A 65,103-nucleotide genomic window follows, 5' to 3' on the forward strand; every position below is an offset into this window, starting at 1 on the left:
TAGTAGCTCCACTGTAATTACGATTACAATAACACTTATGATAGTACTCTTCATTTTCTGATTGCTTCCTGAACGTGCACTAATAACACTGGCTTTATGCTTCTCACTGGGGGGAAGAGTAGGTATTTCCCTCAGAAGGGCTGTTACTTTATGTCTGCAGTAGAGCAAACACTGAGTAAGAGGGAGCACGAGGCACTTGTGTCTGCCCACAGCCTGTGCTGCAAAGCACGTGGTCCCTTTGGGCAGGAGCAGGGCACCCCAGCCCCAGCACGGAGTCCCTTCTGGAACCTTCCACTGCCTCCTCAGCACATCACGAGTCGTTTCTGCTCTGGGTGTGACTCAGTTGACTGGAAACTTTGCCTGAGCGAGAGCCGGGTGTCTCGCTTGCCTTTCGGGACCCCTCCTGAGGTTTCTCCCCAGGCAGATGGGTGCTGCTGCTGGCCCGGGCAGGGTCACACCGTGGGGCCTGGACACACGTGGCAGCACATGCTGATCAGCCTTTCTGCAGCGAAGCAGCACAGGGAGTGCCCAGGGCTCCATCACCTCTGTTCACACCCCTGCACCGCCAGCAGAAAGGCAGCTCCATTGCACCCCAGATACACTGGGGGGGCTTCAACACGCCCCTCTGCTGCCCTTTGGAGAGAGAGCAGCAGATGTTTTTGGAAATAACCCGTCTCCCAGCCAGTGTTTTGCTGTAGAAGTGAGCAAAGCTGCAACAGTTGCAGACAATGAAAGGCGCCAGATGGGTGTGCGGGAGGAGCAGGTCAGCCTGCGCCGCGGCACCGAGCGGGCTCCGTGCGATCTGCCCGCACAGATTGCGGCACCCAGGGCCTGCAGCAGCCCCTCCTGCCACTCAGCACCAGCAGAAATGGGCTCTTAGTGCTGCAGGGGTTTTGACTGCCCCTTCCCTGTATCAAAAATAATGTCTGTATCAGACCCAGCATGGCCAGCAGGTCTGGGGAGGGGATTGTGCCCCAATTGTGGGCATTGGTGAGGATGCACCTCGAGTGCTGGGTCCAGTTCTGGGCTCCTCACCATAAGAAGGATATTGAGGTCCTTGAGCAAGTGCAGAGAAGGGCAACCAGGCTGGGGAAGGGGCTGGAGGGCAAATCCTCTGAGGAGCAGGTGAGGGAGCTGGGGCTGTTCAGCCTGGAGAAGAGGAGGCTGAGGGGAGACCTTCTCCCCACCTCCACTGCCCTGCCAGGAGGGTGCAGAGAGGTGGGCGATGGTCTCTTCAGCCAGGGGACAGGAGATGGGACAATGGGCTCAAGCTGCCCCAGGGCAGGGTCAGAGCAGATGGGAGGGAAAAGTTCTTCCCTGAAAGAGTTGTGGGGCTGTGGCACAGGCTGCTCAGGGAGGGGGCTGAGTCCCCACCCCTGGGTGTGTTTAACAGGCGGGGAGATGAGGTGCTCAGGGATCTGGGTCAGCACAGGACAGGGACGGTTGGACTCGACGAACAGACTGGGGCCAGTTCTTAGAGTTCCCTTAATAATGGGCAACTCCACTTGTATTTCCAGAGTTCCAGAAACCGCAGAGCTATCAGGGCATTGAATCACTTGTTTCCCTGCCTGCGCCGTGCCTTGCGGTGAGGTGCCGCATACCAGACTGACGGGTTCTCACTGAGGGCTCCTGTCACCACCGCAGAGCTGCCAGGGCCCGTCCCGGGAGCAGCCAGGGCTCCCCGGCCCTGCCAACGGCTCCTTCCCTTCGCCTTCCACACCCTCCATCCCTCTGCAGGGGCAGCGTGGGGTGGCTCAGTGCAGGCTCCAGACCCTCCACACTGGGTCTGTGCTTGGAGCCTGACCAACCACTGGCCTGTATGCCTGCCTGTATGCCCACCCTCCCGCCTGCCCTCAAGGTTGCAGCTCAAGGTGGCCATAAATCACCCATTTGTCGGTGGCTTTGCTATTCCAGGAGCCGATTACAGTGTTTGCCCTGGGTATCCAAGTAACCTGAACCGCTGCGACTTCCCCTCCCTGGGTGTTATCTGCCATGGACCCTTGGCCACGCCGGCGGTAACGGGGCTGCCCTGGAGATCCTTCCTGCTGTAATGACTGCGGAGCAGGGCACGAGGCTCCACTGATGCCAGGCAGGCAGTGGGGGGCAGGATCTCCTCCACAAATTAAACTTCCACAAGATAAGGAAGTCAAACACCCGCCGATACGCAGCACACGGCTTCATGGAGGGGCAGCGCTTGGCAGCGGGTCTGTCTGCTCCGGGCACAGCTCTTCTCCTCCCTTGGCCCTGCAGCTGAGCTCAGAGTTCTGGGGATGGGGACTGGCTCAGGAGATGCAGCAGCCAGTCCCTCCTGGAGGTGCCATGTGCTCGGGGCTGGGACAATGCATGTCGCGCACTGCCTGGACTCCAGCCTGACCACTAATAACAGTGGCTTTATCTGTCTGTCTGTCTGTCTGTCTGTCTGCCTATCCATCTATCTATCTGTCTGTCTACCTACCTATCTCCAACCAGGTGCCCTCCCCATCCGTGACCCCTGAAAGCCGTGGGCTCCCCCGTTCCATCCTGGCACGGAACCCTCGAGCACGTGTGCCTTGCATTTCCCATCTGCCAAACCAGAACCCCCAGTCAGCAGTTTCACCCGCCCGCCCCACGTGTCGGCAGTGGGACGGAAATGGAGCTGAGGAGCTGGGGACACCAACGTTCACTCACTGAGCTCCCACACATGCACGGCCTGAGCTTCTTCCTCAGCGAAACCAGCGATGGCTGTGCCATCCCACCTCCCACAAACAGCCACCCCATCACCTCCCGGCTCCTTTTGGGGCTCTGAGGTGCTGTAAAGCTGCACAAAATAGGCACTAGATCTTATTTTCAGGCCAGCAATGGGCCTTGTGTTAGTATTTAGCCAGTAACATGCTCAGGTTAGACCCCTTCCACTGTCGAGTGTGCTGCAATTCCTCCAGCACTCACCTGTCTCACAGGCAAACTCCAGTTACACCGTCACAAGATCCGAAACCGGGTGTTGAGGCAGGTGGTTCAGAGCAATCTGTTTCCCCCCCCTCCCGAATCAGGGCAGCAAGCCTGGCAATGGGTGCCATCAGAAAAGCTGTTTCCCCACAGCAAGAGACCGGTGGGTGTTTTGCTGCAAACAGACAGCAAAGAAAACTAGATCTGGGGTTTTTTTTCACCCCCCCTAGGAAGCAAATAGCATCCCTGAGTTAACTGTGGAACAAGAGGCCTCGATTTCTGCCAAACAGCATAGAAAGGGCTGGATCCAAATATCCCTAAATTAAAAATAAAAAGGTGTAAACAGTGTTTCCTTCCTCCAGAGCCGCCCTGGTGAACCTGGACCCTGACAGCCTCCCGCTCATCTTCCTGTTTGCAGAGGCTGGGCCGGCACGGAGCCGAGCTCCCGGGGAGGCTCTGGGCACCACGTCCCCTCTCAGGTCCTCTTCTCTGCAAAACAACTTGTTTCAGTAGCATCTCCGATCAACTAAGAACCAAAAGGCTTTCCTTCTGTCCTTCTTCCCTCCCCTTGTGCCTTCCCTGCTCCCAGCCACACCGACATGGTGTGTGGCCAGACAGGACAGTGTGTCCCCCCCCAATCCGAGGGACCAGCAAGTGGATGCTGCTGCAGGAGCTTGCATGGGGGCACGGGGAGGGGGCTTGGGAACACCGAGACCACCAGCCTGCGACACCCCATCCAGGGACTGTGGGGTTTCATGTGTTTGTTTCCATGTGAATTACCACTGCCCAGGAAAAGCCTCTGCTCCCCCTCCGAGGGCATCAGTGCAGCCACAGGACCAAACCCCGCTGTTCATTACACCCTGTAAAGCTGGAGTAAATCCTTTTAAGCCATTGGGGCCACTCTGGGCTTACCCAGACATAAACAGCCAGGCTATAAATAAGACCTGGGTTTGATTAGAGAACCAAAGGCGGGAAAAAGGGAGGGGGTTGAGTCATCTGCAGTGAAATAATTTGCCAGTGGTCGAATATGAGAGCTGGGAAGAGAGCTCAGGGCCCAGCTCCAGCGTTTCACCCCGTCCTGCCTCCCCCAGCCTTGCTACACTCAGATGCAGAGTTATCAGCAGGATGAACCCTCACAACAGCGTCCCCATGTCAGCGAGGTGACTCCTATAAACACTGCGGCCCCGGCGCCCCTCTCATCTCCCTGGGATTTATCTTATGCCACTTCTATGGGATTTTGAAGCAGTTGCTAATGAAGAGTGGGGATGGGAAGCTCTGTGCTGTGCCAAGAGCCCTCAGTGGGTGTGTGGCACACACTGAGCTTGGGCAGGAGCCCGTTTGCTGCCGCTGGTCACAGCCACAGCTCTGAATCCTTCTGGCCCATAACTGGTGGGTCAGCAGGGAAGTGGCATAACAAGGGTCACTGCCAGCCTGGGGCTCTGCAGAAAAGGAGCAGCCTCGGGCAGGGAGAGGTGGATAACCGGGGTGGATCACAGCTCCCACGGGCTGTGGAAGGTCATCACCATGCAGATGAGATTTGGCATCAAGCAGGGCCCTGTGCCGGGTGCTCTGCCTTGACCACGGCCTCACCCCTCCATGCTGCACCCAAAGACACCATAAAAACCTCCTCTCCAAGGCAACTGAGTCTGAATCACACAGACACCGTTGGGCCAAGCCCCATCCCTGTGCCCCTGCCCTGTCCATTCAGAGGTTTGACACCCAGGAGCTGTCCCAGAGCCGCAGCCGCCGCATCCCTGTGGCCTGGCCAGCAACCCCCTGGAGCAAACCCACCGAGCTGCACTGGTCTGACAGCCCCAGCTGCCTCCCACACAGGCACTGCGCTCCCCAACGAGCTCAGCCAGAAGAGCAGACACACCACACACACTCGCTCCCGGGTTTCGGGAGGTTTAGGATCCAGAACCACATAATCCAGCTGAGCAAAAGCACCCGGGGAGCACAAGTGTCACACCGGTTCCTGCTGTTCTCCCAGTGCAGGACTGGGCTCTGGAGCAGCATCTCCCCTGCCCAGGCGCAGGGCAGCGGGTGGCTGTGCCCGGGGAGCAGCTGAGCAGCTCCATCCCCATACATGGAGCCGCTGCTGCGGGGGAGCTTTACCGGCCCCGGGACATAAAAGGAGTGAAGTTCTTCCCACGGCGGGGCAGGAGCTGGCAGCCAGCTCAGGAGAGAGAGGCACAGACCCACTGGGCAGAAAGGGAAGAGCTCTCCAGGCCTGATCCTCCACTGACAATCTGCTTTTGGCAGCAGTTGAAGTCATCTTTGGAAGAAAATCCGGATTCTAAGGACAGTGAACCTTGCCTTTCAGCAGAGCCACACATGTACAGAGGGGAGTGCTCGCCGGGCTCTCCCAGCTGTGAGGAATCCCAGCAGCATTCCTTGACATCGCCGTGCCTCCGCAGCCACATCCAGCTGAACCGGTGCCCACATGGGAAGTTTCAGGAGGAAAAGGACCCTGTTCCTGCCCATCCCTTCCCAGCTCACAGAGCACTCTGTCAATACCAGATCGACCCTCCTCTTTCCATGAAAGGGGAAACTGAGGCACAGAGCATCAACATGGTGTTGGTCACCAATGCCAAGCTCCAGGCTCTCATCCACCAGCCCACAATCCCTCCCTGTTAACCCAGATGTGACCCTGCTTCACATTCACATCCTCTCCCTGCTTTGCTTCCACTTCCCTTCCAGGCAGGGAAGCGCCAGGACAGCTCTCACCCCTCATGTCCCCCGGGCTGTGGGCTGCTGGGCTTTTTCCTTTCAGGTAAGGGGGCTGCCTGCAAGGGGGATGCCTTTTTCTCCCTGCAAGTGTTTTCTAGCCCCTCCAGAGCAAAGGCAGCCAGTGCAGTTGTTGACTCACATGCTCCATCATCGTTGGGTGATGTCACTCTGACATCGTGGCTGTGACACTCAGAAATATTTTTTTTCTAGAAGATCTGTTCTGCTCTGCTCCACCCCACGGTGAAAAGGGAATCTGTGCTCAGAGCCCAGCGGAGATTGCAGATAGACCATTCCCTTCCTGATCCTTATCTCACCAGGATGTAGGAGGATCCCTGGGGAATGGCTGGAAGCCTTTTGCTGGAGCCATCCAAGAAGCAGAGCAAGCTGACTGTGGCCTTTAAATGGCAAATCCATCAAGTGCTTGGGAACCAGGATCCCAAATGCTGTTTAACCCCATGGAATTCCATCATCCCTGGGCTCAGCCGCATGGGAGCTGCCCCGGCACTGAGCCTGTCCTGCCCTGAGCTGCTCCTCGAGCTGCGGTGTCCGTGGGCTCTGCTGCATCAGCTCAGTAACATGAGCTAGAAACACGCCTTCAAATCCCAATCTAACCCAAAGCTAGACATTTCTGGCTCACAAACTCACCCCAGCTGCAGATCCACAGCAGTTTACCTTGGGCTGTGAGTGCTTCGGGGGCTCCCCCAGCTCCAGGAGCCTGTACCCTGGGCAGGTGGAGCAAGGGACAGGCTGGGTGCCACACAGCAGGACTGGGAGTGAAAGGAGGTGGGGGACAGAGAATCATCCTCCCATTTGTCCAGAGCAGAGGGCTGGGATGTCAGACAGCCTCTCCGCTTTTGCTCAATGGCTGATGTCCACCTAAGGAGGAACAAAAACTGAATCCTATCCCCCTGGGCAGCCGAGGATCCTTCTCACTGGCAGCCCCTCCTGCTGCAGCTGCCTCAGCTGTGCTCATGTGGGGCAGAGGCCGGGGAAGGGCACAGGCTCATCCTCCTCCGTTGGTGACACAGGAGTCACAGCAGCCCAGCAACCTGGTTCTTTCATATTTAGGACAGGAAACAGATGCTGCCTGGAGGAGGAAGCATCTGAAGAAAATAAGTGCACCTTGTGCCTTCCCCAGCAGCAACCCCGGGGGGAACGGGGGGGCTGCTGGGTGGAAACACCCCGATTTGGCCCCCGTGGGGGCAGGTGCAGCTCAGCAGGTTCGCTGGCATCGCCCTCGGCTGCACCAGCAGAGATGGGGCCCCAAAGGGCTTTTTTTTCCTTCGGGTCTTTTATCTCTCCATGGAACTGGGGGGCCCTGGGGCAGTGGAAGCACAGGTTAGTCGTGTGCTGGCTGGGAAGGGGATGGACCCTCCTCTCAGCGACGCTGAGATAATGAAACAAGGTGATGGAGCATTTCTCACTTCACTTACTGCCCAGAAAGGATGGGCTGGGGGTACCACACAGTCCGGGTGTGAAGCAGGACCCCTTCCCTCTGCTCAGCAGCAGTTTCCAGTCGGGTCACAGCCCCGCACAGGCAGGTGGATGTGGGTCCGCTGCAGACAGGCAATTTTCCCAGACACAGCTCCAGTCCACGGCTGCTAGAAAGGACAGACCAAAAGGAACCCACGAGAACCGGTACCGGGGCAAAAACAGCGCCAAGGGCCGCCGCCAGCCCCGGTCATCCCGTACCCATCCCAGGCTGCGGGACCGCCCCGGCCAGCCCCGGGGAAACGGGCACCGGGAGTCCCGCGGGGCAGCGCCGCCCCCTCCCGGCAGCCGCGGGTGGGGCCCGGCGCCCCACACCTTCCCCTCGCAAAGGGGAACGGGGCTCTGGGGCTGCCCGGAGCCAGCTCGGAACGCAGCATCGCGCTGCCCGGAGCTTCATCAGCCCAGCGCAGGAACAGGGGCGCGGGGGATGCTGCGGGGCGCCCTGGGCTCTGCGCCCTTGTCCCCCCGTTCCTCTTGCTCCCAGCACCTTGGGGTCTGCGCCCTCGTCCCCCCACTCCTATTGCTTGCAGAAGAAGATGTACAGTGGCAGCATCACACTGTGAGCAAACCACACGCAGGGTGACACAGCCGTGTGGCTGGCTCTCCCCATCTCTGAGCTGCTCTGAAGCCTGCTCAGACTGTACTATGTGTAGTGTAGGTGCAAGACCAGAGGAAAGAAGGCCAAGGGCCCTTGAGTGATGTGGCCCATTCCCCCGATGCAAAGGAGGGGTGCAGAGTGCAAGTGTGAAAGACACTCAGCTGGATTTTGGGTGAGCAAAAGGGAAACGAAAGGAAAGGATTTCTTCTGCCTCAGTTGCAGAAGCTGCTCCCTGAAGGGCCAGTCCAGAGCCAAGTTCTCCTTGCTTGGAGCTCCTCTGTTCTGCAGAGCAGCTGCCTGGGCAGTGGGCGTAGAGAGGGTGAGCCCCGGACCAGCCCCATGCACAGCTCTGCTTGGCATCACTGCAGCCACAGGAGAGGGTGACAGAAAAAGGAAGCTGGTGGCTGAGGTTGAGAAGAGCAAGGAAGGGAAGCAGGGACCAGTCTTACCTGAGCGTGGCTGGCAGCCAGGAGGACAGGCATCTTCCACAGCTGCCCAAAGCTGCTTCTTCCCGGAGAAGGAGCTTGTTTGGGTGCCAGGCTTCTGCCACCCATCATCCTGGGGTTTATCTCCTGTACCCTGTATCAGATTTGATTAGAAAGCCAGCACAGCTCAGATCAGTTGCAGATTGGGACTGTTTATAGACAGTACACTGGTTTCCCAGCAGCGTTTCTACCAACACAACCTCCTGCCAGGGAGCAAGCAGCACATTTCAAGGAAGCAGAATTTGCCCAACTCTCTGACAGCAGTGAATGAAGAAGTCTCATTTATTTCTGATTTAGTTGCCTCCTGGGGCTGATTTCACTTCCCCATCCTCAGTTTTGCCAGAAAAAAGCTCTTCTTTGGGTGGAAGAGCTGGAGGAGAGGGTGTCTGGGAAACCAGACATCACCTATGGTCACTCAGGGCTTCGTTACACTAACATGGCACATGCCACCTAATTGCTCACTTGCTGTTTGCTCCCTGCGTGTGTCTGTGTCTGTCCCTGTTCAAGAGCCAGCGACTCGCAGGCTGACACGAGCTCAGGGTTTGCATCTTCTCAGTTTCATCTGCAACAGGAGCAGCTCCTGTGCTGCAGCTCCACCTCAAGGAGCAACACACCTTGAGCTCACCCACAGCAGGCAGGTCGCAGCTTCCACACCCTCTCCCCCTATTTCACATCACTGCACAGACCTTTCCTGGGCTTCTGTCTTCTCTAAACAAAGCCCAGGGAAGCCCAGGGAAGCACGCTGCTCTGAACGTGGCTTGGTTGGCTGGATAGTGATTTCTAGTGGAAACAAGTGGCTTGCACTGAAAATGTCACCAGATTCAGATAGTGGTTTTACCAGACTGAGAACGGTCCAAGCAAAGAGCAGGTTTGCACCACTCACAGTGCCTTAACTGAGATGGCAGAGTCCAAGTGAAATCAAGTACTGGGATCCAATGAAGTGCCCTTTGAGCATCCTCCAAGGGCCCCATTTCCTACAGTGTCTGCAGAGCGATTATCTTGATTGATAAAGGGCAGCTTTGCACTCTGGCCGCAGTTCTCTCACTTTATACTGTGGCTGAGAAGGGGAAGCAGGCTCAGTACTTGCTTATACGTTGCTGTAAGCGGCTTGTGGAAGCTTTCCCTTTTTTACCCTTTTCACTAGATTTCCAGAGAGTTTTGCTGATACCAGGCTGCTGAAGGGATGCTGTGAGCTTCAGGAGATGCGTCCAGAGCGGGGAACGTTTCCTGGATGCTAAGGTATTTGCAGCTCTGGGGAAAGGCAACAGCTGATTTGCTGGCGAATGCTGAGGATGTGAAATAGGAAGGGGTTTGTATGCCAGAGAGCCACTGGAATCACTAGACACGGAGGACAAGCCCCACATGAGGTCATCGATGCACACGCTCCTCACTTCTGCAGCTCAAGCCAGCGTGGGAGCACCCCCAAGAACTCACCATGCCAAATAACAGCCTGGCCCTGGGCAGCCTGGATGGGATTTACATCGGTGTTGAGTGCCTGATTGCTTTGTTTGCCACTTTGGGAAACATCCTGGTCATCTGGGTGGTGAAGCTGAACTCCACGTTTCAGAACACGACCCTGTACTTCATCGTCTCCCTGGCACTGGCCGATATCGCCGTGGGGATCCTTGTCGTCCCCCTGGCCATCGTGGTGAGTCTGAGCATCACCATCCACTTCTACACCTGCCTGTTCATGTGCTGCCTGCTGGTGGTTTTCACCAATGCCTCCATCCTCTCCCTCCTGGCCATCGCCATCGACAGGTACCTGCGAGTGAAGCTGCCAACCAGGTGAGTGCTGGACCACCACACTGCCCTCCCCTTGCCCCGCTCCTGCCAGCTTTGCCATGCTCAGCCGCTGCCCCATAGGTGCCACATCCTCTCTCCTCCTTAACTCAGCCTTTGTCTAACTCATGCTTACTCTAACCCCCTGCTTGCACCTGGAGAAATACCCGTGCCCAAGCCCTCACCCAGGACAGGTTGGCTAGAGCAGGAACTCTCCTCTGCCACTAACGATGCCAGAAATGCAAAGCACAACCTCAGGCATCTTCATTTTGTAGTGGGGAAGGACATATAGAATTGCAGAATAAAGATCAATTCGGTCCTGCAACTGACTTACACCAGACATAGAGAGCCAGGTGCCCCGAAGGACGCTGAGGAGTACCAGGTCTGCTGGTGGGAGAAAAGCAGGAGCTGGGCAAGAGGAGGACCAAGGTCATACTGAAACAAGAAACAGAATAGTTGAAAATAGCGGATTACAAAGAGGGGAAGTGGAGCACGGGTCATCTCACGGGTGCTGCAGAGTAGCTGTTACAGAAGGAAGGGTTGGGGTTTGTCTCAAAACGAGATTTCATTCCCTACATCCCCCCACCCCCTCCCCCAGGCCAATACTCCACTTTGAGACAAGGAATCTGTAATATCTGAAGATTTGGGTTCTTCAGACCATCCTTCATTACCTTAAACACCCCCAATTTAACATGAGCTGGGCTTCCTTCCCCCACAGGTACAAAGCAATCACTACAGAGAGGAGAGTGTGGTGGGCGCTGGGCGTGTGCTGGGTCCTTTCGCTGCTGGCAGGGTTAGTCCCCATGGTCGGGTGGAACAAGACAAGAACCTCTGACCTTCTCCAGTGCCAGTTTCTCTCTGTGATGAGGATGGATTTCCTGGTCTATTTTTGCTTCTTCACATGGACCCTCGTCCCCCTGTTCATCATGTGTGCTCTGTACATTGAGATCTTCTACATCATCCGGAACAAGCTCAGTCAAGGTACCCTCAACGTGAGAGGGAATTTTTATGGACGGGAGTTCAAGACAGCCAAATCTCTAGCACTTGTCCTCTTCCTGTTCGCCGTATCCTGGTTGCCTCTGTGCATTATAAACTGCATTACTTATTTTTACCCTGAATGTCACATCCCCAGGGGTTTTATCTACTTGGGAATCCTGTTGTCCCATGCCAACTCTGCCATGAACCCCATCGTCTACGCCTGCAAGATAAAGAAGTTCAAGAACACATACCTTTTGATTGTAAGGACCTATCTCCTCTGCAAAAAAACAGAGCCAGTTTTTACAGAGCAGACAGACCAACAGTCATAAACAACGAACCAATGTTGCCTGGCTGATGTGTACCAGACCACTGATAAAGCACTGTGCTTTCTCAAGAAGCTCAGGGGGAAAACGTGTGTCCTGTTTCAGCTCTTGCACAAACTGCTCTGTGAGAAGGACAAACTCCTGTTACTTTACCCCTGCACGTCTGACATTGGGCTCAAAAGGATGAGTTCTGATCTTCTGCATCATGGTACCCAGAGAGCTCTGCTTGCTGCCATGCTCATGGCTTCCAGGCAAGCAGGTTCATTTCACAGGGCCTCTCAGCTGGTATTTATGGCCTTGAGTGCTCTCGTTTGGTAGCCCAGCAGCCGACAGCGCTGCTGCCAAGACAGGATCTTGGCTCCTAGCTCGGATCCTGGTATAACCAGCAATTGCTCACCTTGAGTTTAAACTCCAGATTGAGAACACTCCTTGGTATAATTCTGACTTCTCTTTTTGCCTGGTTACAGCCCACAGACTCATAGACTTCTTTGGGTTGGAAGGGACCTCAAAGATCATCAAGTTCCAACCACCCTCTTGAGGGCAGAGACACCCTCACTAGACCAGGGTGCTCAAGGCTCCATCTAACCTGGCCTTAAACACCTCCAGGGATGGGGCTTCCATAACCTTTCTGGGCAACCCGTTCCAGGGCCTCCCCACTCTCAGAGTAAAGAATTCCTTCCAAACATCTGACGGACCCCTGCCCTCTTACAGCTTCAAGCCATCGCCCTGTGTCCTGTCCCTGCACTCCCCAGTGACCAGCCCCTCTCCCACCTTCCTGAAGGACCCCTTTAAGGACAGCCAGACTGGCCCTGACTCTTTCTGATCCAGCAGCACCTGCCCACTGTAACACCAGCATCTCCTGTGACGCTTCCACCTGCAGATGAACAACCGCGCTGCCAAGCTGCCCTCGCCCACTGTTGCTCGTCCCGGCTGGAGGGCCAGAAGACGCACTGGTGCTGTGACCCTCCTCTTCCCTGGGGGATGACCTGTCAGCAGGAGAATCCCATTGCTTTTAGATCCAGCAGCCCAGAAACCTGCAAAATCGACCTCAGGCACGGAGCAGCAGGCAGGAGCTGAACACACTGAAGCTGTTCACCAACGGGAATTGCTGGGGACAGGGTGGCTGCCAGGGAGAGATGACTGTCAGAAAATAAGCTAATGATACATTTAAGTTCTTCCCTCCTTCCCCAGCTCCTTACCCAAGGATAGAATCAGCTTTATGTAAACCACCAAGGATGCATTTTCCTAATTCTTTTACTGAAAATCGGTTCCAGGGGTTCTTCCTGCACAGCCTGTTCTCCCTGCAGTCACAGACTGGTTCCCTAACACCTGGTTTAAATGGGATTTGCTGCAAGTTTCCTCTGTAACCCTGAAGAACAGTTGGGGTTTTTCTGTAGCAGCCTGTTGCAGATCTGGATACTGCTCTAAAGGTGTATGCAAACGTGTGCCTAGATACATCTTCATATTAACCAGCTGCAAAATACAGAACAGATACTTAGGACAAATTTTATCCAGTGCTGGGTTTTTTCCATAAGGATTGGCTGGGTCCACTGAAAAATGGGATAAATGTGTTCTTTGTTGTTGGCAACAGAGAGTTTGTGCTCCAGGCATGGCCCCACTGACCTTCCTCACACCCTTTTTGTCCTCTCTGTCAATTTAGGAGATAAATTTGAGCCTGGTCAACTTGTGCTGCAGTCGCTGCTGTCGCATTTTATGAATAATAATAAAGGTAAGATGGGTTTTGCATTAATTCAGTGTGTTCTTCTGGCACCAGCATCAAAAAACACCCCCCACTTGAAGTCTCCACACCGTTCCAGCTGGTGCCCTGACTCGCACACCACGGAAACAGCAGCACATATTGCACCACAGCTCACACAGCCTGTGCCTAGGGAACGTGGCTCAAGCTGAGAACAGGTCATCAAAGGCCAGGCTCTTTTTCCTCCCCTTGTATCTTTCTTTAAAGCAGTCTAGAGAGGCAGAAAAGGGAGTGTGCAATTCTGTGAGTTATCTCAGACAGGGCTGGCGTTTGTTCCTTTAGCTGAGATCAGACATCTCCATTTGCTATCTGATGTAACCCTTGTCACGGGCCAAAGCTCTGCCCTGTTACACAGTGTTTGATTCTATTAATAAACAGATCAGCAGAGGAAGTTGCTGCCTGAGCACAGCAGAATGCTAGTACACAGCCTCTCATTATGGGTTGATAGACCCGATTGCTTGCAGCAGAAAAACAGGTCCCACCTCAAGAGCAGAAAATCACTCAGTAGAATGAGGCACAGCAAACTTTGCCTGGGTATTTCTGAGAATCTGAAGGAAGAGGGGCAGCCCCAAATTCCTAGCAGGCTGCCTGCACACCCCTAGAGAACAAGGCTTAAGGAGAGGACTGAGCAGGGGATGCTCAGCCCCCTGGGAGGGAACCCCAGGCAGCAGCTCACCTTTCAGCCATGGAGCCTCTGTAAGGCAGAGCAGCAGCTGGGAAATGTCTAAGCCCCTGGTTCTCACTTCCAGAGGTTACTCTGGAAATAGTTGAGGCTTCAGCCCCAGGCAGAGACCAAACAGGCTGTGTGATGCCTACACGGGGTGTGAAGGTGAGGAAGGCACACGCCAGCAGCCCACACAGGGACAGGCATCACTCAGGGAGGCAAAGGATTTAACTCTCCTCCCAGAGCTGACTCGTTGCTGGCTGAAGGAAATTCAGCCTGACAGTCATGTCAGCATCACTGTCACTCTAATAATCCATCCCTTTAATGTGGCAACCAGACTATCAGTCCCAAACTGTGAGGGACCACCCGAGCCCACTGCTGCCTGGGCATCCTTCAAAGCACCATCTGATCCAGGACCCATTTCCACCCTCCCAGGGTTGGACAAGTTGTGCTGCCCAGGAAAATTCCTGCTTTAGGGAGACCACAAGTACAGCACCTCCAGCAGCAATCTAGTGAAAGGAGGAGAGCCAGAACAGCACAACAGAGGGGACACATCCCCTCCTCTGCTTTGTCACAAATTCCTCTAGCTGTCTATAAAACAAAGTGCTAGCTGGTGGCAAATGACTATACAGAGCTCTTGGGGTGGGAAAGGGAGGGACAGAGTGATGCTCTGGGGTGAGTCTGGTTCTTGCCAGCAGCCACACCACAAACAAGATGCTCTGTCACGCTCCATCCCCAAGGGCTCAGCTCTGTAGGTGGGCGCCCTGGGTCACAGCACCTCACAGAGTGCAGAGGGTGGCTGCACACAGTCCTGGTACAATTCGTGGTAAGGAAACATCTCTGAAAACCCAACATCCCAGCTGGGGCTCGGTCTGTGTGGGCTGAAACCTGCGGTGAGCCACATGTCCTTACATTTCTAACACAGAAACTAACACTGTCTGACTCAGGTAAGCAGCGTTCTTGCTACCACAGTGAAGTAGCCTTTGTGCAAGGCAGATAAACTTCCAGACCTTCCCATTTCTTGGCTGCTGCCTGGCAGCAGAGCAACATTATTTTTAAACAAAACCAACCCCAAAGAAACCAACAGTTCTACACCAACCACAAGCATCCCTCACAAACCTCTCAGCAGCTCCACATTTTCAGGAGCATTATGGTAGTCTGGCTATTAAATAGTGCTTGAAGAAACTGCCCTGACTGAGAGCAGATAACAGCAACCAAGGAGACCACAAGCTCTCCACCCAACCCTGCAGAGCAGTCAGCAGCTTTACCCACAACACCTCTTGAGCCAGGTTGCAGGATGACATGGTGCTCATGCACCTGCTTTTCAGTGGTCCCCTGGACTTCCACCAGCTCCTGTAGCTGGGGACGCAGGACACCCCCACAAGCTCTGCTAACTGCTTGTTGGAATCCACCAAACACACCTCACAAGTGGGCTAAATCCAGCTGTGGCTTCATGCTGCTGTCCCAGCCACACTCCTTCAAAGCTTCTCAGGGGTCAGACTTGCTGTCTTCAGCTGCAACACTGTCCAGGGTCTGGCTGGGATGGAGTTAGGCACACAGGAGGCTGCAGGACCTGGGACAATTGTCCTGTCTGAGAGGTTCCTCTACAGACAACAGCCTGCATGCAAACATCTGCTTTTTCAGAAGAGAGGAACCCCTGCAAGAGCCTGACACTCTCTGGTGACCACAGGCAAGGAGCCTTGTGAAGCCCAGAGGGATGAGGCAGCTGGAAACTTGGCTCCAACTCAGCCTCTTAGAAGTGCTGAACAGCAGGTGGGAGTCACTATAGCTCCTCCAACAACAACCTGGGCACAGGAAGGTGCAGAGAAGCTTCTCTGTGGCTGCTAAGGCTGAGTCCCAGCAGTAACTCATTCCCCAGTTTATCAAAAAGGATGATTTTTAACTTTTCACAATGTATTTAGGACACTGTGGGTAGTAACACACGAACAAGCACGTCCAGAGATGTTGACTGTCACACTGTGAGTGTGCATTTCTGTTATGTGACCCAATCAGGAAGCAGACATGTGCACAGAAACATTTCATCATCACAACTCCAATAAGCACCAAATAACTCATCAGAGCACTGGGCAACACTATGGCTGGTGACAGAAGAGGGGGAACAAAGGCACAGACATGAAGAGAGAGAAACATTTCCAGATTCTGATTCTCTCTGGTACTTCAGCAAACACACAGGTGGGTTGTAGGGACTCACTGGGATTTCTACAGATGAAATATGGTATAAAACCAATTTGTCCACAAGGGTTGGGAAGCAGCTCGGGGCAGGAGACACTCGTTTCCCTGTGCAGCTGTTAAATGAGGTGATGTTACGTACGGCGCTGCTGGTGCTCCCCAGGGCACTCTGGCCTTGACAGAACGTTCCACGTGCTGTTCAGGAAGCACAAGCATCTTCATCCCACTGGCAGCTTCATCCTCACACAGCCACCGGTGCCCGAGTTTTCTGGAAGACCACAGTGGTGTAGGCAACCTCGCTCTGAGGGTGAGAAAGAGGTTCCAGACATCAGAGGGTGTGCAGGCATCACACTTCAGCATGGATTTCCTGCCCTTAATTTGTCCTCAACTCCATGCACTCTGAGTAGCCATAGTGTCCCTGCACATGGGAAACACATACATGCTGTGCTGGGTCAGACCAGTGGTTAGTCTGGCTCAGGATCCTGTGTTAACTCTGCATTAGAGGCTTCCAAAGCATCAACACCACGAAGGAGAACTACAGAAACACTTGCCTTTAAAAAATATTTTCCCCTTACCTGCCTAATGAGTGGTTTAGTTAAGCCCCAGAAGCCTTGAAACACACAGGGAATATGGCATTTGAGCCTGGTGATAACAGAGCAGGAGTATCTTTCCTCTTACATGAGGAGGTATGTGGACAGTAATTTAATTCCCTGAGCTTTAAGCAGAGGCTGAAGCCTTGGATGTGCAAAAGTAATCACTTATCCTTAGCCAAAAGAACCATTATTTAACACTCAAGCAGTGCAAGAGCCAATCTCTTTGCTCCCCTGACAAACTGATATTCACCACTCTATCAAGACTCTGAAGTATGAAGCGTTACAAGCACCAGTTGTGACCTTTACCTGATCGTTCTTTGACTCCTCAGTTGCTGTCTGGGAGGGAACTTCCCCTTGCAGGTTGTGGCGGGACCTCTGAGAGCCTGGGAAGGAGCAGGAGAGGAGTGTCAGCTGTTTGTTGCATGTTTGGAGACAGCAAGAGAGACTCAGGAGCAGCACCAGAGCATGTGTGGCTGAGGCACAGCTCGTATACCTGTCCCAGACCTTCACCACTGCAAAGCCAGCAGTTTGGCAGCCCAAGCCTTTGCCCACCTCTGGGAAGAGCCTGGGATAAAAGTGACCACTGGATTTGGTGTGGATGACACTGGTGTGGCCAGTGTTAGGACAGAAAACCCCCAAACTAAAAAAACCCCAAACCAAAACCAACCAGCAAAACCCACAACTCATCAGTACTAAAGTTAATTCCTCCATGAAAACAACCCCTGGGATGATTCCTGAGGAGTTACTGCCAGGAACGAGCTGTTCATCAATACATTAATCGATCAAGGAAGACGTTGTTTAAGCCTCTTTCAAAGGAACCTCTGTAGAGGTGACTTCAAAACCCTCCTGTGGTAAGACGCAGCCGAGGAGCCCAGAAACCCTCTTCCACCCGAAGCACAGGCTGTTATTGCACTTCTCTGCCACCAGGTCTGTAACGTCAGGCTGCCACTTACCTCTTCTCCATAGGTAGATGACTGCAAAAACCACAGCTGCAAACAGGACTCCAGAGATAAAGGCCAGTGATACATACAGTATTTCACGGCTGTTGATGCACAGAAAATAGAGTCAGAACACCCAGTTTTATCAGAGGTGATGAAGAACAGCACTCAAATCCACCAGACTTTATGCAATGGGACACAGAGCTTATCCCACACCCCATCAGATTACATGGTCTGTGTTTGCATTAAGTGCTACTATGAATTCAGCACCTACTGCACAGGCTAGGAAATTCTAAGCAACCTTTTAAAACCCCAAGACACAAAACATATCACATATAACTCCTCCTTTACAGAGGGAGTCCACAGGCTCAGCGAGCTCTGTGCTTGAAGTCAGGAAACAAAGGTGGAGCATTTACTTGTCAATCCAGCATTGGACTTCTGAAGCTGTTAAGTCAGCTGTAGAGGTGTACACAGTGGTGTGGACGGTGGTACGGACAGTGACAGTGGTGGGAATCGATTCTGGGGTAACTGGAAGCCAACAGAGACAAAATAATCTATCAAAACCTGGGTTTAAAACGTGTTCACCTCTCCAGGAATATCACAAGCAACAACCACCACCGAGACACATGTGCCTATTCAAGTATTACTGTGAGCAAGGGCTCCAAGTGGGAAGATCAGGTGGGAAAATTGAGTTATATTACTAGGATGCCACAGCAGCCTTTGTCAGCCACTCAGCTCTTCCCCAAACACTCCCACCTCCTGCCGAGCTTCCCCAAGACAGCCCTTTGAAGACAGGACAGGACCAACCTAGTCAAGAACACTGCATCTAAGGAAGTTTCTGAAGGATGAAAATACCTGCACTTGGTTTTGAGTAGCGACCTCCCATCCTCACCAAACCCTAAGGAGCAGCAAGAGAAGCTGAAAGGAAGGGAGGAGGGAAAAAAAAGTTTTATTTTTAGCCATACACATGCTCCCACACAAGAACAAACCAAACCTGTCACCCTCTTCCAGCTCGGAGATGTCCCTTTGCTTCTATCAGCCTTTCAGACGCCTTACAGAGACCAGCACACAGGCACAACAGCAAAGCCAGCAGCTGTGGAGTGTGAGTCCTGGCTCACAGTGTCCTGTGCACACACATGCTGCTGCCTTCACAGGGACAGTCACCACAGAAGCACCCACAGCGCTGCTCTTGCAGCAGCTGGTGCCCAGGGAACAGTATGAACATTTGCATAAGCAGCAGCTCTGACAAAACACCCCTCTACATTCTTCTTTCTCAAGTTAGGCTTTTCTCACCACAGCAGGAACGGTAACTTCTCAAACCTGAGGTAGAATCTTAAAGCTTGGGCAATACCAGGGCACTACCAACCTCCCCACCCTGTGATTCCCCACCGTGTGACCTGCGGAGGGCTCGGTGTAACACAGAATTGCTGCTGCCAGGAAAATCAAAGCAAACATCCTGTTCCCCACGCTGTCATCATTTTCTACTGCTGCCCACATTCCAAGAGTCAAACCAGTTAACTCCTCCCAGTTCCCCACCTGAGAGAGTCACAAGAAGTGACACAGCTCCACTGTACCTCACGCTGTAGCTCACCTGCAGCAGGGAACTCCTGAGGCGGCAGCGCGGCCGTTGAACTGCCCGATGTGTGAACAGCGTCCCCCTTATAACGAGCGACAGCTCGAGTCTCATTCAGATGTGGGGTTTCACAAATGTGGAAGTTGAGCAACTTCACTTTTCTATTAGAAAAAAAAAAGCAGCCAACAGGGAACTACAAAAACACCTGTGTTCTCAGGAACCGCTCATCAAGAGGAGAGCTGGGTTTAAGGCTGCTTACTTTTTAGTGCAGTTCTTGCCTCTGAAAAGCACCTTTTTTGCTGAACTCACTTGGAATAAGTGTAGAAAACTGTGATATCTTATTAACTCCATTAAAAAAAAGCATTTCCCTACTGCTGTGCCAATCCATACAAACAGGCACACAAGCACACCCACGTGTGCTTACCTAAGTTAATTTACTAATCAAATCACTTCCCACCACAGAAAGGATGAGGTTACACATAGGTTAGTGCTTTGCCCAGCTGGGACATCTGAGAGACAGCAGAATCCTTCAGAGGAAGAGTTGCCTCTAAGAGGAAAAGGATCATACTAATTCCTACCATAACACACAGAAAACTGTTTTCCTTGTGAGATGGAAGAGAGAAAAAGCAGCTTTTTTTCCTATGAAAATCCAGAAAGAGCTCACCCCCTGGCCTGAGCTTATCCGCTCCGCTGTTCTAGGCTTCACACTGGCAAGTTCAGCTGAACCCCAGCTTTCCGGTATGTTTTGATACACTTCCTGCCAGCTGCATCATCTTTTCACATAACAGGAAGGCACTTTCATCACTATTTGAAGGTATGTTACAAAAGTGGAGTTTTTTCAGGTCGTTTTAAAAACAAGGACGTTCATTCAGAGCACCTCCAAGCGCTGGACTAGGTAAATGGGAGCACTGGCACTTGTTCTGATTTCAGAGCGGCTTCCAGTTCCAGCATCTGCAGGTCATCCTCACCCAGAACTCTAACCCCAAAACTGTACTAGCAACAGGATATTTCACTCAGAAGTTCTCTACCTTCTCTCTGGAAGCATTCATGCCCAAAGCAGGAACCAAGCAGAACTGTAGACACTGTGGTTGCAAATAATGCCCACTATAAACTGACTGCAGTGGTTTAGGTGACCGACCTGGCTACTGCAAACACAAAAAAGAAACGACTGTTGCTACTGCTAGAGAGAGACAGCAGAGTGTTTTGTTTGTTTAATGACACTTTAGAATCATACAGTTTCCAACAGTAAGTAGTGAGACACGTCGGGGGACTCAGACATGGTTACACCGCTGCCTGCGCGCTCTTCGACAGTGCCTTCAGGTCCAAAATGCACTTGGCAATACTCTCCTTCTGCTGCAAAAGAAAGGCAGACAGCTTTCAGAAGCAAGCCTTTATGGGAGACATTTAAACAAGCAACACAGAATCCTAGTGCACTTCCCATACTCCTTTCTGCATCAGTAAAATGAGATTAAAAGGGATGTAATTACAGCTGATGAGGTCAGAGATTCAGCTCCAAACAACGACCTGCACTGCCAGATTTGTGTGCAGCACTAGGAATGTGATTTATTTTTCCTGTTCTCAGCATCACTCCTCAGCAGAAAGGACATCAGCAGATCTCCTGCCACAGCCTTACAGTTCCCTGACCTGTTACAGAGCCTCTATCCATCTTATCACAAGCTCTGCCCAATGCTGCAACCACCACCCTGCCTGATTCCAGCTTCAATCACAGGCCACACAACCATCAGGTGCCCAGTAACAGGCCTTGTCAGCTCTTACTTGGTGGTAGGAACGTATTGCAGCCACATCTGGAAGCCACCCCAGCACCTGGCCAGAACCACGCCACAGCAGATCTTTGTGCAGACTAAAACATAAAGCCAACCTCAAGTAAGCAAGTACCTGCTGAGGTGTGATGCTCTGGATAACGTTCTTCTCCACCCACTGAATCATGTGATCTTGTTCCTTCTGGCGCCGTAGGTTCTGCAAGGCCACCTGATAGTCCAGCCTCTTCTTCACCTCGTTGTACACCATCAGCAGCCTTTCCCGGTAATTGATTTCCAGCAACATGGCAATATTGTTCTAGGCAGAGAAGATGGAGTGGAAGGGTCAGAGCTCAGCAGGAATAGAGAACAGTGGGATGGATTGTATCACAGAAGTCACTGGATCGGGCGGAGGGATTGGCCCTGCTGCCAACACAGAGGGAAAATGGTGTGTGTGTGGCCAATAGGTCTAGGGAAGTGATTGTGCCCCTGTATGGTGCATTGGTGAGGCCGCACCTTGAGTACTGGGGCCAGTTCTGGGCTCCTCACCAGAAGAAGGACATTGAGATTCTGTAGCGAGTCCAGAGAAGGGCAACCAGGCTGTGGAAGGGGCTGGAGGGCAAATCCTCTGAGGAGCAGCTGAGGGAGCTGGGGTGTTCAGCCTGGAGAAGAGGAGGCTGAGGGGAGACCTTATCACCACCTACAACTACCTGAAGGGAGGTTGTAGAGAGGTGGGCAATGGTCTCTGCAGCCAGGGGACAGAAGATGGGACAAGGGGAAATGGCATGAAGCTGGGTCAGGGCAGATTTAGATTAGGTAACAGAAAAAAATCCCTTTACTGGCAGAGTTGTCAGGGCCTGGCACAGGCTGCCCAGGGAGGTGGTTGAGTCACCTTCCCTGGATGTGTTTAAAAAAAGGGTAGATGAGGTACTTAGGGATATGGTTTAGCTTAGGATGGGATTGGTTGGACTTGATGATCTTCAAAGGTTGTTTCCAACCTGGTGATTCTGTGATTCTGTTCCATGTTCAGCAATTTAAGAGCACCCAGTGCAAGGGAGCAGCAGAGCTGGCACAGCTTACCCGCTTCGTGTCAAAGAGGTAACTGCGGCCTTCAAGGCGCCACTGCTCCTTCTTCTCCTGCTCGATGGCAGTCTCAAGACTCTCAATCAGCTCGTTTTTAGAAGCTACAGCTTTTGAGAGCTTCTCCTGAAAGAAGAAAGAAAAAACACACTTCAGAATGGAAGCGAGACAGAAGGAAAACAAGCAATTAGTAATTAACTTCCAAAGTTCCCCATACAGATTTGAGAAATGCCTGCGTAAGCTGGGCTGTGCCAGGGCTGGGACTGAGGGAGAGCAAGGCTGAAAAAGAAGGGCTCTCAATGAATCCTACTTTAAAAGAATCATTGGTGATGGTATGGGGTGGAGTTTTTGAATGATCTATGTTAACAATGCCACCATAGGATCTAAAACATACCCCGTTCAAGCAACACTGAAGATATGTGACTCAGATTTTTATGACAGCCTGGGCACAGTGTTCCTTGAAATCATTAGGCAGCTAACTCAGAGCAGGTATTAACTACTACAAATTTAAGCTCTGATTCCTTTTCTTACCTCATTCAGTTTGTCAGCAAAATCTGCTACAGCAGGGCCGTATTTTTTTACACCATAAAAGATGATGGATAATATACAGGCAGCTGCAACGGTCTCGTGGTTGATGACATAGATTTCCTTGGAGAGAAGGTAAAGCACGAGTCCAGTTCCCAACATGTAAGGCCCTAAAAAACAAACCCCAGTAGCATTATTTGTGCAAAACATATGAGGTTCACTGAAGTCAAACACCTAAGAGGTTTATGGTTTATAAGCAGCTCAGGAAGCATTCTCTTTCACCATGAGAAAAAGCAGACGCCCAATATACCACCAAGGGGGAAGGGTACCATGAGAAGGGCCCCCAGGAATGAAGCTTCCAACTTGCATGGGACCTGCTGCTTTTGCTCACTCAGAAAAAAGGCCAAGAAAAAATGAAAACTCTCTGTTTAAAGATTCTGAGGGTCAACAGGCAAATAAATCCTCCTACAAGATCAAGCTCATGATATACTTTTGGCCTTTACTTAAAGCACAGACACCCAGATTTGAAGCCAGGAAGCGTGGCACTGGTTTCCCCTTCACAACCTCCCTCCACACACGCAATAAAAGGAATATTTTACATTTTCAGAAGCCAGAAGTGGTGGACAGACTAAAACAAGCCTAACTGAACATGCTTTAAAAGAGAAAATAAAAAAAAAGCAGCATATATTAACCTGTAACTCCTGTTTTTGGGTAGAGAAACTGGAAGAACTCCTCCGGGATCAAGCCATGCCGCACTTGTCCTCCTTTCTCTGGCAGGGGCGGCAGAGGGGCCGGGCAGGGCTGCGTGGTGTGCAGCGGCCGGGCGGCGTGCAGCACCCTGTGAGCAACCAGAGCGTTTCCATCAAGGACCGTACCGGGAGGGAACGAGCCCAGCGCCGGGAGAGGCCCCGGCGGAACCCGCGGGCCTGCGCCAGACACGCCTCCTCGGGGAAGGGGGCGGGCCCAGATAACCTCCAGCGGCTCCCCCCGACCGCCGCCGCTCCGTAACCCTGACGGCGTTAATCACAGCGGCGCGGGCAGAGCCCGGAATAACGTCACTTAAACACAACGCCCGAGGGGCTCCTGAGGGGCTTCCAAAGGGTTCCCCGGCCTGGCACGGGGCGGGAGGGCGGCCGGCCAGGCTGCCGGCACACCAGAGGCGCGCTAGGCCTCAGGCGGAGGCCAAAGCCCTCAGCGCTGCCTGGCGAGACCCCCGGGCCGGCCGCCGGGACACTCACCCCAGGGTGACGGGAGGCGGCAGAGTCCTCAGCGCGGCCGGGGCTGGGGGGAGAAGAGGGCAGAGAGCGCGTCAGGACAGAGCTCGCCCAGCACAACCCACCGCCCGCCCGGCCGCCCCCTCTCCCCCCTCAGCGAAGCGGTGCTGCCCCCTCACTCCCCCCCGGTCTCACCGGCGCGGAGGAGGAGGCGGGAGAACATGGCGGGCGGGACCGGGCTGGCAGCGGCGCGACTCTCTGCGTCCCGGTGACCGCCGGCCGCCTCCGCACCAAGATGGCGGGGAGGGGAGGGGGAAAAGTCTCGCGAGACGCCCCCCCCGCCCCGCCCCGCGGCGCGCGTCTCGCGAGAGGCGGCGGTGCGCGCGGCGCGGTAGCACGTGGGGGGCGCCGCCGGCCCCGCTCCCGCCGCTCCCGCCGCCGCCGCCATGGAGGAGCCGCCGCCCGAGCAGCCCCCGCCGGAGCAGCCCCCGGCCGAGCAGCCCCCGGCGGGCGAGGAAGCCGCGGCCGGTCCCGAATGGAACATCCCGCCCAACGCGCCCGCCTGCATGGAGCGGCACCTGGAGGGCGCGCACTACCGCGCAGGTAACGGGGCGGCGGGCGGGCCGCCGGCCCCGGGGCGGGGGGGAGCGGAGCGGGGTGTAGGGCGGCCGGCCGGCCCCTCGGGGAGCGGCGGCGGGCGCTCACCGGGCTTCTCCCCCTCCTCTCTCCCGCAGACGGGGCCTTGCTGCTGGGCGCCTCCGGGCTGAGCGGGCGCTGCTGGGCCGGCTCCCTCTGGGTGTTCGCCGACCCCCGCCGCGCCCCCAGCGAGGGCTTCTGCACCGCCGGCGTCCAGACGGAGGCGGGTGTCGCCGACCTGTGCTGGGTGGCCGACCGGGGCATCCTGGTGGCCTCCGACTCCGGTAAGCGACGGGGATCCCCCGGGTTCCCCTCTCCTCCCCCGAGGTGGGCGCTCCCCCCGCCCTGAGGTGCTTGTGTCCCCGTCCCCCCCGCTCCAGGCGCCGTGGAGCTGTGGGAGCTGGATGAGAACGAAACCCTCATCGTCAACAAGTTCTGTAAATACGAGCACGATGACATCGCCATGACGGTGGCCGTCCTGGCCGGCAGCACCCAGGCTGTCAGCGGCGGCAGGGATTTCTGGTGAGTGGCCCCGGGCCGGCTGCCCTCCCCCCCGGGGCCGGTGCTGGGGGCTGACTCCTCGCTCTTGTCCACAGCGTCAAGGTCTGGGACCTGCCCCAGCAAACGGTGCTGCACTCCTACAGAGGTGAGTGCCCCTGCCACCCTGCCCCACCTGGCCCCTCAGTCCTGCGGCCCCACAGGTTTATTTCCCATCTGCCAGAGCACCCCTGGGGCTGAGAGCTAATGTTTGCCAGGCTGCAGGTCCTTTGCTGTTAGTTTCTCCCCACAAAATTCATGCTGTAAGGCTCAGTTTGCATCACAACTCTAAGTGTGTCTTAGAGTATTCCTTCTGTACTGAAATCGTCCTTCCACCTGCACATGATGTGCTCTCCTAACCCCTGTTTGTGTTGGATGACAGCTCGCTGCAGATGCCAGTCTCTGGAGATGTGGGATTGTGATCTCTAGCCACTGTGCATCATTTGATCCTCTCCCCCAGCCCCTTTGTCACTGATATTTTGCCTGGAGAGGCTTCCTCAAGCTTATGCACATCACAGGGACTTGACGGCGGTGGCTCTGGTTGGGTTTGGCAGCAGGTTGGCTGTTGCTGAGTAGAATTTACCCTGTCTCTGAGCATAAACGACTCTGCTGTGCCTTCCGAGGTCTTTAGGAATACTCAGGAAAGTGGGAATCAATCTCTTGAGGCTCTTTATCCTTTTGTGCTTGGGTAGCTCACTCCGGTTCAGTGACGTGTGTGGCCTCCTGTCCCGATAAGGACACCGTGTTCCTGTCCTGTGCTGAGGTAAAGCTCACTCTGTCTGAACCTACCTGATAAAAACTAACTGGTTACAGTTAAATGCTCTTACTGAGAAGCTGCCTGTTGTGTTACAAGCTGCATTCGGGTGTTACTCCAGTGTGACAAGTTGCCTGTCAGCTTACAGAGCTGATTTCTACAGGTCTGTGCTGAGATACTGGAGTTCCTGGGTCTGTCCAAGGAACTAACTCAACTGTGTTGAGATACTGGAGTGCCTGGGTCTGTTCTGGCCATGACCAAGGAACTAACCTGCAGTTCCTGGCAGCATCCCTTTAACACAAAGGAAGGGTGGGTGGGTGTGAGTGTGGGTCAGTAGTGGTGCTGTGGTGAATCTGTTTGTGCCTAGTCCCTGCCACAAAGAAACTGTAACAAACTTTATTCATTTTGGATTTGTAGGACAGCAGAACTTTACTCTGGGACACCAGATGCCCCAAACCAGCTACTCGAATTGGTATGTTCCCATGTGCAGCCACTGCTTGTGTGTGAGTGTTTGGGGGAAGCAAGAACAGTTCTTTGATGCCCAACTTCAGACCCAGTGCTGTGACAGCACAGGCAGGAAAGCCTGTGGAAACCTAAGGAAGCCTGATGCTGTCACAATAAGCTTTTAAAGGGCTGTCCCAGTGCAGGAGCAGTGCTAAAGGAGGTAGTATCTTTGTACTTGGCTCTTCTCACACTCCTCCCAATGTATTTGCTTGCAGTTTGCAGTGCCTGTAATTACCTCCCTACCTCAGTCATGTGGCACCCACAGAAAAGCGACGTCTTTGCTCTGGGTAAGGAGGGATCTTCTCACTTTGCTTCCACTGGGCAAATCCAGGTCTTTCCTCTCACATGTCAGTTCTGGTGGTAACCCCCTTCTCCTCTTGCAGGTGACGAAAACGGAACGGTTGCACTAGTAGACACAAAGAACCCCGATGCTGCCCTCAGCTCCGCTGTGCACGCCCGCAGCATCACCGGCTTCGCGTTCTCTGCACATAGGTACAGTCTGAGTCGCTGGCATCCAGTGTGTGACTGGATAACCCCGTTGGGTTTGAGAGGATAAAGAGCTGTCAGGGTGCTAGTTTTTTTTCTCTTATCAGGAAGGTTGATAGTGAAGAAATAGAGCCAAACACTACATCGCTCTTAAGAAGTGTGCTAATGCACCTGAGAGTAACTCCTGCAGCGTTTGGAGCTGCTGCCCCACTGCTGGGGGGGGCTTTTCTAGGTAGATGTCTCTGCTTGAGGAAGAATCACTTGCTTTCTGTAGCTAATGTAGTGTGCTGGCACCCTGCCCAATGGCAATGAACAGGTTTTTGTAAGATACAGTCTCTAATTCACTGTACCACACTCAGGCTCCCTAAGAAACGTGCTTTTCACAAGTTTATCCCTGAGCTGCTCTCTTGTATTTGATCGTTCTAACCCTGGTCTCATCTCTGCCCTCCAGTTCACCCTTACTGGCTACAATCAGTGAAGACTGTTCAGTAGCTGTTCTTGACTCAGACCTCTCAGAGGTGTAAGTACTTGACCAAACTCACTACTCTAACTGTTTCTGTTGACTTCTTATTAAGTTAATTACTGATCCTTATGCCAAGTGGAAGATGAAAACACCCCTTGACTAGGGAGCATCATCCTAACAAACTAGCAGTTAGGAATTGCACGAGCCCCTGAGCTCCTGGTGAGGATGCTTTATGGCTCACAGAGTGTTTGTGTTTTCCAGGTTCAGAAGCCGTTCTCATCGAGACTTTGTAACAGGCTTATCTTGGTCTCCTTCAGACAATGCCTTGCTCACTACAGTTGGATGGGATCATCAGGTTTTACATCACACCGTCCCCCTACCAACTGGGGAACCTTCTGGAGTCAACTGTGTAAAAGAATAAGTTTTATAAACTCATGGTCCAGATTCCTTCCTGGCATTACTTTGATTCTGCTGAAGTCAAAGCTGTGTGTGATCGGGAGCAGGTACAGTCTGTTTGCCTTGAGCCTTGTGATCAGGAGGTTCCTGTAGTAATTTTGAGTTAGGCCTAAGTTAGTTACAAAGCAAGTTTTACCTTCTCCTGAGGAGTTGGCTTCACCTGTGATACTACTTCAGTATTTTACCTAGAAAAAAATTGCCTTCAGGCACAGAGGAGACTTAGAGAATTAGGTATACTTAAAAAAATAGTAATAAAAAGGCTTAATTCCTCCCTGATGGATTCTGAGGGAGGTTAAAACATCCACCTCTTGGTAGCTGGAGAGCCTCACTCACCGTTGAGGAGAGTACTTTGCTATGTAAATCAGTTCTTCAGCTGAAGGGGAAGAGGCAGTTGTGTTGGCATTTAAAGATGAGAAGGGTTCCATGGTTGTCCTTAGTGCAGCCTGTGGCTTAGAGGGGTGGTCTTCACTCTCAGTAGTGTGGATCAGAGTACCAGTGGTGTGAGCAGTTGTGTACAGCAGGGATCCCAGCTGCAGTGCTGTAGCAAACACCATCCTGACAGCATGACATGCTGAGACACCGGCACCTCTGGCTCACAGGGGATGCCAGCTCAGAGGGGCTGTTCCTGCAGCATGCTGAAAGCCAGGAGAAGTTAGGTGCTGTCCTGTTTGACACCATGTTTCCTCTCCTCTGTGCTGAAGACAACTTAACTCAGAGATCTGTGAACAACAGTTTATGCAAGGGAAAAACTGGACTAAGGACTTCAGTTTGCATTTGCCTGCTCCTCTGACAGCCTCTGCTTAGTAATAAAGGAGCCTCCTCACACACTTGTGATGAGTGACTTTGTGCTGGAGGCTGAGGGCACTGAGTGTTCCCATAATCTTCAAAACAGACACCCCATAATCCTTGTAGGTGGCTTTTCTTTTGTAATATACCACAGTCTTTTCAAACTAAACTGTTTCCCTGGAACATACTGACCTGAACAACCCCTCTGCATGCGTTGCCACCGCTCTGGATGTGGCCTGGCTTGGTATTTCCTAGGCAGAATAAAGCAGGTCCTGACTAAGGAAACTAAATACTATTGACACAAATGCTACTCCTGTTTCTTTGGCATGCTGGCAACACCCTTCAGGGGACTTGGCCCTGCATAAACCAAGGTTAGTTGATCCACATGAGGCAGAGCCCACCCTGCTTTTCAGGCAGACTGAGCTTTTCCAGGCTCTGCACTTCTCTTTTGAAACCCCATGTGCTGCTGGTTGAATTCTCATGTTGTGCAGGTGTTTACAGAGCAGGCTTTCTGATCTAGAGCAGTGTATGACAAGGAAAAAGAGAAATGATTATAAAAACTGACATGTTTCCTCAAAAGTGCCCCTAAGAACCGAAAGGAGTGACCTGTCCCAGACCTCTGCTGCTGTGCTGAGAGCTGACACAGGGCCTGTGCTGTTTGTGAAAACATCTTGGAAAAAGCAGAAGACAGATTTTAAATAAATCAGTTTTCATTTGTAACTGGGTACAAGTTTCACTGGGCCCCTTCTGTACCGTGGGAGAGCTGGCTGAGGTCACAGTTAGAGTTGTGATTTCAGTCCCTGAAATGAAGACAGTTCTGAAGTGTGCACTGTATCCCTGCCCAGGGCTCAGGCACTGATTCCTCAGGCTCAGGTCCTGCCTGTGCTCAGGAAGCTTTTCTATCCAGGTCTCCTTTGGGATTGCTTCTTGTGTAGCTAAAGACCAGTTCCAAGTGTTAAACCACACCAGGCTCCCCCCATCACCACCCACGAACAAATACTGCCCATGGCAAGAGGCAGAAGGGTGGGAGGTGAAGCCTGTCCCCACCTCGGGTCCTTCCTGATCCCTTAATCCCGTCTGTACAGTTGCTCAGAGACTTTGGGGTGGCAGCACCAGTGGGAATGCTCCACCCCCGGTACATCCTGTGGTTCTGCCACGGGAGGGCAGCAGCCCCAAACCTTCACTGGGTTTGTACCACTCACACTCCCGTGTTTGTCCTGCCGTCCTGGGAAAAGCGCTGGGGAGGGGGAGTTTCTCCAGGACTCACTCGTGCTGTGCTCCTCAGCTCCTAGTTGATGGTACTAGTGCGAGCAAGGCTGTAGTAAAGGGTCCCACCAATGTGCAGGCAGCATGGCAATGCCACGTCAATGCCCAGTGACTGCAGCTCTGCAGGGGAGTTGGTGAGCCCTCTGGGGTCTGTGGGACACACACACTCCACACTGGTCAGGTTTGGGGACGCTCCTGTGAATGCATGGTGGCTACAAGCAAGAGAGCCATGGCACACTGCCCTCACCACGAGCCTGGTCCTGTGGTGAGAGCTGGATTAGAGGGGAGGATGCAAACCAACAGCGTTTTGAAGAGTGGAAAGAATAACCCCTGGTGGAGCCCAGCCCGGCTTTAATGCTGCTGCTTGCATTGCTCACGCTGCCTTCTCAGTTCTAAGTGCCACATTCAAGTTGGGACTTGCAAGTGAGTCTGCAGGTCCCAGTGCTAATGAAGCCCTCAGACCCCACAGCTATTTATAGAAGCAGCACAGGCTGAACCGCACCAGCTCCTCTGCCAGGCTGCCCAACCAGCTGGGTGTGCAGAGCCATGGGCTGGGGCACATGGGGCTGGCTGTTGCTCCTTCACTGTGCTCCTAAAACACACTTCACTTGCCACAGGGTTTATATCAACAGCTGGGAAGTAGAAACTGGCCCAAGCCGTAGGGAAGCCGACACTGAGCCTGCTGCCAAGGCCAGTCAGAGCTGTTTTCCTCTCCTTTTAGTCTCCAGGCAAAGATCTTGCAGCAGACAGATCACTTAAGCAAGACTGAAAAAAAGGAGTCAGACCACACAGGTAATAAACCAATACATCCAGAGACATTTAATGCAAGAGGGTGGAGTTGAAGGCACTCATAAATAAGAGACTTTGTTCAATGCTTGACAAGGAAAGCTGTGAGTTACACTACATGAGCAGGTGCTTTAGAGAAGAGGCAATGGCAGGGGGAAGGGTTTAAATCCTGTCAACACCTGAGTGACCAAACTGTTCGGGTTGAGGTGGGAAGAAGTCCCTTGTCAGCCTTCAGGATTGCTTTCAGCCCTGGGACTGGGCTGGAAGGGGGGGTCCCTGTGCTCCATTACTGCCCCGCAGCTCTTCCTCCTCCACTGCTAAACTTACACAGTGAAGCACCTGGGGAGAAGGAGCAGCCATGGGACTTGAGGAGTTGGGTCTACATGTTGTCCTGACAAGTTACCTGGCTGGGAAGAGGGAGCTCTTGCCCATTCCTGCAGCTGAGAGGTCCTTGCTTTCCATCACAGGCTTCATTTACTGGTCAGGGCGCTGGCTGCCAGCAGCTCCCACAGTGGTGTCTTTGTGAGACTCTCAGTTCCCAGTGGCCCCAGTATACGTGTCTAGTTGTTACTGAAACACTAGACTTCTGCTTAATGCACTCACGAGGAGGGATAGCCCGGAGTGTTTGAAGAACAGGCTAGTTCCACAGCTTAACACAGTCACACTAACCAGTTTTACAACTGCGAGCAGAGTCCTACCTCATGTAGTTGGAGCTTACTCCACTACATGTTCCCAGAACAGGGTTGAATCATGAATAATGGCTACTCCATAAGTCTGACATGGGCATGCTCCTGAGGGTCAGTGTGAGCACACACCCCTCTGCCAGAAACAAGACCCTCTGCACTTACAACCACATTACAACACACAGCTCAGCGTGTCTGGGCAAAGCAGCAAAGGAGAAATGCAAAGCAAGTGCCACAATTGGAGTGTCACATTTTGCTCTAATAAAACCCCTCCAAATCCAAGCCATGTGTTGGGGATCCACTCAAATCTAGGAGAATTTAGGGGGGGGTTGTGTGTACAACTCCAGTATCTCTGGGCAGAGCGAGTCCTGAAGGCTGACAGCTCCCACCCAGCCTGTACCCCTAAGGCTGCTTTTGCAAAGTAATCTGCAGTTGGGACTTAGTGTTTTGAAAAAAAAAAAAGTACCAGGAAATGGAAACAATTGGGCTGCAGTGTTACCAGAGAGGCTTCTTTGGCTTGTTTCACATTAAACTGGTGAAACTCCATCCAGCACTAAAGCAGGACCCTGAAGCTGCTCAAACAGGGGCACAGCTTGACTTCTATAGGTATTTATCCCAAGGATGCTCCCTGCACAGATGCACTGCCCTATTTTAAGGCATGTGGGGGATATTCTACATGATGCTGGCACACTGAAATACCCAGACAGTTACTCCTTAGTCTCTGTAAACATTTTTGCAAACCCACACCCAGGTACTTGAAGCGAGTTACTTCAGTACTGGCTGGGGTGAGCACATCCAGAAGCCTTCCCAGTCACTGCAACTCACTGGCATGAAAGTGCCCTTTGAATTAGCCATCAGACCAATGAGAGCATTTGCCTTTTCATTTTATTCTCAGCAAAGGGAAGTTCAGGATACTCTGAAGCTGCTGCAATGCTCCAAGCAGCTGTTCCATTATTAATGTTGGAAATAACACAAAATGCAGAATGGGAAAGACATGACATTGATGCCAGGATAACTCCTGGAAGTTCCAGCACAAAGGAAGATCTATCACTGAACTTGGAGCTGAACTGGAGAACAGGACCTGCTCACACACACGTGTGCAAGGCAGGATAAGCTGGAGTGGAACAAAGGCTGTTGTGAGGGTTTGAAACCAGAAAGTGCTTTACTCTAGAAGTAGACTCATGTCTCAAAGTGCTTTAGTTTGTCAGTGATTAGAAAATATTCTCTACAAGTTTTTACACTTATCTTACAGTGACTTGCAGCAGGTTCACCTATGAGGAAAGGGACAGATCCCCCCCCCCTGGAAGCTGTTCAAAGCTTTGGTTGGATATTGTGGGATTATTGCTCAGGCTGTAGTACAAGATCCCCCCCCCTCCCCTTAAGGCTACTCACCTCCCACCCTGCACGCAGCAGGGACACGCTCACACACCCCCAGCACCCAGATGAGCACACAAGGAGCAGGTCCCTTGGGAATGTCACACAGACTCCCCACGTGCCAGGAGCAGGGGATACTCTCCAAATCACACCAAAATCCAGCTTTGACTGAAGCCAAGTCTCAGTGTGACAGATTTTAAGGACTCTGGCTTAGCTTTTAGAGGCAGAGGTGTAAGTGGGTCTCAAGTATCAAGGGAGCCCAGAGGAAAGCCCCCCCAGCACAGCACCTTGGGGAGCCAACTGGCACCCAGCAGCTGCCACAGGAAAAGGAGGATTGCTCCATGTTTTAAGTCTCCACAGGGCTTTACAACCATCCACCCAGGCCTCCCAGCCTTCTTCCACCAGGAGTAATTGCCAACAGAAACATTTACAGCAACCCAAAGGAGCAGGGAAGCGAGGGTCTGCATTCCCACAGCCACTGGCCCCCCAGCCCAGTCCCTCCCTGGGGAAGAGGGCTCAGACCTTCACAGTGGAGCTGGGCAGGGCAGGCACTGAAAGCCTGGAGCAGGCTTTAAGGCTTCAGCATAACTGGTTTGCTCAAGGCTGTGGAGGGAGGTGGGGACAGAAGAGGTTTGCCTCTTGACATCCTAAACTCTATTTCTATCCCACTGGACTCACATCCCTAATTCCCCCACATCCCACTACACACCGGCTCGCTTCCTTCCTGCACGTCTCCCAGGTAGTCTCTCTCTCCCTGTTCCCAAGCATGTTGGATTTAAACCAAGATAGACCAAAAAACACTCTCTCTAGTGGTGATGCTCTTTTCAAGATGCATTCTGTCTTTCTCAGAAGACCTATCAGGCTGCAATTCTAAAAATAGCATAGTGGGGAAGAGCAGGAAAGCTGTGTTTGCTCACGTAACAAGACAGCAGCCGGTCCTCTGCAGTAACTACTCTCCATGACAGTCTTTTGAGAAGAGTCCAAGTCCCAGGTTTGCTCCCCGCCTTCTCCATCAGCAGTTTCATGCAGGTTCAGCACCATCCCTGGTGCCCAAGGAGCAGGGCACAACCAGCTCAGGTGCCTCCTCGTCCCCTCCCAGCTGGATGAAGGTGGTGGAGCAGCCCCATGGACGTGACTATCGATGGCCACTCTGGTAGATGTAGGAGATGGGCTGCCGTGCCCCAGGCCTGACTGTGAAGGTGTTGGTGGGTCCACCATACTGCGAGCTTCCATGGGCAGGTCTGGAGGGAAAACAGAGTGGAAAGTCACTGAAAGCTGAGGAAACTCTTCGGGTTCATCAAATATTATCGTTATTTGTATTTTTTTTTTCCTCTCTCTAGTGGGGCACAGCCCAGCACTCCTCCTCTTCAGACCAAGGGACAGAGGAGAGGGAAGGGGGGGTACTCAGGGGGACACATACCTGCTGGCTGCCACCGTGCTGGCAGGTGAGAAGTCCCCGTTCTGCCCCTTGTACTTGGTGTCAGCTCCAGCACTGCCGTGCGGCACGGCTTTCCCAGCAGCATCCATGGACGTCCGCCTGCCCTGCGCGCCCGTGGGGCCGTTCCTGTGGGCAGAGCTGAGGCGACGGGCACCGTCCCCAGCCGAGGAGCTGTAACCCCCAGAGCTGTAGGAAGAAAGGACTCCCGTGCCCCGGGGAGCTGCAGCTGCCCGGGGGTAGGAGCTGTCGGGCTCTGAGACGTACAGGCGCTTCTTGATCAGCGGGCGAGGGTTCGGGCAGCGGCCGGGGTAACCGGCTGAGCTGCTGTAATCTGGGTACTGGGGTGTGAAGTCACCGTTCCTCCTGCTCTTCTCCGAGGGCAGCGGGGCCGGCTGGTCATGGCTGCCCCCGTAGCCACGGCCATAGCCAGGCCACCTGAAGTACCGCGGTGCCTCTGAGCCCCGGGTGCTGTCGGGGCAGCTGGGGCACTTGCAGTTCTCCTGACTTGGGAGAGGTCCCTCAGCCTCCCCCCCATCATCGTTGCTGAATTCGGGGGGTGGGGGGATAATGGCGTAGTCCAGCACCATGTCCCCATTCTCCTCCTCTTCCTCCCTGGGTGCTCCATGGCAGGATGACCCAGGCTGGTTCAGCTGCCCAGACTCGAGGAGGCCCCGCAGCAGGCTGGAGGCAGCAGCCCGCCGGTGTGTGGGGAGGCTTTGAGGCTGCACCTCGCCCCGTGCATCCCGGCCCTGCTCCGAGGAGCTGGAGAAAGACTGAGGTTTGCTCTGTCCTGACCCCACCATCCCCGCCCCAGCCGGCCGGGGCACCACAGTGAAGGAGTAGGGCTTGGACTCGTGGCGGAAGAAGCTGGTGGAGGTGGTGTCTGACGAGGCACTGCCAAATTTCAGGGGTGGCTTTGCCCGTGGTACAGCTGCCACCTCGCCGCCCTGCCTGCCCCGCTGGGCACGCTGCCGGGCTGCCAGCAGCAGTGCCATGGGGGAGCCCCGCTCCACCCGCTCGCCCGTCACAGGGTGGATCAGCACCTCCTCTTGCCCCGCTCCTGGGGTGTCTGGCAGGCTCCTGACCAAGCTGGGGGGACAGGGCGGCTCAGCTGAGCTTGAGGCACAGGGTGGGTCGGCTGAGCTGGCCCCAGCCCGGTGCACTTTGTACTGGAAGACGGCTGCGTTGGGCTGCGGCGCTGGGCTCTGCGCAGGAGAAGTGGAGGGCAAGGGGGAGGGGGGAGCAAGGGACTTCACTGGTCCCTGAGATGGGTCTGGGGGACTCACGCTGCTCTTTAGGGACCCCGGAGCAGGTGTCAGGCTCTCTGTGGCCTTGCTGGCAGCGGGAGCAGGATGGTCCTTGTGCTCTGTATCACCCTTCACCACTGGCACTGCTACCGGGAGCAGGCTTGGGGCTGGCTTCGGCAGCACCGATTCACCAGCATCAGGGGGGCTCTTCCTCACACCAGGGGGGCTCTTTCTTGCACCAGGGGGGCTCCCACCATCCTCAGTGCCCTGCTTCTGGTTGCCAAGCCCCAGGGCAGGTTTCCCTTCCTTCTTCAGGGACAGCATAGCCTCCAGCTCGTTCCTGATTTTCATCACGCTGCGGCTCTGCGTGGCAGGGCTGCTCTCCGGAGCAGGGAGTGCCGTGCTGGGAGAGCCCCCCTTGGCACTAGGGGTGCTGCTGGGTACCTCTTTCTTCTCACTGTCCCCTCCTGTGGGTAACTGCACATCACTCCTGGCAGGTCTGGCGAGCTGGGGGCCACCAAGCTGGGGCTCCCGGGTCCCGACACAGTTGGCACTGCTGTTTGCAGGCTGGGGGGCAGCCGGCTTCTCCAGTGGCTTCTCCTCCCTCCGAGGGGAGCGCAGGAGGGCCGAAAGCTCGTGCCGCAGCTTGCTCAGGTTGCTGGGGTCCCTCCAGTCATCCTCACAGGTCGGGTAGTCAGGAGGAGGGAGTTCCAGGTCATTTGCAGTGAGAGATTCAGACTTCAGAGGGGAGTTTCCCTCGGTTGTTTTTGGCTGGGGAACCTTTTCCATCTCAGAGCCTGGCAGCAGAGACTGGCGACCAGCAGGATTCACCCCTGGACCCGGTTTGAGGTTCAGTGGTGGGGGTGTTGGCACAGCCAGCTTGGTGATGGCCTGTCTCACTGGGGAACCGCTCTGCTCAGCATCTCCTCCAGCACGAGCCTTGGCTGCGGGCCTGATGGTGAAGCAGGGCGGGAGGGGAGGCCGAGCATGGGGCTGCCTGGGGAAGGGCTCCTGCCGGGTGGGCTGGCTCTCCTGCACCGGGATGGAGGAGGACCGGGCTGGGGCCGGGGGAGGCACCTTGAAGGACCTGGGGAAGGTGAGGTGAGGCTCAGGACAGTGCTTGGGCTGCGGACTCTCTTTTGGGGCAGCTGGCACCCCAGGCTCGGCAGGGCAGAGCGGCCCCTCGGCATCCCCCTGCCTCGTGTTCAGCACCGTCTCGGACTTCCACTTGGAGATGCCGGTGGCGAAGGGTGCCGGGGCCCGGCTGAGCGGGGAGGCACCCGGTGGGGCCGGCGGGATGAAGTCTGGAGGAGCCGGTGTGCTGGGGGAGGACAGGGCAGAGGCTGGAGGTGGCGGAGGTGCCATGGGAGGGGGTGGTGGCACCATCTCAGCTGGCGGGGGTGGTGGTGGCGGCGGCAGCATTTCGGGTGGTGGAGGAGCCGGCGAGGCTGGAGGTGGCGGTGCTGGTGCCGGAGGGGGCGGTGGGGGTACCGATGGTGGTGGGGGGATGTCTTCATCCAGGTCATCCCCCTCAAGAGCCTGCGGGCGCAGGTCCCCCACCGAGCTGTACAGCCGGTGGTTCCCATTGACCTGGGAGCCGGAGCCTGCAAGGGAGAGGGAGAGCACAGCAGCGTGAGCACCCCCAGCCCCATCACCTCCAGCCAGGCTGTTGCACTCAGCAGCTCTCTACAGCTTGCTGAACAGCAACAGCCACCTAATGCCTCACCCCTGGAAGTTAATTCATTCTCAATGATTTAAAATAATTAATAATAGATTCTATTTTAGCAAGGAAGTCTCACGATCAGACTGTCTGCTGCAGAGCTCAGTACAGGCACACTTCCTTCCCTGAGGTACAACACTGCTGAGCCCCTAGCACCATCCAGGACTCCAGAGAAGTTCCCTTACCAAGAGCTGCCTTTTCCTCAAAGTCTTCTGGCACTGATGGTGTTGGCACAGCCACCCCATGGGGTTCCTGGGCGTTCTGCAACAGTCGAGAAAGCAGAGCTGTTAGCTTCACACCAGGTCATCGTCCCAAGCAGGCTCTATAGCCTGTAGGGACAGTAATTTGTCTCCACAAACAGCAGCCAAAGGGTCCTGGGCCATTTGAGACATGGAGATCCCTGCAGTGGCTGCTGTCAATGGGATTTAAGGGGATGAATGAAGCGATTGAGGTTGCACAAGCCACAGACAACTCCAAGCCAGGCCGGTGCAGGGGGCTGGAGAGGAGCATGGCTGTTTCACACTTGAGCCCTGGGCTCCCCAGCCCACAGCACCACTCACACACCACACAGGTTTAATAGCTCCCACAGGTCTGGCAGGTGTTGCTCTCCAGCTCTCAGTGCAGCCACATACACACCACAGACAGACTCCAGCTTCTGACACTGGCACCAGCATCCCAGAACACACTGAGGAAAACAGCTGCTTGTGTGGTTTGTGCTTCACCCTCAATTACACTGAGCACTCAGCAGTGCCTTTAGCCAGCACAGGCCCACAGGTTTGGAGGATGCTTACAGCTCTGGATAATTGCAGACACCCACCACGAGATGCTCCCAGCACACTGACTCAGCTGCAGCGCTGACCAGGGCTCCTGCTTCTCCTTCCCCAGTGACTCACTGCCCAGATTGCTCTGCAGAGGGACTGTGACTGCTCAGGAAATGTACCTGAACACACCCGCATCCGAAACACAGGGATGCTGAATCAGGCTGTCAGCACAGGCGTGAGCCAGGCTGTCCACATACCAGTGCTGGGAGAGACCCAGAGCAAGGAAGTCACACTCCACGAGCAGCAGGAGCTCACAGACCCTGTGGGGATCCTGGTCTGGGACACACCACCCCATCCCCAGGGTCCACCCACCCTGCTGCTCTCCTACCTGCCCCAGGGAGCTGTGTGCCTTGGCTGCCACCAGCCCCGTGTGTGAAGGATGCACTGCCCTGCCAGCAGCCTGTGTACAGCCCAGAGCAGGGCTCAGCCCAGAGCAGGGCTCAGCCCCTGCCCTTTGCCTCTCCCTGGCATTATCGCTATTTTTATGAGGTTGCTGTAGGACTCCAAAGTTTCCCTGATCAAAGGTCAAGCTGGGTTCATCGAGCCAGCCCCATGCAGCACACTGACACGCTGCCCTGGGTGGAGGGAGTTCAGGAAGCCCAGAGCTGCTGGGGCAGAGCTGATTTTAACAGCAGCAGCCTGAGCCCTGGAACCCCCCAGCTTTTAACCACAAACTAAAAAGAAGTTGCACATGCTTTGCTTGCCAAGCCCTCCACAGGTCCTCCACAGCCATAAACCAATGAGCCAGGAAAGAGTGAGTGGGAATTCTGTCCCAGGATTGTGCTGATGGAGAAGCCAAGGTCTGCTAAGGCATCCAGACAGATCTGTTAGCAGCGAAGCATCAGGCTAGGTCAGCCTCACAGCCTCATCTCAGACCCCTTCACCCGTCCCAGAGATACAGCACAAGGCAGGGGTAGATCCTCAACTTCAGCAGAAAGCCAGAGGAAAGATAGTGGCTAACCAGAGGCACTCCTAGAACCAATAATGAGATTGTCCAGCACAATGAGATCCCCAAAACCACAAAGGAAAAAAATAAAACCCAGCAGTTCCCATTTGCTATGGAAATTCATGGCTGCAGGTCCCCAGAGCAGGGATACCTGCTCAGCAGAACGTCTGAGCACTGCATTAAAAGCAACACAATCATCACTTGTTTGGATAGGAGTGGGAAGGGAATGGCAAGCTGGAAGAGCTGTATGCAAAGCTGGAGGAAACAGTTCACATTTCACCAAGGAGTTGTAACGTTGGACATGTCACTTCAACAGGTCCTAAGAACTGGGCAAGCCTGTTGCACACCGAAAAAGCCCTCGCTGCAGTTGCTAATGCTCAGCATCTCCCCAAACCCACCCATCCCCACGTCACGAGCTGGCTTCTGAAATGGAAAGCATCTCCAGAACGCTGCCAGCCTCCAGAGATGACTGGGGAGATTGTCTCCCTTGGCTGTGTTTGCTCGGGGTGTGACGGCCCAGCCAACCTCCTGCTGATTCAGAGCCGGCTGCTGCTTGGGGTGCTGTGCCAGGAACCTGCCTTTCCAGTTTGTGGTCCTGCACCAGGATCCCACTGGGGGAACTTTCACTGTAACCACCAGGAATGGCTTTCCAGAGCTGGAGCAGTCAGACATCCCCTGGCCCCAGCGAAGGGCAGCCCGCCTGCCTACTCCCCCCCCCCATCAAACCAGCCAGGTTCAAAGCTACCTCTTCCCAAAAAGGAGCCTAAATACGACCTTGGGATCTCAGACAGACCAAGGATTCCTCTAAAAATGAGGCACTGCCCCCAAACATCACGTTTCAAAGCAGGGCTAGGGAAGTTTGACTGTGTACAGGGATGTATTGCCTGGCTGGCTGCAAAGCTCTGTCTGCACCTGGGAGGCTGGGCAGGAGGACTCAGTGGTACCCAGGAGGTGGGCAGCAAAGCCCCCCCCCCTCCTGCAACCTCTACTGTGCCCCAGCTCCAACAGCCAAGGGCTGGGGGTTTGGGGGGGAAGGAAGCTGCTGGGTGCAGGGAATGCTGCCAGGCACATGGGCAGGCTGCCGGGCAGGGTGTGTGCATCCTCCTGACTCACTGCTGTGCAGGCAGCTGCTTCTCAGCCTCCCCCCGTCCTGTGCAGGGGAGCAGGTGGGTGGAAACAAAGGGTTAAGGCTGGAGGTGCAGAACAGCCCAGTGCAAATATGCATGAGGCAGCAGGAGTGCCTGGGCCAAATCAAATCATAATCAAACCTCATCAGAGCAACACAAACAGCCAGCACAGACCCGTCCCTAAAACACTTCACTTACTCCTAGTGATTTCTTCAGTCAGACCTGTTACTCTTGGAAGGGAGAGAGAGGGGGACCCTCACAGGGGTGATTGAAGGGGACCAGCCCCAGGGCTGGCTGCACATCTAGGGGCAGCAGGAAAGCACCACTGCCAAGGCGACAGCCCACGGAGCTCATCCCAGGGACACTTGTGCTGTGTATTCCTCTGCCACACACACTTCCACCAGTAAAACATTCAGAAGCTCAAACACTCTGCAAAAGGCAGATGTGCTCTAAAAACATTGTAATATGGGGGTGAGCTGTGGCCTCTGCTAGCAGAGAGCTCTCAGGCATCAGCCCCACGGTTACTCAGCCAGGAGCCTGGGTGAGATTTTTCACCTGCTGTCATCTTTTGGGAGGCACTGACCCTGTGTAACCCCATAGCTTCCTAATTACACTCCCAAAGAAACTCCCTCCCACCCTAGATGTCCTCCAAGTGACACCGGCACAGCCCCAGCAACTCCCAGTGGCACCCAGGGGACAGCAGACCTGCCCCTTCTCTGCTCACAATGGCTGCTCTAAGGACACTCTAGATTCTCCCTGAGCAATCACACACTCCTGATCTCTTTAGGGGATGGGACCTTCAGAAAGGGGTGTTACATGGGGTGAAAAGCTGGCTTAGCACCCACAGCAGCACTGCATCGAAGCCAGCACTGACCACGTGTGCCTTCTGGAGTCCCAGCTGGGTTAAGCCATGTCCAGACCATCTGGGTCCAGCACGTGGTGCTTCAGCCCCTGCATCTGGCTGCTGCTGCAGTGCCAGCCGCTCTGGGGGGGACAGTTTCCCTCCTACAGAAGCTGGGAATCCAGCATCCACACAGGCACCTGCTGCATCGCCTCCTCTGTGGGAAGCGGGACATGGCTTCGCTATCGCTCTCTCCAGCAACACGCTTGATGCGGAGAGATACCACCAGCAGCAGGGAGATAAAGCCCAGCACAAGTCAGATCTGCCATCTACATGCTCAGCAATCTTTCTCTTTCTCATTGAGAAGTGAAGCCTGCTGATGCTGCCGCCTCCTGCCTGAGCATCTCGCCCATGCCCGACACCAGCCTTGAACTCGCATCACCTCCTAATCCCTCGTACCCAGCCTTATTACAGGCTCCTTTTGCTTTCCATTTATTTTCTTCCCTGGGGTAGAGGATGAGAGCAGCAGCCAGCCCAACTGGTTCCGGGCACCAGCTACACATGGTGCCATAAGACATCCCGGTGTTCAGCTGGGTACTCACGAGGGGCAGGAACGTCAGCAGCGGCCGGACTCGGGGACGAGGTTTGAGCGTCGCTGTGCCAGAGTCAGTCACCGTCCCAAAGCGATTGTCACCATAATACACCTCAATCACATCACCTGCAGGGGAAGGGGAGACAGTTAGCAATGGGAAAACCCAGCATCAGACACCACCTCATTTTAAGGAGTTATGTGAAGAATTTGCTGTGTCAGCTCCCGGGAATGGGGTAAACATGTCAGGTTCTGAGGAGCACCTGGGTGTTTTGGAGCTGAGTTGGTGATGGGGGGGTGGTGGTGGAGAAAGGTCCCAGCCCAGCAGGACCCCCAAGCAGGCACTGGCACATGCCTGAAAGGCACAGATCATCTTCCCAGAGCTCCAGACACCATAATGAGCACAGATGGCCAAGTTTATTCTGAAAGGCTTATTTCTAAAGGCAGGTAACTTACATTTACATCAGGAGGGCCAAGAGTTGGTACAAACACTCAATTCACTCCCCATCCGGATTATGTTTGGGGAGGCAAAAGGCTTTGGGAGCAAGTGGAGTGTCTCTACAGCACCACGAGGCTCCGAGCCCCAGGAGAGCAGGGGTGGGCCCAGGGCAGGTGCTCAGAGGTGACACAAACCGGCTGTAAGCACGGGCAGGATCTGATCCCAGCAGCCAGGACCAAGGGGGACACAGCAGCAGAGCCAGACCACCAGCCACACCAGCAGCACCACCAGCTCCTGCCCCTCCTCACCAGCTGTGGGTGCATTGGAGAGTGGAGTTAGTGACAGGTTCTTCACCCAACCCCATCACCACAACAGCTCCCCCGTCACACGGAGCAGAGGGGCACCAGCAGCACCCCCACCCCTCCCTGCCCTCTGGCTTGTGCCAGGCAGGGCCAGGGTGAGCAAAGGGACTGGTGATGGAACCAGGACACACAGGGGGTCTCAAGTGGGCTTCTCCTCCTCCACACATTGCTGCCAGCAGCCGAGGGCAAGGAGGGAGATGCCTATTGTGGGGACACACCACCAGCACCCACAGCACCCTTCTGCTTGCCACAGAACTCTGACCCCCTGATGCAATCAGCACGGGGGACAAATGGTGATTGCCACAACACTCACATCAGCTGGCCCCATGGGTAAACACTCTGGGTGCCTTCCCACGAAATACAACCATGGATGGAGACGCTACAGCAGAAAGGAGTCAGAGCCCAGGCTCTGCAAGCAGGAGGAGCCATCAGGCATTCCTGGTTCCCAGCCCTGTGCTTTTACCTTGAACCACACCTTTTGGGCAGGTTTATTTCTGACAGTGAATAAAGCTCATAAAATTAGTTTAATTACGTTCTTTGTGTCTGATTAACAGCATGAATTAACAAGCAGAAGCACTGAAGCATGTAAACCCCACCTTGGCTGGGAGGATACACACAAATAATTCGTAGCCAAGGAGACCAACATTAAAGAAAGTCGGAAGGTTTGAGGAAGGAGGGGAAAGCAGCAAATTGGCTGTGATGGGAGAGGGAACTCCACAGGAGTGCTCCCACCTAACAGAGTCTGATAGCGTCTGGGAGCAAGAAGATGTGAGCAAGTCCCCCCCTCTCCTCCCCTAAAATACAAACACTGAAGAGTTTGGGGCTCAGCCCTGAGCCTGTGCTGAGGCATGAAGCACAGACACAGCTCGTCAGGTGTCACACAGCAATTAAAAGCGAAAGAGCAGAGAGGTGAAGGTTGTGCAAGCTCCACACACCAAGGGGCTGGGCTGCTTTTCTAAGCCACCGAAACCCCATCCCCGCTCCCTTCCACGTGTCCTTGTTCCCTCACAGCCCTGAAACACGCCAGCGAGTCCAGCAAGCATGTAAGCTTCTCCTTTCTCCCACCCACTACACCACAAGCTGCCCTGGGATACACCCCAGAGTATCCATCATGCTACCGCTGCCCTGACTGGCAGTCAGGACTCCCTCTCCTTTATCCCAAACTTCTCCCACTACAAGGAATTCTTCACAAAAAGGACATTTCCTGCAGCTTTCCAAACACCAATCAGCCCGCACATCAGTTAGTCTGACACTTCCCTGGCTGTGAGGGGCCCAAGCACAAAGGAAGAGCTGTTGGAGGCACAAGGATGGCAAAGATGCCACCAAATCACTGCTACTGGTGTATAACCCCCTGGGTGACCAAGCAGCAAGGATTAAGGCCAATGCAAGGCAAGAGCTGGGGTCCAGACAGCTTTGTGGGGCAGCGATAGTCGCTCAGAGACTTGAAACGACCAGAGTTTTCTATTAAACAAGTCACTGGGTAAACTCAATGAGGAACTGGATTAAAGATCACACGGTCTTTGATCCTAGATTACTAAGCATCACCAACCTGAATGTATTTAATTAAAGCAAAATGAAATGCTTGTAGTGGTGTTTTCTTTGCTAGATAAACAGGACTTGCCTGCTAAGAGCCTGTCACTGGCAAGACCTGTGCTCTGACAGCTCCGTTTCCTGGAAGGAGGGATCAGGAAGCTTCAGAGGCTGTCGGAAGCAGCTGGCCTCAGATCTGTTTTGGCCACTTTCTGCCACTCAGCCCATCCCAGAGACATTTGTGTCCTCTCAAGTCATGGGAAATAAAGTCAGCAAACTGCAAGGCACGTAATGGAACTTCCTCCTACTTGGGGGTTGCATCACCTGGAGTAGGCGTAGCAGGTTTGATGCCGGGGGTATCCACAGCTCGCAGCGAGGAGGCGGCATCAGTCACTATATTCAGGAATCTCTGAGTCAGTGACACGCAAACCTACACCCATTCCACATTGCTTAACTTGTGTTTACTTTGTGTGCAGAACTAAGGTGGGGATTAGCAGCCACAGTGGACTCCGGGCAGCAGCAAGGGCTCACCCAGGGCCAGGGATGAGGCTTTCCCAGGGCAGAACCTGCCATTCCTCACCACGAGCCCACCCCTCAGCACACGTTACCCTGAACACGGGCACTGCGCTCCTGGGTGCCACACCACCCTATGCAAATTCAACTAATGCTATAAGTGCCAAGAGGATGCTAAGGAGTGATTCAACAGCTTTTATTTGTGCTCAGGTTTCAAGGACTGACTGACTCCTGGCTTTTACCGAACGGGCTGATGGCGCAGCAGCTCCCCGCACCCGAAAGGAATGCCTTTGTCCTGCAATTGCAGCCACGGAAGTCAGGCTTGTAATAAGCAGACACGGTGGCTTTTATTGCACCCCCCCACCCCCCCTTTAAACCCAAACCACATCAGAGAGGCCTGAGTCCTCCCCAGATTTAGGACAGTTAGAACCCAGCAGCTTTCCTTGGGCGCTCAGGAGTTGCACAAAACTCTTCTCATGTTTTATCATAAGTTTGGCCAGCTCAGCCTTGAGGGTGTCACCACCCTGCCGTGGCTTTAAGGGACAATGTCACAGCTCTGCGAGCAACGCAGCCGCTTCCTAAAGCTTGGAAGTGTTGGCTGGAACGTCCCAGCCACCAAACCCGATCCCCATATCCCTATCATTTATCTACCCGGCTCCACGGCTGTTCGTTCGGCTCCCTCCTACACCAGCCCCCAGGGCACGGCATGGCAATTAAAACCGCGGAGAAGTACAAGTAAATCCCCGTGAATATTCAACCCTCAAACCCCACCACCACCCCCCCCTCCCCTCCCGCAGCGCTTCCAGGAGCGGGTTTACAAGCCAACGGCTGAATCCCGGGACGGGGCGGACAAGCGGGGCACGGGAAGAGCCACCGGAGCGGCAGGAGCCGTTTCCCAGCCGTTTCCCAGCTGCTCCGCCCGGGCCGCGGGGGTGGCCCCGTCGGAGCAGCGAGCTCCGTCCCGCAGCCGCCTGGCTCGGGGGTCGCTCCCCCCACTGCAACCCCGCAGCCCCTCCCGGGGCTTCCCAAACAGGCAGGGAAGGAGCCACCGCCGCTCCCCGGCCCCGTCCGGTCCGTCTGCCCGCCGGCACCGTCCCGTTCCCGGAGCCCCACCGCATGCACAGCCCCTCAGCAGCCCCGGGACAGACCAGAGGAGGAGGAAGAGGAGGACGAGGTACTGACCGGTGCCCCCCGCGCTGTCCGAGGTCACCTCCTGCGCGAAGATCCAGGGCGGGTTGGTGGCGAAGAGGGACGCGGCGGCGGCGGGGCTGGCCTGGCGCTTCCCGAAGAGGCGGCTGAAGGTGCCCTGCACCGAGTGATGCTTCTTCATCCTGGCCGAGCCTGGCGCTGCCCGCCGCGCTCCCACCGGGCATCCCCGCCGCGGCAGCCGGGCGGGCGCGGGGCCGGGGCCGCTGCCTCAGCGGTTGCGGAGCGGGGGCGGACCGAGCCCGGCCCCACCTTCGGCCCCTCCTTCCGCCCAGGTGCCTCCCGCCAGCCCCGGGGCCGCGCAGCCGCTCCCGCCCGACGGAGGATGCCCCCGCCGCCCCCGCGGGGTTTTATGGGCAGGGCCGGGGGCGGGGGGTCTGCCCGGAGCGCGGCTCCGGTCCCAGCGCCCGGCCGGAGCTGTCGCATCCCGGGGAGGGACGGGCATCCCCGAGGGGGGCGGAGGCGAGTCCCGCTGGCCCCGGAGAGCCGACACACCGCCACCCGCTGGGCTTTGCAAGCTGCTCGTGTACCCAGCACGCGTGTCTGGGAGTGTCGGTCTCTCTCCCGGTGTCTCTCCGTGCGTTCGCCTGCTGCCGCATCCCTCACTCCGGGGTGGGCTCCCCAAGACCTGCCGAGTAGTTGGGACTTGAAGCCCCCGAGATCGGCAAGTGTCTTTGTAATGCAGGGAGATGCCAGCCGGGCAGCTGCGTGGCCTCCTCCCCGCTGCTGTGTGCATGCCAGGAGGCAAATGAGCGCCCAGGTTTGAAGAAACGCCTTACAAAGCACTAAACTCCCCAGCTTCCAGACCTACAAGCCCCCCCACAGACCCCTGCTGCCTGCGGTGGGGCCATGCACCGCCCGAAACACCTCCCTTCCCAGCGTGACCCACGTGTTACTGGGGCTTGGAGGTCTGGGGATGCAAAACCTTACAGCCAGTGGGACTTGACACCCCAACCATCCCTCGTCTCAGGCTCAACGGGAAGTGCCTTGTGTTGCCAACAGTTTTCTGTGTCATGCAAGTAGTAATGGAGAGTTAATAGGTAACACTGGTTATTAATAAATGCTGGGGTTTCTGGAGAACTTTAAACCCCAAGTAGCTGCCAAAACATCAACTCCCAAACACAGTGCAGGGTCAGGTCACCCTGTCTGACGCCCATTTCTATTTCCACCATGGTTTGAGAGTCAAAATGAGATAAGGTTAGTTTTTCAGTGATAAACATCCCTTTATCAATCCCTTTGAATGGATGCTGCTCACAACCTTTCCCTGCCACTGAGCACAAATTAGGGCGACACAATAAACTACCTGTGAGGGAGGAGGAAGAGGTGCTGTTACTGTCTTTCTGAAGGGAAATCTAGCCATGGCACGAATTGTCAAACAGCACTTAAATAAATAGAGTTTACATGAATGGCAACCAGGGAAAGGAGAGGTCAATGTTGTACCATGTGGGCTGGACCCTTGGGGGTGCAGCGTGGGGGCTGTGGTGATTTAAGATGGTTTTCCAGGACTTCATCCCTCTCTGCAGCCGTGCAGCTCCATCCCGCTGGTCAGACGCCTCTTCCTGCTCCCGCTGCCGCTCCCAGGATCCGCTGTGGGAGCAGCAGGTGATGCCAAAGGGACAGGCACCAGGCCTGCAATTAGTGGGGCTCGCGCCCTTCCCGACAGTTATCTTAACTGCTGATTGTGTGAGGCATGACCAGCCCTGCAGATCCTGCAAACAGCGGCAGGGGTGTGAGTCCCGTGTGCCTGGAGCTGGCTGCACAGGGAGCATCCCATGGGAGGGACCTGTGGGGACATTTCGGCTGAGATCACAGGACAAGGGACAGTCCTGCCTGCAGAGAGGAGCTGGGAAGCAGCATTCCTCCTGGGAGAGCAGGGCTGCAGCCAGCTCTTTACAGCAATGCCTCTGGCTGGGCCCCAGATGCCTAAAGACAATAAACCACTGGCACCCTTGGAAAGCAGAAACCAGATGAAATGAGGGCCCTGCTCCCTGGCAGAGCGGGTTAATTCCACCTGCTGCAGGGAAGATGGGGAGGGTGCATGTCACGAGCACAGAACACGGTGTCTTTGCAAGACAGGCAAGGTACATGTGCTGCTGGTACTCAGCCCGTGCACAGACTGAGCATGATACACAGAGACAGAGTCATGGGAAAGGGGAAGGAGAAGAGGAACCACGTTAAGGGAAGCCAATAAACCCCCATGCAGTGACAGAGCCTGGGCTCCTGCATGGAGGTGTCCCACAAAGTGCCGTGACACCACAGAGACTGGGAAGGTGCTGCAGGGCTGCAGCGATGCTCAGCGGGGATGGGGAAGCATCTCAGCTCCCTGACAATTGCTCCCAAGGTGTTCCCCTGCCCTGGGGGCAGGGGGTACCCCCAAGGTTCTGCCTCACCCTGGGTGCTGAGCGTTGGGAAACATTGCTCACAACACGAAGGGCTGTGATGTGGGGGTGAATTTATTATCCCAGGGAACGTCAAGCTGCTGAACAAGTGTGCAAGAGCTGGTGTGCACACAGCGTTCCTCCCAGGGGAAAACTCCGTGTTCTTCACCTTCCACCCGCTGGCCAAGCAGGGACCTGCCCCACAGACCAGAAGCAGCTCAGGGCCGGGAAGAAGAGCGCTCGGTGTGTGCCAGGCAGGCTGACTCCTGCCAAGCACAAGCTCAGGAGCCGCAGAGCAGCTGCCTGGTGTGGCGGCACGGCTCTGTGTGTGTGCTCAGGGGAGGAAGGCTCCTGCTTGCCACGATCTCCTGAGCGATAGATGCCACACAGAGAAAGGGATGGGTGGGCTGGGCACGGGAAAGCACTTGGAAGGTGGCCAGTGGATTTTATGGCACAGAAATAGCCATGTGAGTGCTGCTCTGATGTAACACGCCGCCGTGCAGGGCTGCCTTTGATCCTCACGCAGGTAAACACTCCAGGACAATCTGCCTTTCCATCAGAGCGAGGAGCTGCACCCTGCAGATGCAGATCCTTCCCTGCTGTGCTCGCAGTTGTCTTGTGGTGGGGAGACTTGGGAGGTGGAACCCTCAGAAAGAGAAACCCCTCTGGTCTGTGGGGAGAGCAGGTCTGTGCTGCCAAGGCCAGCAGAGCAGCCCGGAGTGCTCCAGCTGACAGGCAGCAGTGGTGGTTCCTGTCAGGGTGTGACCCTTTCCCCATCCATCAGCCCAGGAGAAACAGCACCCTCCCTGACCCCACGTGCTCCTGCCCAAGGAACCCTGTTCAGCCTGGGCACCTGGTGACAGCCACCACCCAGTGACATCCCAGTTGTCACAATGGCCCCAGTGTCGCTGTGGCTGGCACTGCCCACCCAGCAGCACTGCCTGCAGCTCCCACCCAGCCAGCCCCGCGTGCCTGGGCCCTGCCAGGAAGGAGACCTTGCAGGTAGGAGCTCCAGGGCTCAGGGTTTGGCAGAAGGGACTCCTGCTCACTGTGTCCCCTCCCATGGGCATGGGGCTGGAAGACCCCGCTGTGAGTGTGGCCAGGACAGAAGGGTCCCTGTGCTGTGGATGTGACGCCCCATCCCTCCCCAATGCACAAACCCATCAGCCTGCTTCAGCCCGGTGGGTGCCAAGGGCTCAGAGTGAAGGATGAGGCTCAGCGGGGATGGGCGAGGAGCTGCACGAGTGGGGACTCCCCGCTGCAGGGTGAGGGGGTGGCAGGGGCACAGGGCCAGGATGGGCAGGGCCAGGGGAACGCTCCATCCAGGGCGGGCGGCTCAGCCCTTGGTGCTTTCTGGATTACTGCCTTCTCCCCCGACCCCACCTGTGAGGATCTTCTTTGAGAGGCGATTTGGGAGGGATTAGGGATCTCTAAACGTGTGACTGGATGCAGCAGGATTATGTGGGACTCCTAATTCAGGCGCGGAGCTCTGGCAGGGCCATAAATAGTGCTGTGGACACTGAGCTGGTGCTTCCCCTCAAAGGCACCGGTCACGTAAGCAGGTCTGCTCTCCTGGGCATGTAGGGTGTTTCTGCCAAGCTGGAGGTATCCCAGAGCATGAGCAGAAACCCCCAGGGCAGACAAACATGGCAAGAGTGAAGCCCAAAGCTCAGCACTCCCTGGCACAGTACCCTGCCCATCACCACGATGACTGCCAGCCTTGTATCGCCGAGTGCATGTGAGGCTTGCACAGCTCCAAAGCATCTACATGACTTAGCAGTCAGGTTTTCAGCCTCCCCTACACTCCCCACCTGCAGAGCCCTGATGACATTGATGCCTCCCCGCCGCAGCACGGTCCTGTCTGTCTGTCTGTCTCCCAAGGGGAGAAAGGCCACGAGCACGTCTGTGAACGTACCAAATTCTGAGCAAACTGAGGTGTGTTCAGAGCAGGGATTCACAAACCACAGTGAAAGGACTGTCGTGGGACAAATCAGGAGCTAAAAATTCCTCTATTTCACCCTCCATGGAAGAAATGGACTGATGGGTCCTTGTGAGTGACTGCTGAAACCCTCCATTGTCCTGAGCTCCATCATCAGAGCTTCTCAAGCATCTAGCACCCGCTGACAGCCACCACCCAGTGACACCCGGGTTGTCACCAGGGCCCAAGCAGCCCCGACATCCCTGTGGGAAAGGAGCAACTAAAAGAGGTTGTGAACCTGTGAGGATCTGGTCTTTTCTCTCAAAGGCTCAGGGAGATTTCCAAACAATTTGTGGGTATCCCCCTCCTAATAGGCTTGGGAGCCGCCGTTGAGAGGCAGCTACAGGGAACAGAAATAGAGCACAAAGTAAGCCAGGGCGTCACGGAAACTGGGAAACCTCTTTACAAGGTTAAAAATAAAGCCAGACAGCACAGCGTTTATTTAGGACGCCCAGGAGTAAATCGGATAATTGCTGGGGAAGAGCCAGTTTCCATTAGCACAAAGGTGTCATCAATGCAAACAAGATAACTGAGTCATGGTTAAATAACAGCAGCAGAAATACTTCTCCAGTCAAGCGCAGCCTCGGAGCGGCTGCGGGTGACAAGTCAGCCCCGTGTGTGTCTGGGGGACACATCCACACCACCTCCTCTGCCAAGGGTCCCTCCAGATGCACTGGAGAAACAGGCTGTTTCTGCAGCCCTTGGTCCCCCTGCCGTGTGTACAGGTGATGAGGCCAACTTTGCTCCAGGACTTTAGAGACAGCTGAGCTGAGAGCCAACATCCCCAGTTTGCCCTTCGTGTTTCTGGGGGGATAAACCCCCTTAGGGCTTGGGCAAGGGCAATTAGCATGGTGGCACAAGGTGCAGGGCAGTGTTGGGTTCCTGCACCGGGAGCCTGCTGAGCGGATGCCCCAGGCATCCCTGGCAAAGGATGCTGCTAGGTGCCTGTCATCACCAGTACGCCCTGCTGCCTCCTGTATTTCAGACTGGGCTGAACATTTTCTTGGCTGGCTGGCCACGGCTGTGGTTTGCTGACAACTTGACAAGGAGCATGTACAGGTCCTATAATGAGGGTTCTGATCTGGGACCAGAAGGGAAATGTCACATCCCCCAAAAGCGATGAAGGGATGATGAGCCAGGTCAGACTGACAGTGGAAACATCAGCAGCTGGGTAGCACTTTATATTCACTTTGCACCTGCACAAACAACAAGCTGAGATGCAAGTCAAGGCAGCACTGAGTCCCCTGAGCCTTGCTGTGTGCATTCCCTCAGGACACTGTGTTTTGCACCGTTGCTCCCACAGTCCCACTGCATCTTTTGATTTTAAACTCTCTTTCTCCTGGAGTAGCATCACCTTAGATTTTAGATAAAGAAATCTGATGACCTCACTTCTCACTGTTCATAGTGCTTACTGACTGTCCCTGTGGTGAGTGGGGGCACTCCCTGAGTGCTCCCAGTTTAACGTGCCGCTTCTTCAGTCGCCAATACACAGCTCCTGCACTGGGGCTTTAAGCACTGATGAGGGTGGTGAAGTGTGGGGACAATCATGATGCATTTGCCTGTCTCTTTCTGCTCCACAGATGACTAAAACACCTGCAGCCCCAGGCACAGACCGTGATGGATCAAGGGGGATGGAGAAGCCTGAAGAGGAGCAGGAGGCCTCTCGCACAGCGCCCACCCTGAGGGGCCAGCAGCCTCCAGCACGCTGCCAGCCCTTGGCCACTCACTTTGTCCCCTTTGTCGCCCATTTCGGAGGCCGTCAGCCCGACTCCTTCAAGTTTCTCTTCTACAAACCCAGTTACTCCAACTCGTACAGCCCCTTCTACACAGCGCAGAAACCCACCTGCGGGTACCGCTACCACCGCGACACCGATCACACCAGGAAGGTGATGGACGTCCAGAGTGCAAACATTGTGAAGTGGAGACCCACCCCGAGCACAAAGCCCCAGTCCACAGCAGTAAAGCCCAAGCAATGAAACCAGCGACCAGTGTGACTTCATCCTCCCATCAGGTGTCTGAGCTGTGACCAGCAGCGAGCCCGTGAGCCGAGGAAGGGGTGGTGAGGCTGTGTCACTGCTCCCAGAACAGCACGCTGGGTGGATTTTGCTCTAAAAACCTGGTCTGACTCGTCCTGTCATTTATTGCCAGCTGCTTACACAGAGGCACTGGGCGTCAGCGCTGCAGGAATGGGCACCCAGTGAGGCTCACCTGCACCACCTGCACCACCCAGGAGGGTTTCACTGGCTTCCTCAGCCGAGCCAAAATCCTGCTCCTGCTTTGGAAGGCCACCTGCTTTCACTGGGCTTTACTGGGCACGGGCAAAGGGTTGTTTTTAGTGATGGAAAAGCAGTTTCATTTGTGGTGCTGGGAAGTGAGATGGGAACTGGACCTCAAATTCATCCACCCCATCCCTACTGCCCATCTCTGGAGAGCAGCATGCACCAGCCCCGCTGCTCCGTTGCCTGTTCCAGGGGACTGGGTGCACCGTTAGTAAATCCTTCTCAAAACCATCAGTGAGCCTGTGTCCACCCCTGGTACACACCCCTTCTGCTACCGAATGCCTCAATATCACAACCCCACTCCGTGCTCAGGAGGGGTACCCCAGCCAGCTCCCCTTTCGGGTGGGTCAGAGCTGGGGGCACCCACTCAGGGCTCACCCTGCCCACTGGGGACCTGGGCCCGCTGCTGCTGGCTGGTGCAGGATTAGCACATCCAATTAGTGTTCCTCAATCTAATTCTGTTTCCATCGTGCTTGTGTAATGCCCCCACGGTAGCAGAGCTCAGTGCAGAACCGATGTCAGGCTCTGCAACACATAACAGTCAGGCTTTTTGACTTAAAGCTGTCAGGTATAATAACAGTATGATAGGGCTGGCTCTCTGTGGGTACAGATCCACTACTCACACCAGTTTCATCACTGGGGAGGGTCTCAGTTGTGCTTCTTTCTGAGGATACATGTTTTTATCTCCCAGCCGGAGTAAAACCAGCACTGGGCTTGGTCGTGTTTACACAGAGAATTTCTCATTGTAATTCATTGTGAAGGAAAACTGAAGCTGCCTTCATCTCCACCAGCTTCACAGAGCTCTGGGAGTGCAGCAGCCAGGACACGCTCCTGGGATGAGGAGCAGGTTTTGGGAGAAACACTCAGCCAGCAGGACCAGAGTCCCAACACTGGGACCCAGGAGCTGGGAGGTCCCCCGGGAGGAGATCATCAGAGCATCTGGCGTCTGCATTTAAAGCATTTAAAGCTTCACCGTTCAAAGCAATTATGTTCCTAAGTTTGGCTCCACACACCAAATCTGCCCTGATGCACCACCTCTCGCAGGGCCTGACGTGGTGCTTCCCTCACCCTGAATCTCAGGCTGAAAGCGACAGCCCTGCCTGGAAATGCTCCAGCCATGGCAGGAGGAAGGGTGGCCAGAAAGCCAGGACCAGCACAGGGACCTCCCAGAGGTTTTCTATCTTTCCTCTGACCCTGATTTTGGTGCAAAAGTTTTGCTCGTGTTTCCCCACACAAAATCATAAGTGAAGGGGATTAGGAGATTACACCGTCACGGAGAACATTCCACCCTCATAATCTCCTGCCGGGCCTGTAATCTGCAAGACTTTCCCATTTTACCTCCTTTCTATTTTAACCTGAACTCCTAATGCCTGTCAGGAGCCATCACAACCCTCCCCCCCACTTCCCTGAGCCTCATTGGCCAGGGAGGGATTTGCTGGGTACTTAAATGTCACCCCCTTGCCTGGGGAGGGTTTTGTGCTTTTGAATCTCCCTGGGGAGAGGAGCTTTTTGCATCCAGCACCAGCACCACGGAATTGGAACCCCCTGGCTGTCCCCCCCACACTGTGACCTCTGCAGTGCTGGGGACACCTGGACTTTGAAGTCAAGAAGCAGAATTTCAAAGCAAGCCCTCGAATTACAGATAAAAACACTTATTCTTGGCTGCAGAAGCAACCAGAGCTTGGTGTGGAGATGGGGAACATGGATGGGAAAGCCGTGGAGGAGCTGAGCACGACCGAGTGCCACCAGTGGTATAAGAAGTTCATGACAGAGTGTCCTTCTGGCCAGCTCACCCTCTACGAGTTCAAACAGTTTTTTGGCTTGAAAAACCTGAGTCCTTCAGCGAACAAATACGTTGAGCAAATGTTTGAGACGTTTGACTTTAATAAGGTAAATATTATCCTTCCTGCTCAGCCTGTGCCGGGCCCGGCTGGCCTCGGCCCCTGCGCGGGGACCGGGGTGGTGTGTGGGGGGTGGATGCCAGTTCAGATGTGTACTGAAGTGCCTACGGTCTGTGGCCTGATAAATTGTTAAGCTCAGTTATGTAAGGGGAGAAATGTCAGCAAGAACTCCTCACCTGCTGACCGTCCTGGGGGAAAACAGACCGGACTTCTCCCAGAACCGACATCTCCCTTTTCCTTTTCAATTACTGAAGTAGTGGGGCTTTAGCTGCCAGTCTGGGATGTCTTTTAAAATGAAGCAGCCTTTAACCCTCCCATATCGACCTCTGTGACAGTGAGGGACAGGGGAGCAGCGTGAGAGCATCCACGCAGGGACAGTGTGTTCCCGAGCGGCGCCGCACGAGTTACGGGTACCAAAGAGTGAGGGAGCCGACGGCAGTTGGCTTGCTGGGGGGTTAAATGATCATCAGATTGCAGTTTCAGTGCTTTTATCACAAGTGTGATGTGATAAGAAGCTTGGGCCCTCTGCTCCCTGCAGAGAGGCTTTGTGCTGCGGGCTGTCGCTGAGCCAGACCCCGGTGCAGGGCAGAGCCGGAGCTCCTGCTCGCAGCCGGGAGCGCGGCCATCCCGGCGCCAGGGATGCAGAGGGATGTATTGGAGAGGAAATAACACCCGCCTTGCACCTCATGTGGGATGAGGGATATGTTTTATGGCACCTGAAGGGTTCAGTGGGCTTAACCCTGGTGGAATAATGCAGTTTAGGCCATAAATCCTTTAGGTGTTTTTGTCTGTGCCTTGGCCTTTCCCTTGCTTCCTGCCCCTGTTTGAATGTGTGCCTGGAAAGGGAATTGATGCCCCGGAAATCCTGCTGGGAATGGGGCTCAGTAGCTATTTATACCTAATCTGGCTCCTGCAGCAGTGGGATCAAGCAGATGATCCCCTGTTGAACTGCAGTGGCTTTGCTCATTGACAAAACCCCGGCTTATTCCCTCCCAAAGACTCTGTGTTCCTAGCACTTACCTTTTACCTCCAGAGTGCTTGTACCTCAATGGCTGGTGCCGGCAGGATGCTCTGGGGGGAGCACTGGGGATTTTAGCAAGCCTCCCCCGAGTTGTGACCATGGTGGGCAGGGTCTGGAAGCAGGCTGGCAGCACAGGGGCTCAGCCCTTGGCTGGAGAGCTGTGTGTGGGTGCAGCGACTGTCTCCAGCACCGTGGTGCGAGCTGGTGCTGGGCAAACAGCTGGGGGGAAAGTCAAAGATTAAACCGGGTGGGCTTCTGACGGGGCCAAGTGTGAAGCAGCTGTGGAGATGGGACAGGGACAGAGCGGTGTCTTCCCGGGCAGGACACCAGCAAAGTGCTGGGTCTCTCCTGGGCTCGCTGCTCTCTTTGCACAGAGCCGTAGGTGTGCACAGGCAGGATAAGGTTAGGTAACCCTTCGGGGCTCATCTGCATGAGCCTGCTCCTCTTTGACCTCTGAATTACCACTGCCTTGCATAAAGCGGTTCCTTTAGCACAGGCCAGCTTTCCAGGCTTCGTTAGTCCCTGAGCCAGGTGCATGCACTGAGTTTGTTCGTTATCAACACATATCAATGGCTCAGCACAGACCAACACAGAGCCCGCACCGTACGGGGCATTGGCTTTAACTGGTGGGTGTGCAGGGGACCTGCACTCGGTGCCTCCACGGCGCTGCCCTAGACCCTGCTCTCAAGGTGGTGGTCGCTTCACATGCTGAAGTCTCCCAGAGGGGGTGACACTTCCAAAAGGGCTCAGGAAGATCCCTTGCTGCCTGCCTCTTTGCTTTGAATCTCACCCAACTTCTAACCCTCTGCTTTTAGGATGGCTACATAGATTTTATGGAGTACGTGGCAGCTCTGAGCCTGGTCCTGAAAGGGAAGGTGGATCAGAAGCTGCGGTGGTATTTCAAGCTCTACGACGTGGATGGGAACGGCTGCATTGACCGGGGAGAGCTGCTGAACATCATCAAAGTGAGTGGGCTGAGCTCCTCCCGTTTCTTTCACAGACGATGGCTGGTAAATGGGGCAGAAGGAAAAGTCACAGCAGGAAAATTCCAACCCAAAGGACAACTCCCTGGTAAATTAGCAGGTGCTGGCCCAACCTGCTGCTTGTCCTCTGCCAGCCCTCCCAGCAGGCTGGCCTCCCTAGCCAGACCTGTCTCCAACACCCCACACCCCCCACGGCACCCGCACGCCCCGACACGCAGCAACCCCTTGTCTCACTGCGCAGTGTTTGACCACGTCCACTGAAACCTGGGCTGAGATAAGCACTTGACTTTAATCTCAGGATTTCCAGAGGTGAACAGCTCCTGGCTTATCCCAGTATGCCCACTTAATCTTCTAATGCACTGATTGCCTTTCTCAGTGCTTTAAATCCCTGGGTTTTGGAAAGGACGTAGTCCTTCTGGAACACAACTGCCTGCTAAAGAGTTTGGCCTCCCCTGTCCAGTCGCCGGCCGCTTGCACTGATGGCCACACCATCCTGCACAGTGCTCAGTCATCGTCCTGTGCGTCCTTCTCTCCCCCAGGCTATTCGAGCCATCAACCGGTGCAACGAGACGATGACGGCTGAGGAGTTCACAGACATGGTGTTTGACAAGATCGATATAAACGGCGATGGTGAGCAGCCTTTGCAATGCTGAGCACTGCTCCTTCCATCCCCCTTGCCCACAGTCTGGTCTGCAGCAGCACTTCCAGGTGTTGGGTGTCCCAAAACACATGGGGAGTGCTGGCAGAGAGCAGCTCTCCGGGAAGGTTTAGCTCCCTGTCCCCTCTGTGGGTAGCAGCCAGCTCAAAGGGCTCTGCAAACTGCCTGAGAGGGGGGGGTAGGTTAGCTGTGTGGGGTTTAGCTGTGATGGGGTTTGGGGTGTGTGACCGCAGGCTGGGACCCCTTTTACAGCCCGAGCAGCTCCAGGGAGGAGAAAGGCTGGGCCATAACCAACCCTCTCTGGCTGTGCTCTCGCAGGTGAGCTCTCCCTAGAAGAGTTCATGGAGGGTGTGCAGAAGGATGAAGTGCTGCTCGACATCCTCACCCGCAGCCTGGACCTGACACACATTGTCAAGCTGATCCAGAACGACGGGAAGAACCCACACGAGTCGGAGCAGGCGGCAGAGGCTGCCCCGTAGGCTGTGGGGTGCGTTTCCCTCCCACACCTCTGCTTTTTCCCCCCTGCATTACTAAAACACATGGATTGTGGGAGCTGGTGAGCTGTCCCAGCGCCGGTGTGACAAGCGAGAGACTATCCTGCTGGCACAGGGACCAGGATTTGCTCTGAAGGCATCGCTCCCCTGGAAGATGGTTTGGGGGAGCCTGGAGCTCACCGGGCACAGCCCTGGCCCTGCCCGCCGCAGTGAGAGGAAAGGCTGTGGTGAAGAGGGGGTGCTGGAAGCACACAGCCACCCCCTGGACTGCCAACGGGGCCACGGGGCCCTTCGCTGTGCAGGTGCCTCTGGATATTGCTGCTGAGCAGAGAGCAGGCAGTCTCTTTCCCCTGGGAAGGGGGAGCAGCCCCACGTGATGCAGTTAGATGATGCACCAAGAGCACCTCAAAATCCACCCTGAGGCCAAGGCCAGCGTCTGGGGGCTCAGGGCGGGGACTGAACCCCAGGGCTGCATGGCACTTGGCCCTGGAGAGAAGGGGTCCCCCAGGACACATGCACGAAGCCTAGAAAACGACCCAAACCTTCTCATTTCCAGAGCATGAGATGAGCTGTTTGGGTCACTCGATCCTTTCTTCATTGCTGTTGTTACCTTAGCGATCTGTAGGGATAAGGTAGGAAACAGCGTCTGGGAGCTAGAGGAGGGCAGTGCTGGAGCGGTGGGTACAGTGGTTTTCCTTTGTTCTAGAGCATTAAAAACAGAAAGGTGCCTTTTTAAAACACCTCTCTAGACTTCAAGGGCGTGCTTCTCCTTGAAGTCCCTGGGAGGGCTGCAATGGCAGTGACCTGAGAGGGGGAGGTTCTGAATGTCTGTAAGAATATCCCTGCATGTCTTACTACCTGACAACAAACTTACACTCTCCTGTAAATTACACTCTGTGGCACCCTCCAGCACTGTGTGGTTTTAACCACAATGTCAGGGAACTGGCTGGGGGTGCAGCTCAGAGGGGTGTGCTGCTCCAGGTGGGATAGATGCCGTGTCTCCACCACGAGCACCCACGAGTACCCGAGTATTCCCAAGCCGGCAGTGGGTACCATCACCTCTGCCACGGGCTCAAGGACCATCCCCCGTGGAACAAAGCCCAGTCACCCCTTGTTACAGCTCGCTGGGCACAGCATCCTCATCTGCCTGTGCTAATTACCGGTGCCACAAGCAGGGGCTGCACCAGGACCGGCACACGCAGTGGCCTCGGCCCTGCACTGCATCTCTCCCTGTGCCAAGCCGGGGCTGCACCTCGGCTGCTCCCAGTGAGGGGTTTCCTCATCTGCTGGGACTGGGGCATCGGGGCACAGGGCACCAGGAAGCATCTCTTGCCTCGCTGAAAGACTTGTTGCTTCACACTGGATGCCTGCGACTCAACAACAACTTCCTGACCATTGTTCCTGTGCATCTTTTTCACTTCACAGCGTCTCACCTGGAACCTTTTGTACGTCCAACCTTACAGTCAACTAATAAAGATATTTTGCAAGATGATTTCAGTTTGGGCATTTTCTCCCTTCCAGTGATGACTCCTCTTCCCAGCAGGAGGGGTTGGCTGTCCACATGCATCCCCCCCCCCCACACCCCAACCCCTGGCAGCTGCCCACAGCTCCTGGCTGCCCCCTGACAGCCGGGTTCATGCTCTGGAGCTGTGGATGGGCACATAAACCAGAGGCCCCAGAGAGGAACCCTCTGACCAGGCAGCTTGTCCAGCCACCTTCCCAGAGAGAGCAGGCTGCAAACATCACCTTAGAGCTGGGCTGAGCTGCTTTACTCAGTGTGTAACACTCACAGAATCACAGGGGTTGGAAGGGACCTCAAGAGATCATCAGGTCCAACCCCCCCTGCTAAAGCAGGTTCCCTAGGTTCCTTCCTCTTTACAGCAGAATTAACTGCCCCACAAACCACTGACACAACACTTGCCACACTTTGTATTTACACCAGCGAGGAGGAGGGAGTGGAGTCTGGCGTGGGCTTTCTGGGCACACTCCCTGTGTGGAGACACAGCCAGTCCCACCCGGGCGTCCTGCAGCCTCTCCGCGTGCCCAGGGAGCCACAAGAGTGGCCCCAACAAGCCCAAACTTCTGTTTATAAGGACCAGGTTATTTTAAAAGGGCTGTCTCAGAGCTGCTGGCTGGCCAGAGGCACCTTTCAAGCCTCAGCGTCACTCTCCAAAGGATGTTTTTTCAGCCTTTAAGAAAGCAAATTAAAGTAATTAAAAACTAATGCTGTGCCTCTCTTTGCCCTAGCTCTGCATAGTTAATTTATTCCAAAACAGCGGCTGCTGTCCAGGTGCCAGCCACATCCACACAGCTCAATACAACTGGTGAATGAGAACGAGCACTGGGGGGCTGGTTTTGGGAGGTCCCATCAGAGGGATGATGGGTCCAGGGGGCTGCATGGCCATGTGAGAGGCCTGAGGTCAGGTCCTGGCCCTGTCTCCCCTTTGTGGTGACCTGGGACAAGACCCCAGAGCCAGGTTTGCTGTGAAGAGTCAGAGCTGCACCAAAGCCATCCTGTGAAGGAGTTCTGGCAGCACTGTGAGGGGTTTGGTGCAGAACTCGCAGATCCATTGGCCGCTGGAGGTTGGGAAGGGCCTTGAGTGGGTGCTGCACCCATGTCCCACTGCGCCAACCTGGGAGCAGAGCTGCTCAGGGCCTTTCCCAGCCCAGCAAAGCAGCACTTCATAGAGTCACCGAACCCCAGACTGGTTTGGGTGGGGAGGGAACCTCATCTCCCCCAGCGCCCCTCTGCCACAGGCAGGGGGACCCCCTGAGCTCAGGGTGCCCCAAGCCCCATCCAACCCAGCCTTGAGCCCTGCCAGGGATCCAGGGGCAGCCCCAGCTTCTCTGAGCCCCTTGTGCCAGGGCCTCCCCCCTCGCCCCTCCCCGGGAAGGATTTCTGCCCCCCCAGCCCCTCTCCATCCCCTTGCTGCAGCTGAAGGCCATTCCCCTGTGCCCAGCCCTCCTGCCCTGGGCACCAGCCCCTCTCCAGCTCTCCTGGAGCCCCTCGAGGGATGGGAAGGGGCTCGGAGCTCTCCGCAGAAGCAGCTTTCTCTTCTCCGGGCTGAGCCAGCCCAGCTCTCCCAGCCTGGCTCAGAGCAGGGGGGCTCCAGCCCTCGGCCCATCTCCGTGCCCCCTTCACCCCCCGAACGCTCGCGGGGCTGCGCCCTGGCGCTGCGGAGCCCCGGCCCGGCACTGCCCTCTGCCTGCCAGCGCGGGGCGGGCAGCGGCGGAGCCCCGCGGGACGGACGGACGGACCGACCGACCGACCGAGCCCCCCCCGGGCTGCGGCGCTGGGAGTTGAGGCGGGGGGCGCTCGGCAGAGCCCGGCGGGATGGGATGGGAGCCCAGGAGCGGGCGAAGGGCAAAACCTCCGGGGATTAAAAGCTACAGAACCGGGAGCAAAGAGGGTCCCGTCCCGCATCCCGGGGGCACCCGATACACGGCTGCTGCGGGGAACCTGGTTACGGGACTTCCTACACTTCTGAAGTGCCCTTTCCTTTACACAGGAGGAGGAAAGAGGGAAAAACCCACCCTCCCATCGTGCCAGAGCAGAGCAGGGCGCTGGGAGAAAGGGCAGAGCACAGAGAAGCCCCTACAGCCACGGCACAGAGCTGGGAGCCCTGCCATGGGCACCCTCCATCCCAACACGGCATCACCGGGGGAAGCTGCACAGGGTGCTGAGGGGACAGCCTGGACACCAGCCCTTGCTCTGAACAGCCACCAGCCCCATCTGATCCTCCCTGCTCAGAGTATGAGGTGCACAGACAAACAAAGCACATGGTAATTTTTCCTCTCCTCTTTCAAGCCCCTATCTGCCCTGCTCAGTGCTCTCCCTGGGAATGCATCCTGCAGTGTTTTAGGATGCCATTCCTCCCCAGCTCCTGCTCCCTTCTGCCTTTCCCCATCAGCCTCTGCCTCACCCTCAGCTTTCTAACCTGATTATCACCTTCAATCCTGCCCAACTTCGGAGGCATCAAACATCAGAGCAGATGGTGGAAGCTCAGAACAGTCACAAGGCACTTGCCTTTCCCAAGCCATCCTGTTTCCCAGTTTAGGCTGAGCAGCAATCCGATCAGTCCAATCCAATTCGAGCTGGGCTGTAACTCTGGAAAAAGGGATTATGCAAAACATCTGACATCAACAGCCTGATGCCAACGTTGAATTGAGTTTGGGAGGAGATCAAAGGGCTGATACCTATGGATTTAAAAATAGGACTAAGACTAAAGCACCTTGCTGTTTCTTGACAAAAGATTACCCGATTGAGAAGAACCATTTTCCACAGGGCTGTGCCAACACCACACCAGTGTTACCTGCCACGTGCACTGCTACCACCATACATCTGTCCTGGCTGGAGGAGGGGGACAGGTCCTGTTGCCGGGTCCAACGCTTTGTGGAAGCCCTAAATTCTTCAAGGCTCCTGTTTCAATCCTGGCATGGTGCAGAGCGTCATCTCACTGCAGCACTGTCAGCTCACTATCGTGAGCAACTCTTCCAAACTCCATTCAGATTATTCTACACATGCTTTCCACTCTCATCACATACAGGCTCAAGAAGATACTCCTTTCCTACTCCACACCTGCAACAGCATCACCATCAGCCTTGTATTTGTCTTACCTAGGTGAGGTGTTACACACATCCTTTAAATTCATCACCCCAGTCTCAAAGACTACAGCTTTGGTCAGACACTCAGGTCCTCACACAGGCTTCTGCCTCTACTCCAAGTGGAAAATAAATACTACAACACAGAGAATGTTAGTAAATAATTCTTTATTAAATCCACATGTTACAAAATATCTGCCAACAGCTGTACCAGTGCTCAGTGTCAGGGGAACTGCTGGTGCAGGGGACACCAAACAGCTTCTTCCCTGCCTGATCTGGCCAGGAGAACAGAATTAGGAACTTTAAAGCATTTAGGTAAACCTGTAGTGTGTAACTATAGCAGCAAGAAGAAAAAACAAAGTGTTTTGCTGGTTGAGATGTTGAAATTCCAGGAAAAAGATTTGTGTTCTGTCCTGAAAACATCTGTCCCCAAGTTGGGGAAGAAAAAGTAAATGAGTGAAAAAAAGCCAGAAGTAAGATTTTTCTTTGAGATCTAACCAGCTGCTTTATAGCAGCATAAACTAGAAGTCTAATCTGCTCCGTTAAGTGACCACACCACAAACTCCTGTGTATTTACAGAGAACTCCTAGAAAGGCTCTTTACAAGTGGGAATGTACATGGGTTGTAACTCGAGCACTGGCCCTGTTTTATCCCAAATTCCTCCTCACCTTCCTGAGTTCAAATATCACATTGGTGAGACTGCAAACCAGCAAACTAAAATACTACTGAAAGACATCACAGTCATGATTAAAGGCCACAAAAAGAAGAGATTTTGAATCCTTCCATGGATGCAAGACTGCCCACTGATCCCATGGGAAATTTAAATTACAAGACAAAAGCCCACATTATCTTCCTGGGGAAATTATTCTTGCAAATTAACCAATAAACCAAACTAATGGTGCAACCCAAGTCCTCCTTCCACACACCTGTGTAGGAATAGGGGTTAGAGAGCACAGCCCAGCCTACAACCTGTGCAAGTTTTGTATCTCTAATCTGTGGCTAAATTAAGTCCAGTGTAAAACCACTGTACTCCTTCAGTACCTCGGATCTCCTGTCACTTGTCCCACTCTGTGGTTCTGCTGGTAAAGCAGCACTAATCCCCTCACTGCAGAGATGCTGCTGCAGGAAAAACTCCACTCTCACCTCACCTCTCCTTCCACACAAAACTTCTCCCAGTACAGCCCAAGTCCTGGAGCTCCCTGAGCTCAGTCAGTCCTCACAAGGCAGGAAGAGCTGCTCCTGAGTGATGACTGTAAGGAAAAGGGGCTTAGCAGGACCACACTTGTGTGGATCTGCCCTACACAGGGCTGTCAAGCTGCAGTACAACTCCTATGCCTTGGGAGCAGGATTTTTGCCCTGGCCCCACAGAACCCAGGTCTCTGCTCCACAGGAGGGATGGAAGAGTTACTGCCCCACAAGCCTGGCCACACATTGTGTTCTCCTCAACTCTGTGCACTGTCCTAGCTACCACTTACAATCCAGTTCTCTCCCAACAGCGAGATGTTAGTGTGCAATCACTTTCCATCAGCAACAGTAGAGTCTACTAAATACCCCCAGAGACATCCAGAGCCTGCCAGAGGGCTGTGTTTGGTGCATCCTGTATCTCTGGAGGCATGAGTGATGCAAACCCTGGTCTGCACTGGAGACAGGACCACGGTGTGGGGATTTCTCACTCCTGATCCCTTTCTCAAACCCTGCCTGGGATCTACTGCAGGAAGCCATGAAAAGTTTGTTCCTTGGGGTGTAACCAAAAACCAGAGCTGGCAAACATGGTATTGTGTACACAGACTTATTCATGGGCCAAAAATAGTCTCTGGGTACCAGCAGTATGCAGCACATGGGTTTCAGATTGAGATACAGCCTCTTAAACTGCTGAAGTTTTCATCTGGATGCTGAGAGTGTTTTAAGAAGGAAAGGTATTACCACTCCAGAGGGAGAGTCACAGCTGTAGCCAGCATCACATTTTCAGCTGTATCAAAACAAAGCACTCTTTCTCCTCTGCTCTGTGATCCATCCTCCAGGGTTTACATCCATTTGCAGCATCTTCATCACCCACTTGTCCTTCCTGGCCCCATCAATGAACTCATCAAGAGACAACTGCCCTGTGTAGGAGATGAGTGGGACAAAATGTGAGGCAGGAGGTAAGAGCCACCTTTGCTCCAGAAAGCCTGCTAGCCAGACAAAAGCTAGGTTTCATTTCAGCTGTGACCCACAGCACTCACACCCACCCCATCCCATGGCTAACAGGGGATATTGCATTAGCCTACACAGGCTCCTCCAGCAGCACTGCAAGTCTGATCCTGCAAGCTCCAGTTTGACAGGAACCACGGTCTTTACCCAGGCTGTTTGTGCTGGGACTGGGACCTGCGCTCTGGCTACTGGGGTCTTTCGGAGGCTGAGATCCATTTGGCATCAAGATCTGGGCAGAGACCCCTCTGTACTCTACATTAAAACAGCCATGGAAATGATTCCCTCCTGCTGCACAAAGTTACTCTGGATTCCAATCAACCGACCAGAACCAAACCCAATACGTCTGATATGAGCAACATAATAGTCCAAGTGATTTCTTGATAGACATAATTAAAGCTGGCTGGCCCAGCACAGCTTCTTATTACACACAAGCACAATCTGAGCCATGGATCACTTACCATCCCCATTTTCATCCACTAACTGAAATATCCTGTCCACAACCTCCTCTGGTGTGAGCAGCGGAGTCCTCTCCTCCACCTCCGAGCGACACACTTTCTTCAGCTTGTAGATAGACTGAAAAGGAGTTCACAGGTTAGGAGCACTGCTCTTCACTTTCCAGTCAACTCTACTAAGTTCCCAACAGTGCAAAGGTCTCTTACAAAGGCTGTGGTGTTAACCTTTCTTGAAAGGTCTGCTGCTCGACAGCCTCAGACCTTTAATGACACCCCCGACCTCGTGCTCACACACACACCGTGGTTACTTCATTTGCTCTTTAAATCTGCTGTCCTCCTATTCTCCTTACACATACTGGCCAGACCTCAGGGTTCCTTTGCAAAGAGCAAGGTGAGAGTTTCAGAGATGAGAAGGTCACCTGACTTTGGAGTATGATTTCTCTAACTTCTGAGGCTGGGTACAGCCCTGTCTCCCAGGGAACCAGTGCCCAAGCGAATACAGGCTTGATCTTGCAGCACATATTTTGACCCACAGTTTCTGCTCCACTTTGTCACTGGAAAGGGGCAGATTTTATCTACTCCTCCCATGACAACCTGTTCATTATTAACTTCACTCCCTAGGCTTCCCAGAGAGGGGATTAGCAAGGCCTAACACAGCTCTGGCCAATTCCTGGCTGACCTCAAAACTATAATTGAGCCTGCCCCAGACATTCCCCAGATGCTCCCACACCTCCTGCTGCAGGTAACAAGCTGGCCACGCTTGCAGCCAGAGGGACTGGCTTCCTGGTGCTTCCTTGGTGTTGCCTTTCTCCCAGGATGCCCAAGAGTCTGCTAAGCATTAAGCCTCACCAGCACTGCTGGGAAGGGTCACAGCACCCCTGGCATGGAGGTGACCAGCATTACCAACGAGGTACCTGCCTGAAGACCCCAGGTACCCTGTGCCTGGATGCTAAGCCCCACACCTCCTCTCACAGCTCCACACAGCCACTAATTAAAACTAAATGCAGAACATAAACCCAGAAAGAAGTAGTTATAAAAAGGGGTTTCATTATTAATTTGTG

The 65,103-nt window shown here is 54.7% G+C and overlaps 6 protein-coding genes and 1 long non-coding RNA gene across 7 annotated transcripts in view; 3 read left to right on the top strand and 4 right to left on the bottom strand.

Annotated features, from left to right (window-relative positions):
- Nucleotides 1-9,661: 9,661 nt before the first annotated feature.
- ADORA3 (adenosine A3 receptor) lies at nt 9,662-11,312 on the top strand (the record flags this gene model as incomplete). The annotated part of the gene is made up of 2 exons (XM_084275938.1): nt 9,662-10,011; nt 10,724-11,312. 2 exons carry the CDS (start codon nt 9,662-9,664, stop codon nt 11,310-11,312), a joined length of 939 nt encoding a protein of 312 aa, XP_084132064.1.
- A 4,399-nt stretch (nt 11,313-15,711) lies between these two features.
- On the bottom strand, nt 15,712-17,976 carry LOC311201496. The gene is made up of 4 exons (XR_014617867.1): nt 17,864-17,976; nt 17,463-17,551; nt 16,816-16,892; nt 15,712-16,217 (listed from the first exon to the last, which is right to left on the bottom strand). It is a non-coding gene; the product is annotated as an uncharacterized lncRNA (long non-coding RNA).
- A 2,242-nt stretch (nt 17,977-20,218) lies between these two features.
- Nucleotides 20,219-23,901, bottom strand: ATP5PB (ATP synthase peripheral stalk-membrane subunit b). The gene is made up of 7 exons (XM_084275959.1): nt 23,792-23,901; nt 23,621-23,663; nt 23,075-23,220; nt 22,389-22,552; nt 21,858-21,983; nt 20,917-21,096; nt 20,219-20,373 (listed from the first exon to the last, which is right to left on the bottom strand). Exons 1-7 carry the CDS (start codon nt 23,817-23,819, stop codon nt 20,302-20,304), a joined length of 759 nt encoding a protein of 252 aa, XP_084132085.1. The 5' UTR covers nt 23,820-23,901; the 3' UTR covers nt 20,219-20,301.
- A 104-nt stretch (nt 23,902-24,005) lies between these two features.
- WDR77 (WD repeat domain 77) lies at nt 24,006-28,942 on the top strand. The gene is made up of 10 exons (XM_084276088.1): nt 24,006-24,199; nt 24,331-24,516; nt 24,613-24,754; nt 24,829-24,878; nt 25,462-25,532; nt 25,941-25,995; nt 26,243-26,314; nt 26,411-26,519; nt 26,965-27,033; nt 27,238-28,942. The coding sequence occupies exons 1-10, from the start codon at nt 24,043-24,045 to the stop codon at nt 27,395-27,397; spliced, it is 1,071 nt and encodes a 356-aa protein (XP_084132214.1). The 5' UTR covers nt 24,006-24,042; the 3' UTR covers nt 27,398-28,942.
- A 4,520-nt stretch (nt 28,943-33,462) lies between these two features.
- Nucleotides 33,463-45,230, bottom strand: LOC311201577 (uncharacterized protein C6orf132 homolog; the record flags this gene model as incomplete). Its single annotated transcript, XM_084275989.1, has 5 exons — nt 33,463-33,568; nt 33,748-36,616; nt 36,918-36,993; nt 41,070-41,185; nt 45,083-45,230. 5 exons carry the CDS (start codon nt 45,228-45,230, stop codon nt 33,463-33,465), a joined length of 3,315 nt encoding a protein of 1,104 aa, XP_084132115.1.
- Nucleotides 45,231-53,433: 8,203 nt separating this feature from the next.
- LOC311201437 (guanylyl cyclase-activating protein 1) lies at nt 53,434-56,783 on the top strand (the record flags this gene model as incomplete). Its single annotated transcript, XM_084275824.1, has 4 exons — nt 53,434-53,631; nt 55,479-55,628; nt 56,186-56,276; nt 56,623-56,783. 4 exons carry the CDS (start codon nt 53,434-53,436, stop codon nt 56,781-56,783), a joined length of 600 nt encoding a protein of 199 aa, XP_084131950.1.
- Nucleotides 56,784-63,374: 6,591 nt separating this feature from the next.
- Nucleotides 63,375-65,103, bottom strand: part of GUCA1B (guanylate cyclase activator 1B) — a gene marked incomplete at both ends in the record, with an annotated part of 4,422 nt that continues 2,693 nt past the window's right edge. Inside the window, 2 exons of the mRNA XM_084275973.1 lie at nt 63,375-63,502; nt 64,049-64,163. Of these exons, the coding sequence (XP_084132099.1) occupies nt 63,375-63,502; nt 64,049-64,163 (243 nt within the window). The remainder of the gene's footprint in view (nt 63,503-64,048; nt 64,164-65,103) is intronic.

Source organism: Gallinula chloropus (genome assembly GCF_964237585.1).
Source record: "Gallinula chloropus genome assembly, chromosome: 27".
NCBI classification, from domain to species: domain Eukaryota; kingdom Metazoa; phylum Chordata; class Aves; order Gruiformes; family Rallidae; genus Gallinula; species Gallinula chloropus.

Excerpts from the sequence above, each read along its gene's own strand:
- ATP5PB (XM_084275959.1), bottom strand. The coding sequence starts at position 23,819 with ATGTTCTCCCGCCTCCTCCTCCGCGCCG. Across the intron at positions 21,097-21,857 it reads ACCTCTTTGACACGAAGCGG|AACAATATTGCCATGTTGCT; the intron begins GTAAGCTGTGCC and ends TTCTCTGCCTAG. Across the intron at positions 20,374-20,916 it reads AGAGCATCACACCTCAGCAG|CAGAAGGAGAGTATTGCCAA; the intron begins GTACTTGCTTAC and ends TTTCTTTTGCAG.
- WDR77 (XM_084276088.1), top strand. The coding sequence starts at position 24,043 with ATGGAGGAGCCGCCGCCCGAGCAGCCCCCGCCGGAGCAGCCCCCGGCC. Across the intron at positions 24,879-25,461 it reads GGTGCTGCACTCCTACAGAG|CTCACTCCGGTTCAGTGACG; the intron begins GTGAGTGCCCCT and ends GTGCTTGGGTAG. Across the intron at positions 25,996-26,242 it reads CAAACCAGCTACTCGAATTG|TTTGCAGTGCCTGTAATTAC; the intron begins GTATGTTCCCAT and ends ATTTGCTTGCAG.